We start from the raw sequence: 72,089 nt of genomic DNA, 5'->3' as shown, positions 1-72,089 counted from the left end.
CACTAATTAAGATCTTATCCATGTTGCAATATTAAAGTAACGGGGGAGTATACAAATTCATTGTCATTACCTTTATTTATTGTCATTTTAAAAAAAAAAAATCTTTTTAAAGCTATAAAGACAAATGATGTAGACAAGAATTGATTTCACGTTTTGTGTATCACCCTCAAAATTATAACCAAGTAGTTTAGTTGATCATTCACAATTTAAAATGGCCTTTTAGTGATTTAAACGGAGTATATATGATTTTTCACGAGTGTTTTTAATTATCACTTTATATATTAGAATCATAGGAGATACGCCATAAATGTGAGATATCTTTACACTCTTGTAAAACCATATATTGTAAACAGTATTGAAATCTAAATGGATTATGTTCACAATGCCTAAGATATCTTTACACTCTTGTAAAACCATTGTAAACACTATTGAAATCTCAATGGATTATGTTCATAATGTATAAAAAGTTACTTACTCCATACATCACTTTTATTAGCGTGTTCGGTAAAGATGTTTTTTGGGTTGGAAATTAATTCAATTAAAACATTATTGTTACCAAGTGTTTGGTCGTTATTTGAATATTTGGATAACAATTACCATTATCGATGAGTAATGATTACTACTATTTGTTATTACCTGTTTAAACTTTAAAACTTAAGGTAACAATAATTACCCTTATTTAATTTGTTTCCTTTTCATTCCTTTGTCAATATTTGTATCAAACGTCCTTCATTCTTTACATTTGGAATCTTTTTGTGAGAAAAAAATGGGCAAAACATAAATATTAAAAAGTGACAAGGAAATTCCATAATTAATTAGACGTAATCAAGCTTTATACTTTTTTTTTGACAATCATTATCAAGCTTAATATAGAGTATCTCATAATCAAACTCAATTTTAATTACATTTCCCAATTGTCATACATAATATACATTTATTACAAGCTAAGGGCAGCCTTAAGGGTGAACAAAAAAATAGTTCACAATGAGTGAACAAGTGAATGGGTGGCTTAATGGTGATCTCTATAATTGTTCATAGTGAATGGTTGTGGGATCGATTGCTGCTGCAAGCATTTGGACGAATTTATGGATTGTGGGCCCCACCCATTTTTATTTTTTTTTTCAGGAAAAAAATAGAAAGCAGCGGCTGGGAGCGCGCCATTTGGCCCAGCCGCTGCTTGACACGTGGCACTGTTTTAAATAAATCCGTTGTAATTTTGCAACGGATATATTTTACAAAACACAAATAAAAAAAAAAAAAAATTACCAACAACTCTATTTTTTTCCCCTCTATAAATAGACACTCATATTGCTATACTTTCTTCAACTTTGAAAATCCATTTCTTTCTACTATATTTTTCTCTTCAAAAATCCCCTCTATAATTACCAATATTATTATTATTAATATTATTATTATTATTATTATTATTATTATCATTTTTATTATTATTATCGTTATTATTATTATTTCCTTTATTATTATTATCGTTATTATTATTATTTTTATTATTGTTGTCGTTATTATTATTATTATTAAATTTTTATTTTTTCCAAATATAAATTATAATTATGGATGCTAATACCAACCCCAAAACAAATAGAAAGAAGAAAAAAAATTTGGGTCAAAATATGATCCTTCAAGCTCGTTTTGCCATTATTAAAAAGCCGTCTTTGGCGTGGGATACCGACATACTCCACAATATCATGCTCGCCTGCATCATAATACATAATATGATCGTTGAAGATGAACGAGAGACGTATCAAAATAACGTTAATACCAATGAGTTTATGAATGCTGGAGGCAACGCTAATGAGGACACTACCGAGTACCGTACTGATCGTATTGTGGATATCGGCTTATACTTGTCCCGTAGAACAGAGATTGAGGATCAACAGACTCATTTGCAGCTAAAAAACGACTTGGTCGAACATATATGGAATAAATTTGGTAACAACGAAAACTTAGGCAACTAGGTTTACAACAAATGGTTATCCCTAAGGACATCTTACAAAACGATGTGTAGTTGTTTTTTTTTTTTAAATAAAATGTACTAGATTATAGTTGTAGAACTGTAATCACGATTTGTACCTCTTTTTTTTTTGTTAATTAAAATTAGCTGCGTTGTTGTTTAAAAAATATTAATCACAAGAATTAGTTTTTTTAAAAACTGATAAAAAAATGCGATAATTTCTTAATTAGTAATCACGATTAAAATATTAAATACGTCAATTAATTACATTGACATCGGGTTAATAAATTATAATTATGAAACAAAAAAGATTATATTTACAAAAATAAAATAAGGTGGGGTAGGGAGTATTGATGATGAACCATTGTTTAATGTTCATTGTTAAGAGTGAATATTGTAAATGGTTTGTTGGGTTGATGTGGATGAGAGAGAAATGGTGATAGTGACCCATGAACCATTTATTTGGGTTCACCAATAAAGATGCTCTAAGTATTTTTTTTTTTGACGAATATTACAAGTATTAAGTGAATGTAAATGATTGATCCGTAATAATTTTGTTTTTGATGAAAAATTATTTATGGGTAACTGAAGAAATGCAGAAACCACAGAGCAAGGCAGAACAGAGAGCACAATCTGAGTCTCTAGGAAATTGGTCTAACTAATCACCCATCTATTTTATAAACATTATTTTATTTACTTAATCAAAAAAATAAACCTTATTAACCTCATACAAAATATTTAAAAGTTCTACCCCTATTTCTTCATCATAATAATATAAAGTAGCACTTAGCTTCCTCTTCAAAAAAAAAAAAAAGGAACAAAATCCATTAAAAAAAGGAATTTACAAAAATTAATTTAAGAAGTAATTAATACTATTTAAAAAAAAATCTACCCAGCTTTCTTTTTTCGCTCTATTAATACTCAATCAACATCATGGTGTCACCCTCACAACTTGAAATCTTAGTTTTGACAAACACAAATTCTCCTTCAGAGTGCTGTCTAAGGCAGTATCTCTCTGTTTTTTCCATCAAAAAACAATGTGTAATCCACCTGAAAATAACCAAATTGTTACTCTTTCGAAAATACCACCACAACATAATCATCCTCCTCATCATCATCAGTCTCAACACTCCAACATATACTTGGATCTCTTATCGTTAACCAATAAAAACGACGACGATGAAAGGTTCACCAGCATTGGTGTTGTTGAGGATAGAGTATCCGTATCTGTGTCTGTACCCGTTTCCAACACTCATCACAGCGACCCATCATTGTTTTTCCCTAGCGTATCCGACGTCTTAAAAGAGAGTAGTTCACTCTTTTACTTGGCATTCCCCATACTCTTAACCAACCTCATCCTTTACTCCCGGTCCATGCTATCAATGGTGTTCTTAGGCCGAATCGGAGATGCCGAGTTAGCGGCCGGCTCTCTAGCCATTGCCTTTGCGAATATAACCGGTTATTCGGTGTTTTCGGGGTTGGCTTTGGGGATGGAGCCTTTGTGTTCACAAGCATTTGGTGCTTGTAGGCCGAAGCTCCTTTCGCTTACGCTTCAACGGTGCGTGATATTCTTGCTGGTTTGCAGTTTGCCAATTTCGATATTTTGGTTAAATATGTCGAGCATTTTGGGGTATCTTCACCAAGACCCAAATATTGGTAAATTGGCTCACGTTTATATCACATTTTGTCTCCCTGACCTTTTTACTTATTCCTTTCACCATCCAATCAAGATTTACCTTCGTGCGCAAGGTATTACTCACCCTGTCACCTATGCATCCCTAGTCGGGGCCATCCTTCACTTTCCCATCATGTTTTTTCTTGTTGTTCACCTCAACCTCGGGATTGCCGGAGTTGCTGTTGCCAACTCCGTGTCCAACCTCGTTTCACTAGGGGCCCTAGTGATGCAGGTTTGGCTCGGCGGGCTTCACGCTCCTACGTGGAGCCCGCCCAGCCGCGAGTGTTTCAGGGACTGGTGGCCCCTGGTGTGCCTGGCGGGCCCCAGCTGTGCCTCCGTGTGTCTGGAGTGGTGGTGGTACGAGATCATGATCGTGCTCTGTGGCCTGCTGCCGAACCCCAAGGCCTCAGTGGCCTCGATGGGGGTGCTGATCCAGACCACCGGGCTGATCTATAACTTCCCCGCCTCGGTCAGCAACGCCGTATCCACCCGTGTCGGGAACGAACTTGGAGCGGGCCGGCCCAAACAGGCGAAGCTCTCGGGCTTTATCGGAATCTCTTGGGCTGCAATAATGGGCCTTATAGCTATGATGTTTGCTTCTGGGGCAAGGAATGTATGGGCTAGGATGTTTACCGGAGACGCCGAGATCCTAGCCCTGACCGCAGCGGCGTTACCAATATTGGGCCTTTGCGAGCTCGGAAACTGCCCACAAACGATAGCATGTGGGGTGGTAAGGGGGACTGCCCGGCCAGCAACAGCTGCAAATGTGAACTTAGGGGCCTTCTATATGGTGGGGACACCAGTAGCGGTTGGGTTGGCTTTCTATCTAGGAGTTGGCTTTTGTGGGCTCTGGATTGGGCTTTTGTCGGCCCAGATATGCTGTGCTGGGCTGTTATTGTATGTTGTTGGGACCACTGATTGGGATTATCAAGCACAACGGGCCCAGTTGCTGACTCAAAGTGGTGGGCCTGGCCCTTCTTTAGAATTAACATCAACCGTTGATTCATCTTTGGTCATGATTGATAATGAAGCTGATCGGATGGAGGAAAATTATCCAACTGCAGGTGAATCTGAGCCGTTGATATCTATCTCAGTGACGTAATCATTAAGTGCTATTTAATCGGTGATGAAAAAAACCTATATAAAAAATTAAATAAATCATAATAATAAAATTGGACTTTCTTTCATATACTTAGTAGAAATTTTAATTTATAATTTAATTTTAATTTTCTTCTTTTTTTTTTTGTTAGCCCAGCCAAATTTACATCGGTTAAGTAAAGATATTTTCTTAGTTTTACTTGCATTACATAATAGTCGGGAGAGATGGGCTTTTAGAGTTAAGTGTAAAGAGGAAAGAATGAAGACAGTTTTTGTTTTCTAATTTCCTCTTTTTTTCCCCCCTTTTTTACTATCTCTCCATTAATTTTAGTAAGGATTGTAATTACGATATTAAACATGATTTGCAATATTACCTTATTACATGTACATTTGTAGCATATATTTATTTAATTACTTTATTCGTTTAATTTGATTATACTATACCTACATTCTTGTGTAATTGTCAAGAGGAACATTATCAGATTTATAGAAATGACACGTGTCAATTAATTGTATAAAACTTATGTTTAATTATCAAGAATTATCTCAGATCATAATATAAGGATCCCTATAATATGTATTAAGATTAAGACATTTAAGAGTATAACGTTTATAAATATGTTCTTTAATTTATTGTTTTTCGATCTTCCATATAAAGATACATATAACATATACGTAGTTTAACTCGTCGTGTATGTACTTTTTTTTTGTTTGCATGCTTATAATTAAGAATATAAGAGTATATAAAAAAAATAAAAAAAATAAAAAAATAAAAAAAAATCCTTATACAAGAAGATATGACAGCCTCTTCTGGTTCCTGAAAATAAATAGTATTGTATATGGAACTATGGTTATGTCATTTTTTTAATTTATAAGTGTTTTAGTAGTTGTATTCATTCTTAATATATGTAATATACATGTGAACATGTGTAATATTGATTAATGGGGAGATTTCACTATGACTTACATATATGTTTATAAACTCATTATCATTAATTAATTTCAGAGCATAATTAAATCAATATTGTCTATTTCTCCATACTTCGTATCTAAGTAGTTTTATGCATGCATGAAACACTTGTGCTTCATCCTATATACATCAAAATTCAAAATGATAGCTGGGGACAGTACACTCCATCAATTTATTAAATATGTTTGTATCATGATGAATGTATACATTCTCATACAATAATATGAAGAATGATAAAGTTGAACAGCATTAACCTGTAAGAGGTACGGGTTAAGTAAAGTCTTTATCCTTACTAATTTTAAAAAAATAAGGAAATTTTGTATAAAATCACCTTTTTAAAACTTGTTTTTGTAAAAATCCACCTTTTAAAAAAAATGTTGTGAAAGACCACCTTGTTTAAAAATTTTGTTGCAAAATAACACCACTTGCCGGAAAGTTGCCGTTGACCATTAAATTTCGGCGTTGACCCAGTCACCGGTTTTGGGTTGGCTTGTTTTTTGGTAGAGAATGAAGTAGGGACTTTTTGAGTTTCTGTTTGGTGTGAGGAGGAACAAGGCTCTGGGTGACTGGGTGAGGAACACGTGACTGGGTCAACGCCGGAATTTAATGGTCAACGGCAACTTTCCGGCAAGTGGTGTTATTTTGCAACAAAATTTTTAAACAAGGTGGTCTTTCACAACATTTTTTTTAAAAGGTGGTTTTTTACAAAAAAACAAGTTTTAAAAAGGTGGTTTTATACAAAATTTCCAAAAAATAATCATAAAATTAAATTAAAAGTAGGATAAAAATAAAATTCCTAGAAATAAAATTGGTGCAAGTATTTGTCATTATATGAGGATATTTTTTGGTAGCAACACCATGAAGGTTGGGGTAATGAAAGGAACAGTAAATGAAAGAAGAAGCACAACAACCTTTTTGCAAGGGAAGTAGTGGTAATTAATGATGAGCCAATATATATATAAATAAAAATCAGAGTTTCAGTGACACTGTCTTTTTATTTTGGAATGTCTCGGAAATTCAGACATGTTTCTGGATTTTGAAAGAGTCTATACAATATGAAGTGTGTCAACTTATCGATGTATAGTAGTGCTTCTGCAAATTACCCATCTACCCAACTCAACTTATTCCCCATCTATTCATTATTATTCACTCATCACTATCTACTTGTATACATGCGAAAATAGTATTATTATGCAATTATATCATGTAATTGCATAATAATACTTGTATACAATGTTATTAAATGCAATTATATCATGTAATTCATTCACCATTATGATTAATACAACAAGTGTAGCAAATACTTAATAACATTTTGGTGCTCATAAAACCCTAAAAGCAATCTTCATGCGTTTCATCAATCAACACATTTTCTAAGAAATTATGATAGGATAATTCCTAATAATTTTATGATAGGATAATTTCGATATATTAAATTACAGACCAATGTTCGGTCTAAAAATACACACGTATATAAAAAGACCGGCCAACTCATCAATATTATTATGAATCTTCAATAGGTTTGTTTTTATGTCTCATTTTAGTCATTGAGAAGGGATACTCTTAATTATGCATTAATACAAATAACTGGAGTAGCATTCAAGCATATTTGCAGATTTGCATTAATATTAGATACTTTAATATAGCACAAGAGCCAGATAGGTTGCTAAATGGTCCATGTATGTAAAAAAAGAAGCAAGTTAAGCAATCATTTACTTAGAATTTTCCATTTTATAGGAATTAAAGCTGGACCATTTTATTTTAGTTTCCATTTTTGGCTTGAAATTTTGCTTTGTGGTCCTTGAACTAAATGCATGATCACTATAATTTTCGTCTTGTACTCTCCTATACAATAAATATTGTTGTCCTTCAACTTCAAAAATGTTAGGTGAAATTTGATTACCTTCCCTTCAAATCTTATGCCAAATTTCATGTAGGAATCTTTTACTATAGGAGGAAAAAATGTGTTAAATCGGAAATGAGCCTACAACACACGTGTCAATGTGTTGGAGAAGAGTTTTACCAATTTATTACCATATATAGAATACGTGTTTATATGTGCGTGGTTTAATTTTATCAAAATAAATGACTATAGGCTTAATAGTCTACTAAACTTTACTAGCTATGCTAGTTATCTTTTCCTCTATTCTTCTCCCATTTACGATAGCTCATCTATGAATTTCCTCTTATGCGGGGATATAGCAAGTTAGTTGAATTAATCATGGAGTGCAACTCTACACGACTACACTAACAATATGGTTGCCTAAAATTTAGATGGAATACTATTAGCCAAATTGACAGACATTTCATCAAGGACAACTTAGAAGCAAAAGTGATAAGCCTACCATTTGTGAGATCAGAAGATCAATTGGCAGACATCTTGACCAAGGCTGTCACGGCTCAGACATTTGAAGAAGCTTTGTCCAAGTTGGGTGTTGGAGATCCTACTACCCAACTTGAGGGGGAGTGTTAGAAAATATTCTATGGGATTTTTTAGGATACTGAAATGTTTTAGGTTAGTATCAATTAGTATCAAATCTCCCATTATTCTTGGAGAGATTACAGGGACTTGTTTAGACAAGTTTGTGTATATTTAAACCTGTATTCCCTTCGTTTGTGAATCAATACACAGAAAATTAAACCTCAAAAACTGTTTTTATATTTTAACTCAAACAACAAATTTCGTGTCGCTATAGTTATATTCTTTCAATACTTTTTTTTTTTAAATGATATCATTAACATTGTTTGCACGTGTCACGATTCAATAAGCTAAGCCAGGTATAGATTCTACTCCATAACATATAACACCGGACCGGAAACACATGCAATTACTATGGAGTACGTATATATAATTGATGTTGAACGACATGTTCTAATTTGAATCCGTGGTTAAACTATTTTTATAATTTACAACATTTGCAATAAGCTTCTTGTATAAAACATACACACATTACTATTACAAATAAACATTGAGAATAATCCAACAAGTTTTCATTTAATATCATCACTAGGTTATCCCCGTGCAATGCATGGTTAGAATTAATCTTTCTTGTAATTTATGTTTATGTTGCATTACATTGTATATAAAGATTAAAATTAGATATAAAAATAATTTACATTTAAGGATATATATGAACCATATTATATACAATTAATAATTGAAATAGTCAAAAGAAAATTATTTAAGAATGCATATTAATGAAATCTGAAGAAAAAATATACAGTATACAATTAGCACAAATGTCATCAAAATTATTATTTTAGCTTCCAACAATTAATCGTTTGTATAGCTGTCAATAGAAGCATCTATTTGATTTTTTAGTCAAATTAAATATAACAATTTTCAAATCAATAAAAATAGAGTAGTTAGTTCAACTTTACAAAAATAAAAAATAAAGATGATGTCATTAAAGCATTTAGATGGGAAAATTTTTTATGAGAAAGTGACGTGTATTATTTTAGAAAAAGATGATGTCAACATGTTTTGTTTTAGTATTAGTTAATAGATTATTTACATATATGTATTAGTATCCTTCAAAAAAAAAATGTTAGTAAACAGGGGGTCAAAGTTAATACGTGGTACATAGTGCAAATCGTGCAACTATAGGTATATTAAGTTTAACACGCGAGATTGTGGATATAGACAATAGACATACCTCTCGTGGCCATGACCAAAATATGTGTAGTTTTTAGCTGTTTGGATATTACTCTATAGTAAGAGCAATGGAGACAAAAGAAATTGGGCATAATTTTCATAATTAACTGAATAAGGGAGTCCTCCATCACAGGACACCACCATGGTTGTTGCTCTTGAATGGAAAAACAAAATAAACTCTTGTCCCTTTACTTCTGTGCACACAAATTCTCTGACTTTATATATATATATATATATATATATATATATATATATATATATATATATATATATATATATATATATATATATATATATAAATAAACTCTTGTCCCTTTATTTTGCCAGTGAATGCACGAGGGTGCTATTATTTAAAAAAATAATAATATATATATATATATATATATATATATATATACAAATAAAAATAAAAATATAATAGATTAGAACATAAAGGTTTTTTTTTTTTTTATATATATATATTTTTTGAGGTGGAACAAAAGTATATATATATATTTCACAAAAGTGCATATGCAAATTGCAAAATGCTTAAAGGTTGAATGATTAAAATAATGTCTTGAATACATGGGTAACTTGATTTGCTCTAATCTAAAGAAATAAAATTTAGAATATTAATATCAGTTTTGCTGAATAGTTATACGAGAAACAAAATCAGTTTATTCAATAAAAGAATTTATAATTGAGTAAAAATTGGGAGGACTGAAGAAACAAAATCAGCTTATTCAATAAAAGAATTTATAATTGAGTAAAAATCGGGAGGACTGAACATGACTTGCATCATGCATGGTCTGATTTTGCTTATATAAACTGGTTCATTGTATGTTGTCGTATATCTTTTCTTGTACGAGCTTGTCTTTGTCTTATACTTTTTTTATAATGTGAGCTTTGTCTACACAAACGGTATACTTATTATGTGTGAAATTATTAGGGTAAATTTCTTTCAATTAAGTTTAACTGACTAGAACTTATGCAACAAATATATAAAATCATAGAATAACACATAATCACTTACCATTTGAAGCTAATGAGATCATTTTTGCCTTATTTTGACAAATATTTGTCAAGATATTAGTTACAATATGTCGTGCTAATGACACAAGATTTCTTTTTTCATTTTTTTTATTGTGAAATATTTTCAACGAAGGATTGAGGAGATGATAGAAAATTAAACTTTATATCAACAATAAGAATCGAATCAACTAGTTCTAGGTAGCTTAGTGTTACATGCAACTTTGGTACGTACATACTTGTAGCTAGGTTATTCTAGCTCACTCGTAGTTTGTAGATACTCGCAATTGATCAAGTCAATATTACCATGCCTACCTCGGAGACACCTCCATTCACATAACAATTTATTGTTCGTATACTCTATCTAAAAATCAATGATTTATTTCGCGAATTTAAATCGTTATTGTATTAAGTATTCCATGCTATCCAATTGAGGCAAATGTTGTCAAAAAAGACAGCAATCAGGCAGCACACAAATGTAGAATGCCCATATCTAATAATAGTAGTACTCCGTAGACAGCAAGCAAGCTCGCACACAACCAACCTGGCTAATTGCTAGCTATACTACAATTATTCTTACTATTGAACCTCATTTAAGCTGAAAAATCCATAACACAAATAACATTTTAATATTATTCTCCATGTATATTCATATTTTTGTCATTTACTATAGTTTTTATACATATTTATATGCATGCATTACTATTATATACGAAGTATATTTATAGACCATTTGGTCCATATCCTTTGCCTGCCGTTGTGGTGTCACCATCACTTGACCTTTTGTACACAAATCTTTAACATTGTAGTATGTCTCTTTGGAGTTAAGTTATGATGTGGGGAGCGAGGAGGTGTTAACAAGTCAACAATATTGTCTACTACTCCAAAAATCGGGAAATTTCAAATGTTATTTCAAAGTACGTTATAACAAACATGCGCGTCAACAATATTACCCTTCTTAAGGAGTATTACATTTTTCATGCATTATCATTTGTAGGTCGTGTGTCTGATTCTGAGACAATCTCAAAATGTTTTACGTATAATTGCACAACATCATACTTCATACATACTGTTAATTATTAATGATAAACCTTTCATATCATCATTACTACAATTAAAATTACACGTCGGTTGAAAAGTAAAAGACTTTTTTTTATTTTTTTTTATTTTACGATTGTCCATAAAGTTCCAGAATATATGAAACTATACATTTTACGAACTTAAACAAAGTATTATACAAGTATTATTTTAAAGACATTCTTTTCTAGGGTTTTACAAAAATAGAGCTGTTTTTTTTCTAGGGTTTTACAAAAATAGAGCTTTAACAACCTATTCAACATATGGTGATGTATGTTGATTATTATCGAGATTATATGCAATCTTTCGTCCTAGCTAGGATTGCATGCAAGCCATTTTCATCATTCATATTATCCAAATTTAATAACCTTATTTGCCTGATGGATGAAAATGACAATAATTTGAATAACTTTTCGTTCAAGACCAAGTAGAAAGTCTTGGGTAAGGCAACCAACTCACAGACTCACAGTGCTAACTTATTATGAAACTATCTCACTCAAAATGTAGGCATGGTTTTAATCTTCTAAATGTTAACCAAAAGAAAAATTTTGGTTCTAATTTTTTCCTATAAACTTTTTCCCTAAATGAATTATTAGAATTATTATTATTATTTTTTTTTTTTTTTTTTTTTTTTTTTTTTTTGGACTCACAACCACGAACCATTTATTTAAAAAAAATTAAGGAATATCAAGAGGTTCCCCTTTGTGCTGCCTCTGCTATTAGAATTAATTTTCTAAATAAGTTATTAAGACCTGTAAAAAGGTAACAATAATAAACTACTAATATAATATCATATCATGGTGATTTTACAATAATTTCTTCAAAGCATATACCAAAGTATCAAGATTAGTTAAACAATAGTTAATCAAACCTTATCGTCAATCACATGACCATATTATCTCAATTTAAAATATGATCTTCTACTCAATAAGTATTATTTAAAAAAAAAATCATGCATAATCAGTTAGGATTTCCATTGAGTGGTCCTTAAACAAACAAATTTGATATACCTCAAGATAATTGTCTGAAAACTAACAAAATTATTGAAGCAAATTAAAAACAATTTTACAAACTCTAACTCAATATTTAAATTGTAGATAATAAAGCAACACTTACAATTGGTTATCAAAATTCATCCTTAAACTAGTACAAAGTGAACCCTAATTACAAGGACCACTCTTTATCTTCCATATTGCCTTAAAAAAAGAAACTTTAGATAATTTTTTAAAGGGTTTGTGTCCTAAATGATGAAGACACCTTGAATAATAATCGAGCAACCGTGTGCTAGCTTAGCTTTCTTTCTCTTTTGCATAAATCACTCTCCAATCATCAGATTTCGCGGTATTATCAAATTAATCTTGAGAAAAGCCTACCTATATCTTGTCTTCCTACTACCATTATTATGATCATGTTGTTTTAAGTGCAATTATCATACTTAAACTCAATGTACTTTTAATACAAGATTGAGACATACAAGTACACAAGATAAAGGATTGAATCATGACTCCAAGTTCGATCTTGCCTGTAGAAACCTATCATCCTTACAAAAATTGATTACATAAAAAGCCTTTATTAGCTTTAGAGCAAGATATATTTATCTAATGTTGTACTACTGTAGTGATTATGTTCACTACAAAGATATCATATACATCCTCCGTTCTATTAATATTTCTACAAGGATAAAGTTACGCATCTCAAAGCACATTTTATATGTTAAATATGTATAATTGTATAAGAATAAAAATTATAAAAAGTTGATATTGTGTAAGTATTTTACGAGACGAATCTAACAAGATCTCATATGAATATATTTTACTTAATATATAAATCATAATATGTGGTCAAACAAGCATGATAAATAGTGCAAAAGTCCAGTTGTTGCAATATTACTAAAACGGAGGAAGTATAATTGATGATCATATATTATTAAAAACTAATTAAATTAATTATATTATTAGGATAGATGACCTTATAGGATTATGAATGCATGCATGTCCTAAGCTATAAAATTAACTAGAGTGCCCTTAAGATTAAAGACATGTCTCTAGGAAGACCTTAGGAGTCACTATATTAACCATAAACTTTGTCCTTGTTTGAGTTGTTTATATATACAAAAAAAAAAAAAAAAAAAAAAATATTTAAGTATATACTATATATATAATTTATAGTATATAGTTAATTAGTGGTGGAATTATAAGAAGAGCTAGAACCACTCAAAGACAAGATACATTTAGCACCATCATTCTTCTCACATGGCTACCATTTTGGTGCAAAAACAAAAACATAAAAACTCCATTTAAATTAATTTGTTTGCATACTTTAAATTCTTAGTTCATTCCTCCCCTTATTGTATGTCTCTCCAACTCCTTTTGTCTCCTTATCTTAAGCTAGAACATCATGATCACCAAAGCCACAAACTTAGCTAGCAACCATGATGGTGTCAGTGTAAGAGGGGAGAAATATACCCACACAAAATAGTGTCTTTTGGCTCTTTAGCCAGAGTTTTTTTGTGGGATAATCTATTAGCTCATAGCCCCTATTGCCCTTGTCCACCTTATAAGAAGCAACTTGCATATATAGACAATTGATATATATGATAGTATATCACTTACTATAAATATTATTGGATAAAGATCGATCTCAATATTTTAGAAAGAAATCATATCTAAGTTTTGAATCAACTGTCTGAATGTTATTCAACTGTCTAGTGAATGTTATGATGATGTTTAATTTGCCTATTAAATGTTTTTCTAACTTATTGCTAAATACTGCATGTCTCTTAATTAAATTGTTAAAAATTAATAGAATAGTCTAAATAAGGTATATTAAAAATGTGGTTTGCGTATAGAGAGAAGAGATGGGATTATCTCAATCGATATACGTACTTTATAGTAGCCTCAATATAATGTCAAAACAAGTCATGTCTAAATTTCAATTCTACGTGTTGTAGTATCTTAATTGCTAATATTATTTTTCAGTTAAAACATTCCACAATTGATCAATTTAGATGCATTATGTTCTTGTGGCTAATGCCACAAGGTCTTCAACATATATATATGATCAGTGTACTTCAATTCTTATTAATTTTGTGCATTTATAAATGAGATAAATACCATATATTTAGAACGTTTTTTCTTTTTATCAAAGTGAGATCATAGTATTGATTTGATGTTCGAAAGTAAGTTCCATGATTTGCTGAAACTTTTGTGTTTGGAATGGTTTGTTTATTTCTTGAAATGGCATGACATGTTTCCCTAGGAAGGGGCTAGCATGTTAGGTTTGCATATTCTACCCCATCATCATCTACCCCCCTACGCTCGACACGTGGTCCCCTTATATTATGTGGTAGAATGTGGAACACTTGAACTTGTTGATTTCTCCCTTTTTATCACACTATGCATGGTAGTTAGAGCTCCAAAAAGTTTTATTGAATGACAAAAAAATGTATTTACATTGGAGTATTATTTAGGGATTAAAGTGGTTCTTGATCAATTTTGTTAATTACTATTAAATCATTTTATAATATCATTATTCTTACATACAAAGCATATATTTATAATCCTACATAACAGTTTACTCTTTTTCTTCTGTGCTCATTTAAACAACTCACTTATATTAATAGCTTTCAACCACACGCCAAATCAAATTGAGATGATCTTCAAAGTACTCCTCATAACTCCTCTCATCACAAGTTTAGTCTTCAAATCATAATATATTATTTAATCCTCGTATATATTGATATATGATTGTTGAAATTTTAAATTCTTATATAATTATTTTCTTGTTTATCCACATCATATAAATCTACTTGATTAATTTATCCAATTATCTTCTTCAATCTCTATTCCAACAAGCATGTCAAAGATGTATTACAATTTACAAGTAAAAAGAAAAAAAAAGTAGTAAATTTTTTTGAGGAAAGAAAATAGTTTTATGTAATATATAACTAATACAAGTTTAATCTAATGTCATTTGTGAGTTCAATGAAAACTAATTAAACTTTTGAGTATAATGACTATGTCAATCGACAAGTTTATTAGTCATGTAAAAATAAATTCTACTAAATCAAATGACCTTACGAAGATAAAATTTCGTCCTATATTGATTTGGTTCATCAATCCCTCTACAAATTGGCCTTATCAAATTACGCTTTACTGGTTCAATATTTTGACGGCCCATCAAAAGTTGCGGCCCACATATTTTGTAAACATTATCAGCCCATTGGATTACAGGCCCACATATGTGTACACCTTGAACGGGCTACTATTACAACTGGCCATGCCTCATGATCTGGATCAACAAATCTACATTGTTTGAAATGAATTGTTAAAATTTTGTCAACTCCGAAGGTAGTGTTTACTTCGTCTGAATTTATCAGCCTATCAAACTTTATAACCATCTAATATACTATGTAAATATATAAAAGGGAATTTTTTCCCGAGTTTTAAAGAGCCACGTAGGATAACATGGTATACTCGAATGTATAATCGAGTAAGAGTAACTAACCTATTACCGGGTGTTTCTATTGATACGAGTAAATTTATTTTCAAAGAAGATGGAAGGTATTAGGTATATCATCAGTAGATGAAGAAAAAGTATATGATTGTTAAGTCTGACAAAAATAGTACTACTAACCGATCATCAGAGTGTCAATTAACAAGAAAGTCAACGTAACCAATGAAAATGTAACAAATCTATATCTTCGTTACATTTTTTGTTCATCCATTTATAAACGCCCGTGATTTACTTCTGTTACATAATCTCAAGAATATATTTACTGTCATCATCATTATATAGATTCTGTTACTTCAAATAATAGTCAAATGAACAAAAATTTCATGACCTCAACATAGATTTCCCTTGCAAGAGTTGAAATTACGTACAATTTTATTGAGCATCAATAGGCTATGAGGCCTATGACGAGCTTGTGTTGGAGGAGAATCTCGACCACATAAACCTAGTGAGGTTACAGTCATGTAATAAATTGACGATATGTCCTACTAAATTTATATTAGTCCTCATTCTCCATGTTTTTAATTTATGTGGGAGTAATTAACAGTGGGTTCAACTTCAAACAGGTTGTAGCAAATAATGTGGAGCCTCAATAGTTGGATGAAAAGGAGGCAATGAAATTATTGAAGAATCAGACATTAAGTATATGTAATGGGTGCATATTTTGGTAGGACATGCTTAGAAGAAATATTTAAGAGAACAATTGGTGATGATTGATTATATGCATGACGTCCATCTTATACCCGAGTATAGGATCAAATTACACTTGACAAAGGATGATGAATGGGGGTAATTGGGCTTACAAATATGTGTTTATTCAATTAATATGCATTCGATGAACCAATTTAGAGATAACTTTTAATGTTAGAACGAGAGAGGTCGAGTAAGGACCTATAATAATAATTGTCTCTCGTTAGTTGTTAACTGTTAGATAATTAGCCCGACTCAATAGCAAATTCATTAAACAATCATGCTAGACTGAGCTATTGCTAAAAATAATGGATCAAAGATAAATGTGTTGCATTTATTATCACAGCAAAAATACAGTAAATATAGTGGTTGGCAAAAACTACAATCCTAGAATCTAAACCAAGCACTAAAAAAAAGAAAGAAAAAAAAGCCGATTTCAGAACAGAGAAAAAAGGTAGATTCTACACTAAGAAAACAGTGAAACTTTTTTGTTCATCATGTTTAAAGCTTTTTTTCTGTTTACAGAAATTAAAAAGAGAGCAGCAGAATATATGTACAATGACAGCAGTTGTTAATTAATTAAAGAACAAGGCAAAAAAGAAAATAATTCTGAGTTTTCTGATAATGTAACAGTGCAAAATTCTGATGAAAGTGGGCATGTTTGGTGAATGGCTTTTTGGTTAGCTTTTGGTTTTTGGCTTTTTTATGTGGTCAAATAACCAAAAAAGTGTTTGGGAATTGACTTTTCATTCAGCGAAAAAGTTGGCTTTTAAGCCAAAATGAAATAGTTGTTTTGAGTAGTTTTTTTTGTTGGCTTTTGGCTTGTTGGCCCACAAATTATCTAATAAACAGCCAACAACTAAATTTACCAAACACTTTTATAAACAGTCAACTTCAAAAGCCATTATAAACAGCCAAACATTCAAGCTGGTCAAACAAGTCAAGTGAACCAGCCAACCGCCAACCGTCAACAGCCATTTGCCAAACAAGGCCAATAACAGACCAAACTTAAAAGTATCTTTTCATTTTCAAACCCAACAATTATAAGTGAGATCAGAGTACTCTATCATAATAATAATAATAATTAAGGGCAAAAAAAAAAAATGAAACAGAAGAATTAAGAATAACATTGCAGAAGCATAGATAGGCCATCATAATGTATACTTTAATCAGGGGCTTTTTCTGTCATCTTTTAATGGTTGTGGTGTAACGCAAAGGTTAATAATAATACGATGAGATAGATGAGATTTGATTTTGATTATTATGCGAGTAACACACTAAAACCTAACACCTTTCTGGACTCGAGATATTAATGATTAAGCTTAGCTTGGTGACATATAACGTAATGAGTTCGATTTTGAAAGCTACATTGCCCCCTAGAATTTAATAGTTGCCTTATTGACTTGGATGTTTAGCTGTGTATAGCCATACATAATACTGATAATTAGGTAGAAATTATGGTAGGAAAAGGAAAGAATGACAATGATACAAATGTATTTTTGTCAATTAATGGTTAGAAAGTTTGCTTATTTCAATAGTGGGAGAAAACTACATCTATAACTAATTTTAATGCCCAACAACTTATAAAGTCCAACATTGAAAACCTTTTATAAATGATTATAAGATGAGTATAAGAAATCCAGTACTCAATTATAAATGCACTTTTCTATGATAAAATTGGTCACTTAATACAATAATTACTTTGGACTTTGGAGTGGTACCAATAATTTTATACGGTTATAAAGATGAACAAGTTCAAATATATACTTGAATCATCGTATGATATAATTAGACTACGTATTAAATCTTTGTTCTTGACGCCTTAAAACACTTATTGTACAAGAAATAAATTATAACTAATTTTTGGCCTGCCTGAGTGCCTGGACAATGTTTTGGGTTTCGTTGAAGATGATTGAATTGAGGCAACAATAAGTTGTGACATATGCTTGAAATTGATGAATGAGTCCTAAATCGTTTTAATATTTCTTTCTTATTATTGTTATATTAACATATTGTTACGGAAGATCAAAAGCATGAAACCTTGCATTGCTCAATAATAACTAACTCGCGTATTCTCCAATTGATTAAAATCATATTTTTTTTAGAAACATGTTACTCCGATACAACTTCTATGAATGATGAAGCTCAAGCTCATTGAATGAACTAAGAAGAGTAACACATGATGAATGGACTGACTCGACTCATATCAAGAATGACCCTAAAATGTACGAGTAATTGTTGAATAAATTCTCAAAATGTAAAATGATAATAATAAAAGAAGAAAAGTAGAATTTATCACGGGATTGTCAGAAGCAGGAGAAAGATTGGAAGTATGTTAGTTTATAAAGATATGTACCCCGCAAATACCCTATAACATGAGAGACGCCATGAAAATATCTGCTTCTACTGCTAGTCATTTGTACTACCCTCTTTAGTCTTTAATCTTGTACTCTCTTTTACTTTTTTTGTTTCAACATTTATATATGGAAACTTTTTATAACACTTTGATCAAATTTATATAATTATATATTTATATGAAAACAAAGTGATTAAGTATATACTTAGTTTAATTTTGATCAACTACAGTCATAAATCGAAACTATGTCTTACAATACAAGGTGTTCAATGTTATTTGCTACTAATGCAAAGGGTAATATGGTGGTCATTGTTGTCTTAAAAATACTTTGTAGTTTAATAATTAGAATGTGAAGTTTATTTTTGGTGCAAATTAGAAAGTGAAGTTTGAAAATCACCTAAATGGATAATATATGACAAGAGATAGAAGAGAAATTATTGTCAATCACATTCGTAAGTTATGCACCAAATTCTATTGAAATTTAGACACGGAATTATTGCATCTATTGACAAATATTGGACCTATGCCATATGACTGTGCCTAATTTCCTCCTTTTTCTTTTCATTTCAAAGTCCTCTTGATTTCCTCATTTATTTTGATTAGTATAAAAACAAAATGCAAGCGTTTCATGCATATACATACCCTCCCACCTTTCTATAATTATTGCTTTTAATTTTTTCTGTGCTAAAATCTTTCCAAATTCAATATAGCAGATCTCTATTAATTAAATTAATTAAGGTCTGTGATATAATATGTGCAGTGTGCCAGTGTGTACACATGCTTATTATTCACCGTAATCATATTAAAGTCAAATTTGTGTAGAGGCTATTGTGGAGGTAATTTTCATTGTTCACTTTATTTTGTCCAAATAAATCATAAGGCCGATAAGGCATAACAAATTACATATAAAGATGCAAAAGTTCAAATCTATGATCGAGTAAGAGTCCTTCATTTTTTGCCTCTAGATCAAAATCTCATTAATATCCTCATTAGTCACGTGACCAACCTGACTGATTTATAATTTAAAACGGTGCGTGTGTAACTATGTTGTGTATATATACACTAAAACACCAATCAATGTCTTAAACTCATAAGACAATTCTTTCCTTTATATACAAACTTTAAACATTAGTATTTTTTTTTTTAAAAAAAAAACTTTTAATTAAACAAAACCCCAAGTCATTTGACTGATTTCTAATGAAATAGAAGTATTATACTAATATAATGTTCCTTGGGGTTTATAACGTCTCAATTTTGGAGGTGGGCATCTTATTTTACATATTCCAGCGGTATCTTCTTGTCTCCTAGCCTGAACTTCTTCTCTATTTTTTTCAAAAAATATAACACCAAAATTTCAAATTATTAATTTTTTTTTCCACCCCTCTAAATTCCACCCATTTTCCTTTTTTATTTTTTTCCTCCTTTTTATTACTTCAACTATATCCTAACTCCAAGTAATCCCATTTTTCTCATCCCTACAAAAAAAAAAAAAAAAAAAAAAAAAAACCTCAAAACCTCTCTTTTTTTCATAAAAAGCTCAATGGGAAAAGCTACTAGATGGTTGAAAGGAATATTTGGAATTAAACCAAACACAACTAAATACAATTCAAATGACCATTATGATTCCGGTGACCGGAAAAGGTCAAGTTTCGGTGGGTCCAACCGTGATTCCGGTAGTAAAAAAGGGTTGTGCAATAATCCGGCAACCGTGCCACCCAATATAACTTCTTCGGAAGCAGCTTGGTTAAAGTCTTATTATAAAGACTCTGAAAAGGAACAAAGTAAACATGCCATTGCTGTTGCTGCAGCCACTGCCGCAGCAGCCGATGCGGCAGTGGCTGCAGCTCAAGCTGCTGTCGCAGTTGTTCGTCTTACGAGTCATGGACGAGGGACGATGTTTTCTGATAGTTGTAGTGGTGGTGGTGGTGGTCATGTTGAAAAATGGGCGGCTATGAAAATTCAAGCAACGTTTCGTGGATATTTGGTAAGAATGAACAATTTTTATTTTTTTTAATAAAATCAATTCATAAATAAATGGTCGCGCTAGTAACAATGAATATTATACATTGTATTAGTTGATTAGCTCAATCAAAAAGTTTGAATTTACCCCGTATTTGTGAGTATGAACTCTAATTCATATTTAGTTTTTTTTTTTTTTTAAGAATTTTTATATTATGCATTTGGTGGTTTCTAAACATATTATAAAATTAACTAGTTCTATGCCTTTTATGAGATTTTGAATTAGAAATTTTTTTTATTCATTTTGTCTTATTTTCTAGTAAGAGTTAGTTGATAGCACAATCAATATTTCCTCTTAATAATTAATAAAAAAAGTACAAGTATAGAATTCAAATGTACACTAGTATCGTAAATTATTTTATCATTTTATGCATTCAAAACCATACCTTCTTAATTTAGTTATATGTTCAAATTTTCAATGTATTGTTCTCATGACTAGCATATACACATGTAATTGCATGAGCATATTGGATGAAAATAATTGTTGTACTAAAAACTTGTTCTATTTCTTAATTCCAAGTTTCATCTAGTGGCGAAATTTATATTAGGTTGTTTTTATAATTATGAATTTATTTATATATATATGATTCGTCTTTTTAAATTAATTATGTTTGTGTGTCTAATTTCTTTAACTGTATTGTGATTTGAAAAGGCGAGAAAAGCACTTAGAGCATTGAAAGGGCTAGTAAAGATCCAAGCATTAGTAAGAGGATATTTGGTAAGAAAACAGGCCACGGCAACTCTTCATGGTATGCAAGCACTCATAAGGGCTCAAGCTACCGTAAAGTCCAAACGGGCTCAAGGCCGGTATCCGAATCACGAAATTTCCGGTCTTTCTCAACCCGATTTTAGAGCCCGAAGATCTTTGGTAATTCATCTCACCCAACTCATATCGGTTAAGAAATTTTATTTTTGTCTATTATGTTTTTGAAAATTTATAGAAAAAATTCGTCTTTAGATTATGAATCATTTATTAGTTATTATAATATAAATAATTATAGGCTCGTTTTGAGTCCGGACTCACTAGGGATAAAGTTGTCTACGTTTGTAAATATTTTGCAATTGGTGAGAATCCACTCTAAGTTAATTATAGTCCATATAAATTTTGGACCATTTGAAGTCATATTTAAATTAGTGTACTTTTCATTTTAGTACAATGTGTCATTTAGGCATTTATGTATCACATTTAATTGGCCACCAATTTATTAGTTAATTGGAAATTACTTTGGACTGTTACTCTGTTAGACAATGTTGATATTGTATAGGTCTAAAAAGATTTAGGTAGGTGAATTTTTTAGTGTATGATTTGGCAATGAGTTCAATTTTGAATATCATCAATTCTTTTATTTGTTAATTAGATGGTAACTTTTTGTGTATGTGATTTGAAGGAAATATATGATGACACAAGAAGTGAGCATGCATCATCAATACACAGCAGGAGGCTATCCGCATCCTTTGAGAGCAGGACCATGAACCCCATATCCGAAGACATACCCAAGATAGTCGAGGTGGATACGGGCCGACCCAGATCATCATCGTCGAGAGGGTGGAGATCAAGTAACAGCCCCGGGCCTAGGCCCGAACCCGGTGATCTCGACCCGTTCTACCCGCCCCGGATATCGATCCCGTGCTGCCAGCATTGGCACGACACCGATTGGGGCCTAACGGGGGACGAGTGCCGGTTCTCAACGGCCCAGAGCACGCCCCGGTTCATGAACACGGGCGGGCCAAACCCGGGCCCGGTGACCCCGTCGAAAAGTGTATGTGGGGATAACAATAGTTACTTCTTACGGCACTACGGAAATTACCATAATAACCCTAATTACATGGCAAATACTCAGTCATTTAGGGCAAAGGTGAGGTCCCAAAGTGCCCCAAAGCAGAGGCCAGAGGCAGGGTACCCTAAGAAGAAAGTGTCCTTAAATGAGATGCTGGAGTCTAGAAATAGTCTAAGTGGTGTAAAAATGCAAAGGTCATGTTCCCAAGTACAAGATGCCATTAATTTTAAGAATGCTGTTATGGGTAAACTTGGGAGGTCTTATGACTTAGCTAGAGAGGCTGAGGTATACCACTTGCAAAGGGAATAAAAAAATAAAATTAATTTCATAAAATTTTATTATAATGTAGAAGTATGTACCAATTTAATTTGGTGCAATTTTATTGTTATTATCTTTGATAACACAAGAAAATGTAAATTGGTTTGTTGGGTATGGGTTTGTGTTTGTCATCATTATAAATTTATAATAATAATAATCTACAATACCTTATTGTTACTTCAACCATGTGTGAACTTTGAATTTTGCATCACTTGGCACCTATTTGTTTAGTCATATTGAGATGATTTTGTAGTTTAGTAAATTGCAGGTCCACATTGTGTGATGCCACCCACATGTCTAGTGTGAAATTTGAATGTATTTGAAAACATGAAAAGAAAGGAATAAATTCAATTAAAATGTTGAGTTTTGATCTAAGTGTGTTTGAATGTGTAGCAAAGTATAATAGATTAGATGTCAATTTAGAAGAAGAAAAAGTGGTGGATGTCAAGATTTCTAATAAGGAAATATTATCAATTGTAAGTAATGGGTATCGCAAAATTGGGATTAAAATGCATTTGCAATTTAACTGAATTACAAAACGGATAAAATTTTACAATATTCATAGATTGTTTTTGTAGATCATAATGGTTATAGGTTACGTTTTAAGTTAGTGTCTCTCCCCTTATAATAGAAATTGTGTCCATGTATTATTGAAAATATTAATATAAAACTTTACAATTCTACGTCAATGTAAAAGGTGAACTTATTAGCGTATATACAAAGAAGAAAATTATGCGAAAATATATGGAACGAAAAATCATACACTCTTTCGTTTTAGCTACCAATGCTACCATGGTCACTTGATAACTTTCAATAATATGTATCACTTGCTTGACATTCAATTACAAATTACTTTTTTTTTTTTTTGACATTTAAATTACATAGGAGAATATTTTGTTGGTAAATTTGAAAACTTGAATGGAATAAGACCAATTTTGAAACAACATGTGTTCCATAACCTATATTGCTTTCATTTTGTGGCATTTTGTGATGAGATATATAATTAATGGCTTCGAGAACACAAAAATGACAAAATATGAATTGTGATTCAAATAATTTGGACTCTTCATTGTCAATTTCAGGAATATATCCCATTGCATTCTATACATTTTTGAAATATGGGACCAAATTTGTTTGTTTGATTGTACAATAAACAAATGAATCTCACTCTTTTGCACAAACCTTTGGTTTCTAGTTTCTACCCCCTTAAACCCTTAATGCATTATGTCTTATTATGCTAATAGAGTTAGTAATTGTAATAAAAACATATTGTCTTTTACAACCTACTGGGCAGTATTTAGATATTCAATTTCTTCTATCTTTCATGAAATGCATAGCGCCCAATAAAAGCTATGTGTCCAATTTCTTCAAACAATTTTAGCAAATTAAGTTTTCATATAATGAATTATTTCATGTTGTCATGGGCATAAGAAATAGTGCCTCGGCCAATGCGTACTAGGCCCAAACAAGGTGTTAGGTTTGTGTGTGTGCCTCTCTTACACTCGTTATATATAGCACATACTTAATGTTCCTCTATAGAAAATGACGAACATGAACAAACTTCGTTCAATTCAAGAAACCCTAAACTTCTATACTTTTTGGAACATTTTTTATTATACTTTCTCATATATACTTATCGAACAATAAAGGAACAATGGTAAAACTAACCAACCACAAACCAATATCAACTTTTTTCAAACATCCCAATATAAAATTCATGACTATTAGTTTGATACAAATATGTAGTGAGATTTCAAGTATTCACATATCTATGGTTAATTAGTTGTCAATCTTGTCATTTAGATTGTTGAGGCCCTGTTCACTTCACCTTTTTTTTGCTGAACTGAAATTATTTTTACTGAATTGAAATTATTTTTACTGAACTTAAATTATTTTTGTTGAATTGAAATTAATTTTACTGAACTGAAATTATTTTTGCTAAACTGAAATTATTTTTACTGATTCTCTATTATAGTTCTTCTTTAAAATTACTGATTTTTACTGAACTGAAATTATTTTTACTGAAATGAACTTATTTTTACTGAATATCATTATTTAAGGTGTAGTGAACAGAGCCTGAGTTACATGTGTTTTTAGGCAATTTTTACTGGTTCTTATTATGGATTTCCTATTAGTACTACTTACTTAGTTATCAATTATGGAGTAGTTAGTTACTATTGAACTAATGATTAGCAATTAGTAAGATAAAGTTAATTGTACAAGAAATAATTAAGGATAATATAGGAAGAAAAATCCCTAACTTCTCTAATCATTCACAAATCACAACCCAAAAGTGTTATTCTGTACATAATTAAGCAAGGATTTGCTTCTTCCCCCAAGTAAAGACATGTCTTATAATGATTAGTTCTTGATTTGACGGACAAGTTATTAAACTAATAAAATAATAATATAAACCAAGATTCTATGCATCATATTTTCGTCACTTTAATAATAAAACCACACTTTGCCGCTGAATATTTCGTAAAATGTGACCTTTATTTGTCCAACGACCGTAGACCGGATTTTGGCCCCTCCCAAGTCACACATAGAGATGTCACTGGGGCGGGTCTAGTAGGAGACCCGCCCCATCCCCGCCCCGATGGGGCGGAGATGGGTCTAGCTTTGGCGGGTCGCGGGGCGAGGATGGGTCTAAAATCCATACCCGCCATGGGTGATGGGGCGGGGATGGTTGTTATGTAATACCCGCCCCGCCCAGACCCGCCCCATACCCGCCCCGCCCCGCCCCGCCTGACCCACCCCGTTCCCGCCCCGCCCCGCCTGACCCACTCCATACCCGACCCATACCCGCTTTATACCCACCCCATACCCGCATAAGACCCGACTAGCCATAGCATAATACGATTAAAAAAAAAAAATTACTACACCTAATGAAATCTAACCCAGTAACCCACTTACCCAATACCCACCCTCATTCAGTCATTCACTCATTCTCAAAACAAAAACCCTAGCCTCACTGCCTCACTCTCTCCTCTCACAGTCTCACTGCGCTGAATCTCTTCCTCAAGCCTCAAACCCCTCTCTTCGATCCTTCTTCTTCAACCTCGTGGTCCTCGTCTGCAATCAAATCTCTTCGATCCTTCTTCTTCAACCTCGATCTTGCAAGGCTGCAACTCATTCAATTTAGGTAAACGTTTTCGCATTATTATCTTTGAATTTTCTTAATTCAATATGTTCAATTAAGAATTTCTTAATTGGGTTTTCGATTGAAAGTATGTGATTCGTCTTTTATTTATGATTTGTTCGATTGCGGTTTTCAATATTTCATTTGATTGAGCTAGGGTTTCGTGTTATATTTGTATGATACTTTCAATCTAATGCAATGTAGTTGATTACTGTTATTTTTTGTATGATAATGTATGAATATGATGACCTCCAAATTTTTTAGTTTATTAGGGTTTTAATCTAGAATTTTCATTACTTGTTTTTTTATATTTAATTTCACAAAATAGATATAATAAAGTCGAAATATGTATAGATTGTAATTAGTTTTTCTCATTAATTTCAGACTTATAAGTTTATGTTTATTATTTTAGCTTATGTGTGATAACTAAATTCGGATTATGTCATTTGACCACTTATTCGATCATTATAGATTTAGTTACTTTTTTTTTTATTTAATTCATTTACTAAGATCAATCTCTGTAGTACACACTAACTTAACACACTTTGTATATAATTAAGTGGGGATGAATTTTGATTGTATTGTAGTTCAAAATATATATACTGATTTTTTACTAAATTTGAATTGAAAATGACTGGCTATTAGCCTATGAATGATGCATGGTGTGTGTGAGCGTTTGTGTTTGTATCTATGTGGCTCAGTGGCTATAAATTTGTGTTGTAGCATAAAAATTGGGGGAAGTTGGAGCAATTTCTATTGAGAATTGTTAAATAACCCAGGTAAGAATTTTCTTCAAATTTTGTTGTATTCTTTGTTATTGAGATTGTATAAAAGCGTGAGAAATGAATTTCAAACTATTATCATAGTATCATACTATTGTTGTTATACTGTAATTTAAGTAGTACTCAATATTGATGAAATTGATCACAATGTATGCAAATTGAGTTGGGGTAATGAAAATGTGGATGGATAATCTGGTGCTGATTTTGGTGGTTAAGAAAGTGGGTGTGTATAGATAGAGTGGAAGAACAGGTTGGATCTTTAATGTCGTAAGCTGACAGCTTTTAAGAATGAAGACTTTGAGACACCAAATTGTACAACTACTGTACTATTGATAAGCCTTCTTATCATGGGTTGAGAGAAGCATTTTAGGGTGTGTTTTGATGCTTTATATGTACTTTTGTTAGCTTTTGTGAGTTTTGGGCTGTGATCTCACTTATGTGCAAAAGGCGGGATTTATGAGTATAAGTGAGTGAGTGAGCTCGGGAACCAATGAAGAGTTATGTAAGAAGGATGGACCTTGGCTCGTGATTTGAGAGTTGTGATGGAGCATGGAAGAGCAAGGAAGAAAGCTTGAGGAAAAGGTGAAGCAAAGCAAGAAGAAGAAGCAAGGAAAGAAGGCAAAAACAGCAGGAACCGCTGCCAGGGCCGCTGGCAGCTGGCCAGAGCCGCTGGCAGCGGGTATACCAGAGTGAGGGGCTGCCAGAGCAGCTGCCAGCGGGTCCAGAGCAGCTGGCAGCGGCTCTGGCAGAAATTCGGGCTGTTTTGGTTAATTTTCAGCAATTTGGCTTTGTTTTGGCTCGTGTTTTGGATATTATTTTATTATTATTATTGTGTTATGTTATTAAAATATAGAAACATATAAATAGCTTAGTTTTAATTAAGTGTTAAGAAAAAAAAGGAGAATTAAGTTTTGAGAAAAAAAAAAGCTTTCTAGGGTTTTCTTGGAATTTTCAGAATTCTTTGTTTTGGAATTAGAATCCATGGAAGCTTAATCTTCCGGATTCTTGGTTAAAGATTGAAGCTTTTAGCTACGAATTGTGAGATCTTTCTTCTCTTAATATCTATTGAATATATATTGTTCCTTGAATTAATTTCATGATTTGCTTTAATCAATTGCTAGGTTAGAATTATTGGATTCGCTTGCATCTAATTAATCTTTCCAAAGTAGCAACTTTAGGTTATTGATGCATGCTTTTGGTTGATAACTTGAAGAGGGAATAATATTATTGAAGAAATTAGACCGCTTGTGTTAATTTATTCAATCCTTGTTGATTTCTTCGTTTATTTTCTTCTTGTGGATAATTTAGAGCGCTTGTCTTGAATTGTGCATTGGAAAGGGTTAGAAAGGAGCGCTTTGCTATTTCTAACTATTTATGAGAATTTAGAATCTAGGAATTCTACAACAAGGTGTTCAATAGAGCTTGATTGAGGAGACTTCTATGATCAATTTGTATGTTCATTAGTGGATTTCGCATAACCAAGACCGTTCTTCTCATTGATTACCTATTCATTACGTTCGTTGTTCTTACTTAGTTCATTTATCATCATTGCTCGTGAAAACCCCCCTCGTTACTTAGGTTACTACCGTCCTAGAGTATTTCCACTTAGGTTTCCAGTTATTAGTCCCTTTTTCCCTGTGGATTCGAACTCGACTTCCCTAACTACGTTTATTTGCAGTTAGCTTAGTTGTGATATTTTTGGTTGCATACGACTGAGGCACACCAAATTTTGGCGCCGTTGCCAGGGAATTAAGGCGTTACTTTTTAATTGTTTATCTTAGTAGAATTTATTTTAGGACTGTTCTTAGCTATCTTTCTTTGTTTGTTCGCTAGGGTATGATAAGTACCCGTTCTGCTAACAAAGAAGTTTTGCAGTTTGATCCAGAAATTGAAAGGAATATTTCCAGGTTGCGAAAAGAGGCAAGAACAACCCCCAGTGAATCAACATACTCCTTCAATATTCAAGAAGAAGAGGAGATGGCTGACAATCGAACTCTAAGGGAACTCACAGCTCCCAACTTGAACCAACAACCGTTGTGCATTGCATACCAGCAGTTGGAGGAAGGTACTAATGTTGAGATCAAATCCGGTCTTATTCATCTATTGCCGGCATTCCATGGCATGAAAGGCGAAGATCCGAATAAACATCTGGCAGAATTTCATGTGGTTTGCACTAGCATGAAACCGATTGGGATGACTGATGAACAAATTCAGTTGAGAGCATTTCCTTTTTCTCTCAAAGATGCAGCAAAGGATTGGTTTTACTATCTTCCCCCAGGTAGCATAACAACTTGGGCAGATTTAAAGAAGTGTTTCCTTGAGAAGTACTACCCAGCCACTATTTCTGCAAGCCTTAAGAAAGCTATCAGCAATGTGGATCAGAAGGAAGATGAATCCTTGTATGAGTATTGGGAGAGATTTAAGAGATTGTGTGCTAGTTGTCCTTACCATGGGTATTCCGATCAAGACCTCATCCTATACTTCTATGGAGGTCTAACTGATGATGACTTGAGGATGGTGAATGCAGCAAGTGGTGGAGGGCTAGTGAATAAGACTCCAGGAGATGCAACTAGGTTGATTGCAGAGCTAGCAGAAAATTCTAGGCAATTCAGTCAGAGAACTCCCACGCGCCGGGTGAATTTAGCAAATTCGAATACAACTAAGTTAGAGAGTCAAGTAGATGATTTGACTTCTATGATGCGTGAGTTCATGGTGAACTCAAGGAATCCACAGCAACTGAATGCTTGTGGTTTATGCACCTCCATGGGACATCCCACTGATGCATGTCCTCAATTACAAGAGGAGCAGAATGAGCAGGCCAACACCTTAGGTTTTCAAGGGCAAGGTCCGCAGAGAAGATATGATCCCTTTTCAAATACCTACAACCCAGGATGGAGAGATCATCCAAATTTGAGATATGGGAATTCCCAAGGAAACCAACAACATCAGCATGCTCAAGGTCAACAACAGTTTCAGCAATATAGGGCACCGTTCCTAACACCTCAAGGCCAAAGCTCTAATTCAGGTAATATGTCAACTGAAGAAATGATTAGATCACTAACTTCTAATGTTTCTACCATGCAGCAGAATATGATGCAGTTTCAACAAGAAACCAGATCAAGTATTCAAAACCTGGAGAATCAAGTCAGTCAAATCTCAAGTGCAGTAAGCCGACTTGAAGCTAAGGACTCTGGAAAGCTTCCATCCCAAACGGAGCTGAACCCTAAGCAACAAGTTAATGCAATAACATTGAGAAGTGGCAAAAAGTTGCAAGAAACTGTAGTTGCACCTAAGAAGGCTAAAGACTTGATTGGAGTTGAGGAGGAGGAAGTAGAACAAGAAACTAAGGCGAATCCGCCAACCTTTACCTCTTATGAGCCTGTGCCACCTTTCCCAGAAGCCTTGCAAGATACTCGAAGGTATGAGAAAGACAAGGATATTTATGAGACTTTCAGCAAATGTGAGGTAAATATGCCCCTCTTGAATGTGATTAAAAGTGTTCCTCGTTTTTCTAAGTTTATGAAGGAACTGTGTACGATCAAGAGAAAGCACAGGTTGGGAGGAAAAGAAAAAGTGAAGGTGAGTGCTCATGTTTCTGCAGTTTTCCAAAAGAAACTCCCAGAAAAATGTGGTGATCCTGGTATGTTTACTATTCCTGTTACAATAGGAGACACCACATTACACCGAGCCATGTTGGACCTAGGTGCATCAATCAATGTCATTCCCTACTCCCTGTTTAAATCTTTAGAACTTGGGCCTTTGCATGAAACTGGGGTAGTAATTCAGTTAGCTGATAGGTCCAATGTATATCCTAAGGGGGTAGTAGAAGATGTACTTGTTAAGGTTGATGGATTGATCTTTCCTGCTGACTTTTACGTCCTTGACATGGAACATGACAAACAAGCAGCCCCCATCCTGTTAGGAAGACCTTTCTTAAAGACTGCTAAGACAAAAATCGATGTGTCTACCGGTTCTTTGACTATGGAGGTTGATGGGAAAGCAATTGTGTATAACATTTATGATACCATAAAGTATCCTGTTGATACTCATTCTTTATATTCTATAAATGTTTTCGATCCAATATTGCATGATGTTTCTAACATTTATCATGGGGATGAGCTCCTCACACCTATTACTAATGTTGTGTCTGGTGATTGCTTGGATTCTTCTATACCTACTAATGTGCAGGTGAAGGTGGCGGAATTGAATGAACAGTCCAAGCTTCCACCTATACCACTAGGGGCAACACCCACCCCGTCATCATTTCCGGGCAAGAAATTATCCCAGGTATACCACAAAGCAAAGAATAAGGTGTGGCATGACAAGATGAGCTCCCGTTGGAAGGGTCCAATTCAAGTTGACAAGGTCTATCCGCATGGAGCGGTAGAAATTCGGAGTTTAGAGACCAACAACATGTTCAAAGTGAATGGAAAAAGGCTCAAACCATACTACGAAGGGTTCAAGGTCGAGAATTTGGAGAACATCGATCTCTACGAGCCATCAATTGATTAACGAAGTTTCATGAGTTGTGTCGAGCCAACGACGTAAAACAAAGGCGCTAATCGGGAGGCAACCCGAAAACTCTTCCCCGTTTTCATTTATTTTAGTTTTTATTGTTTTTGTTTTGATGTACCAAGTGCTTTTGGTGGATTTATGTAGGAGGATGCTTTGGGAGTACGTATTGTGAGCAAAAACAGAGCAAAACAGGTAAAAACAGGCTTTGGGAGGCAGCCCCTGCAGGAGCCGCTGGTAGCGGGCTGGCAGCTGCTCTGTAGCCGCTACCAGCGGCTCTCCAAGCAGCCAAAAAATCCCAAAGTTCTGCCCCAGCCGCTGCCAGCGGGTGTCCTTCAGAAAAAAAAAAAAAATATATTTTTTTTTGCAGCAGCCGCTGCCAGCGGGTCTTCCAGCAACATTCACCCTAAATTCCTTCTTAAGCCGCTGGCAGCGGGCCCCAAGCCGCTACCAGCGGCATTCCCTGCATACCTGAATTTTTGCCCTTTTAAACCCCTTTTTCTTCAATCCTACAATCCAATTCATTCTAGTCTTTATCCAAAACCCCAATTAATCACTTCCCTCTATCCCTTAGCAAGTATTCTTTATCCAAAACAACCCATTTGCCCCATTTTCAATCCAAAATTCAGAAATTTAAAAACCCCTCGTCTAACCTCTTTTCCCTCAATTTCAAGTCCAATTAAACCTTAACATTGTTTCAATTTCTAAATTCTAAACTTGAAATTTGAGGAATTGTGTGAACCTTGGTGTTTGGAGGTTTGGTGGGTTGCTCATTGTATTTTGAAAGAGGAGGTGAGATTTGTGCAATTCGTTCTTGTGCAATGGGAAGACATAACAAGTGAAGGCAACCTCTTCACCTACAAGGGTTGCAAGGGGGTAGACAACAAGGGGATACTTCAAGGGAGGGTGTATCACCCTCTTTTCCCCAAGCAAATGACTTCATGGGCATTCGTCTAACTACGAAAGAAAAGACTACATGGGTTCAACTTCAACAGCCCAAAAGAATGGTGCAATGCACAAAAGTCGTCGATTTGGAGGCATTGCAAGTGGTTGGTTTGGAGGAAGTGATGGAGCACGAGCGCACCTACTTATGTGAGGTATAGATGAATTCCTTTCCACTTTGACTAAGGGATGTCAAGAATTTCTTTCAATTTTAACAATAAGAACTATGTCATGCCTTATGCGGTAATTAGAAATGCGTTTGGTTGGAATAATCTTCCCATGGGCAACACTTGGGGTCCCCATAGTTCATTTTTCTTCTCGAGAGTTTTGAAATCCTTGATAATGTCGAATCTTCCAACTTCGGGAATCCTTCCCATTAAGGTGGTACTTATTTCTTCCCTTTCCCTTACTTTTGTTTTTATTGTTGTTGTTCTTGCATTGAGGACAATGTCTCATTCAAGTAGGGGGGGAAGCAATTCTTGCATATTTTTGAAATTTGTATAGTTATCCTAATTTAATGGTTTTGTATAGCTATTTCAATTATGTTTCAATGAAAAAAAAGAAAAAAAAAAACAAAGAAGAAAAATTGAAAAAAAAGAGAAAAGAAAAAGAAAAAGAAGCCCTCTAAGTCGAAAACCTGAAAAGGCGGCTTAGGCAAAAATGGGGGCCCGGTTAGGTTGAAAACCCGAAAGGGCGACCTAAGCAAAAAAGTGGCTAATGAGCGGGTGAGGTAGTGAGATTTGGAAAAAGATGAGAGGCTAGGATGAAAACCCGAAAGGGCTCCTAGGCAAAATGAGAGAAAAAAGAGAGAAATGTTCATGAATTTGATTCTTCAAGGAAATTTCGCATCTATTTGCCGGAGTCGGTGTCATAAGGGGAGGAGATATAAGGAGGTGTCGGGGTAGGTTTCATCTTGGTGATTTTGGGAGATAGTTGAGATTTTGGGGGAATTTGTTGATCATCTTAGGAATTTGAGAGCATGAGTTGTTTGTTTTCACTCTTGAATGTGGAAGTGTTTTTATGAGATTTTTGGTTAAGTTGAGTTTTTGTTTGCCCAATTTTATCAAAAATTTCATTTCTTTAGGCGGTTGAGAATATTCATACTCATGGCTATGCGTTTATCGTTCCAAGTTGATTTTGGGGATGAATTGATAAATAAGAAAAAAGGGAGATTCAAAGTGTGAAGTATGGGGGAGTGTGATTGTGATTGGTTGATAAGTACTAGGATGTTTTGTTGAGTTTGAGTGCGTAGAGCTAGTTTGATTCCACCATCTTTTGTTTTGAACCTTAGTGAGGAGGATGTGTTTTATTCTCTAAGTTTACTCGAGGGCGAGTAAAGGTTCAAGCATGGGGGAATTTGATAAGCCTTCTTATCATGGGTTGAGAGAAGCATTTTAGGGTGTGTTTTGATGCTTTATATGTACTTTTGTTAGCTTTTGTGAGTTTTGGGCTGTGATCTCACTTATGTGCAAAAGGCGGGATTTATGAGTATAAGTGAGTGAGTGAGCTCGGGAACCAATGAAGAGTTATGTAAGAAGGATGGACCTTGGCTCGTGATTTGAGAGTTGTGATGGAGCATGGAAGAGCAAGGAAGAAAGCTTGAGGAAAAGGTGAAGCAAAGCAAGAAGAAGAAGCAAGGAAAGAAGGCAAAAACAGCAGGAACCGCTGCCAGGGCCGCTGGCAGCTGGCCAGAGCCGCTGGCAGCGGGTATACCAGAGTGAGGGGCTGCCAGAGCAGCTGCCAGCGGGTCCAGAGCAGCTGGCAGCGGCTCTGGCAGAAATTCGGGCTGTTTTGGTTAATTTTCAGCAATTTGGCTTTGTTTTGGCTCGTGTTTTGGATATTATTTTATTATTATTATTGTGTTATGTTATTAAAATATAGAAACATATAAATAGCTTAGTTTTAATTAAGTGTTAAGAAAAAAAAGGAGAATTAAGTTTTGAGAAAAAAAAAGCTTTCTAGGGTTTTCTTGGAATTTTCAGAATTCTTTGTTTTGGAATTAGAATCCATGGAAGCTTAATCTTCCGGATTCTTGGTTAAAGATTGAAGCTTTTAGCTACGAATTGTGAGATCTTTCTTCTCTTAATATCTATTGAATATATATTGTTCCTTGAATTAATTTCATGATTTGCTTTAATCAATTGCTAGGTTAGAATTATTGGATTCGCTTGCATCTAATTAATCTTTCCAAAGTAGCAACTTTAGGTTATTGATGCATGCTTTTGGTTGATAACTTGAAGAGGGAATAATATTATTGAAGAAATTAGACCGCTTGTGTTAATTTATTCAATCCTTGTTGATTTCTTCGTTTATTTTCTTCTTGTGGATAATTTAGAGCGCTTGTCTTGAATTGTGCATTGGAAAGGGTTAGAAAGGAGCGCTTTGCTATTTCTAACTATTTATGAGAATTTAGAATCTAGGAATTCTACAACAAGGTGTTCAATAGAGCTTGATTGAGGAGACTTCTATGATCAATTTGTATGTTCATTAGTGGATTTCGCATAACCAAGACCGTTCTTCTCATTGATTACCTATTCATTACGTTCGTTGTTCTTACTTAGTTCATTTATCATCATTGCTCGTGAAAACCCCCCTCGTTACTTAGGTTACTACCGTCCTAGAGTATTTCCACTTAGGTTTCCAGTTATTAGTCCCTTTTTCCCTGTGGATTCGAACTCGACTTCCCTAACTACGTTTATTTGCAGTTAGCTTAGTTGTGATATTTTTGGTTGCATACGACTGAGGCACACCAACTATATTTTGATGTCCTTGTGTTTGTGTTTGTTGTCTCCCTCTTTCTTACAAAATGAGAGTACTAAATTTGGTGATGCTGTTGCTGGCAGCCAGTATGTAGTGGTTAGTGACTTAGTGTGATAGGTGGTTAACTGGTTATGCAGCAGCAACAATATATTAACATAGCAGTTACAGTATGACATTATGCATTGATAGGCCTTTCAACATGATATCTTCCGATAGCTGTGCTAGAAGCATGATCTGCCTTTGCTGCTGTGCATTGCTAATTTGCTATTATTAATTTATTATTGCTGTTTCTGAGATGTCAAATGTGTTCAATACTGTAGTCAATATGTCTAGTGCATTAATTGTCTTTATTTAATTTTTACAGGGGAGAATGACATCTAAAAATGAGAATAACGCTAGTGTTCCCACTTCCGCTAGTAATACTCCAATTGCAATAGATGATGATGAAAGTCCTCTAGAGACTAATTCCGATCCTTCTCTCCTACCAATTACTAGTAGGCATACTTCGGCAGTGTGGTCTGATTTTAAGAGAAAGAGAGTTGGGGATGTGATAAAAGCTGAGTGCAACCATTGCTCCAAGCTACTTGCTGGTGGGTCAAAAGCAGGAACTACTCATTTGAAAGATCATATAAAAATATGTCCAAAGAGAGTATGTCAAGATCTTCGACAAACAAGAATGTTTGGTACAAAAAAAAACTTGAATGATAAGAATGACACGATGACATTGGCTCCTTACGAATTCCACCAAGAAGATGGAAGAAGAGACTTGGCAGAGATGATTATTTTGCATGAGTATCCAATTAGCATGGTTGAGCATATTGGTTTTAGAAAATATAGCAAGACACTCCAACCTGGATTTAAAGTGCCGTATTGCAACACAACTAGAAAAGATATTATGAAAAGATATGAGCTTGAGAAGGAGAATGTTGCAACCTTGTTGAGGAAAGCAAAGGGTAAGATTGCCTTAACTACTGACATGTGGACAGCTGACAACCAGAGAAAAGGTTATATGGCGGTCACCTCACATTTTATTGATAATACATGGAAGTTGCAAAGTCGGATCATAAGGTATTGTTTTCTGATTACTTATAACTTGTTTATTTTTTTTGGTTGTCTTTGTATTGCTATAGTTTTTTGTGTGAATTTTAAAATCATAAGAATTATAAGTTGTGATGATGGATGATAATAATGAGCCCATATATCCACAATAGTATTGAATAGACAAATAATATATGTTATTTTCATTGGTTTTGGTAGGTTTTTATATGTCCCCGCCCCTCATATTGCTGAGGTTCTTGCTGATGCTTTGAAAGAAAGCATTCAATCATGGAATCTTGATCTTAGGTTGTCTTCTATAACCGTGGATAATTGTTCAACTAATGATGCAATGATGGAAATTTTGAAAGGAGTGTTTCCATATGGCTCACTTTTATTGCGAGGTGATTTTTTTCATATGCGTTGTTGTGCTCACATATTAAATTTGATTGTTCAAGATGGTTTAAGTGCTGTGGTATCAAATGGTGTTCAAAGAATTAGGGATAGTGTTGTGTTTTGGACTGCTTCTGATAAGAGAGTACAAAGGTTTGAACAAGTGGCTAAGCAAATAACTCCTGAGTGTAGTAGAAAGTTAGCACTTGATTGCAAAACCCGGTGGAATTCTACTTATGAAATGCTTTCTATTGCTACTAGTTATAAAGAAGTGTTTGTTGTTTTAAGTGCTCGTAATAATTTATATAAGAATCCACCGACCCCTGAAGATTGGGAAAAAGTTGAGAAAATATGTGAACATTTGGAAGTGTTTAGTAAAACTACCCTTAATTTTTCAGGAACAAATTACCCTACGGCCAATCTTTATTTTCCTAAAATTTGTGCTTTGAGAATTGCTATTTCTGGTTGGCTTTTATCTCCTCATGATTATGTAAGGAAAATGGCCGACATTATGTTACAAAAATATAACAAGTATTGGGCTAGTGTGAATGGCTTAATGGGAGTGGCAACAATACTAGATCCTAGATACAAAATGGCTCTTATTCGCTTTTATTTTGCAAAAATTTTTGATGAGCATGACTTTGAAATTGAGGTTAGTAGAATTAGTGATCTTCTACGAAGATTGGTTGATGAATATGGGTCTAAGATGGGTAAAACTCAAGGTAGTAGCAACCAACAAGCTTTTGATTTGGGTAGTAGTAGCAAATCCAATGAAGAGACCTTTATGCAAGAATTTGCTGAATTTTTACAACAAGATAAGGACTCAAGTCATGATATATCAGATTTGGATAAGTATTTAGGTGCTGCTAATGTGCCTCTAGTCCAAGATTTTGATATTCTTATCTGGTGGAAGACAAATGGAGGCACATATCCCATTCTTCAGCAAATAGCACGAGATATATTGAGCATTCCTGTTTCTACTGTTGCATCAGAGTCCGCATTGAGCACAAGTGGTCGGGTTCTTAATCCTTATCGTAGTCGGCTTTTACCGGAAGCTGTAGAAGCTTTGATGTGTACTCAAAATTGGATATGGGCTGCTTCTAAAAGTAAATAGCTAAAATAAAATTTTATTTAATTAATAATATTATTTATTTATTTATTTTAATTAATTCACATTGTATTTGCAGATTGTGGAGAATTTAAGGATGATGAATATGCTAAATTAGTGGGAGAATTAGAGGAAGGATTTGAAACATGTGATATCGATTCTGGAACAAGTGGACTTTGCACCGAATAATTCAAGGCCTAATGAATTTCTTGTTATGTATTTGAATATTTGTAGACTTGTAGTTATTTTTAATATTTGGACTTTGGACAATTTGGAGTTAGTGTTTTTTTTTTTTTCTCTTATGTACTACTAATTTTAAGTTTTTTAATATGTAGTAATGTAGTATGTATGCCTAAGGTGTTGCACTTTATGAAAATGGTTGATCTTGCAGTGGTTTTTGTTGGATTTGAGTTAATGGGATTTGTATGCACTGCTACTTTTTCATTAGTCTACTATGAAGTCTGCAGGGTTTCAGTTGACACTTGAAACTTGAAAGACAGTTGCTTTTCTCAATACTAAGTTGGCGGGTATGGGGCGGGGAATTGGCGGGGATGGGGCGGGGGTTTGGCGGGTATGGGGTGGGGGTTTGGCGGGTATGGGGCGGGGACGGGGATGGGGCGGGGGTGGTTTTAGAGTTGGACCCGCCGGGGCGGGGACGGGGATTATTTTCAGACCCGACATGGGGATGGGGATGGGGATGGGGATGAAAATGTGAGGCGGGGATGGGGATGGGAATGCCAAAATCCGCCCCGCCCCGCCCCGTTGACACCCCTAGTCACACACATGTATGTGTCATTAGCAACTTAATTTTTTTTTATGGAATTAGCAACTTAATTACCTTCAAATTAAATCTTCTTGCCTTAAAAGTAGACTTTGTGAACAATAATCTTAAGGGATACTACTTCACTCTAACATTTTGCCTTTTTTCAACTTGGAATTTGGGCTCTTTTGACTGAGCTGTTAAAAGGAAATATGCAGTGTATTGAAAATAAAAAATCGCTAATTGAACTTATATGTTTATGACCACTTATATAGATGATAATTCGATTAATAATTGATGGCAAAGTGATTATTGTTGAGTGTGCATCCGCTGTTTATCATAAGGTCTAATTTTGTTTGTGATTGTAGTGTGACTTTAAAATCGTAGATGAGTAACAAATGATAACAATGTATCCATCATTGCGATAGATTGATAGCCAAACTGATGTCCGATTTGCTAAAAAATTGGAAGAACTTATTCGCTATAGCACAAGTTTTTGTCAACGAATCAATTTGTATTTGCCTCCAAAGATGCAAATAGCCATCAATTTGAATGTATCAATTTGAACTCCAAGGAAGTCATCAAGGAAAACAAATTGAAGCTGCATTGCATGCATGTGCTTCCCTTGCATTCTGTTTTTAAAATTTTGTGACATTCTGTTATGTAATCGAATTCCAAGGAAACAAATAAATTTTATTGAAAAGGAAGTTTCAATATAATTTTGTTGTTATTTTATCCCTGTAATTTGTATGTTCATGCTTAATGTCACTCTCAGTTTCTTCTATTGCCCCTCATCTCTCCTTTTCTCAAGGGTAAGTTAAAGTTGTAGGCGGAAATGAGAGGCCTCAAATTGTTGCCCTATCTATTACGTAGTTTTCAGTTAATTATTCCTTCCTTGTGGATTTATTAGCTACATTCTACAAAATTATATATTTTGTACATGTTATTTTAATTAACTGATCTGAAAAAAGCTAAATTCTTTGTTTAATAATAATAATAATAATAATAATAATAATAATAATAATAATAATAATAATAATAATTGGCAAACTGACCTTATGAGTAACCCTAGTGAGATCGCTACCCCAAATTCATGAAAAAATTGGCAGATATATATTTCACGAAGGTTACTGCATCTGCAAAATCCACTTTCTCCTTATATCCGCGTCAGGTTGTCTTATGCAAGTCCCAGCAAGGGGATCAAACTTCTGCCTAGTTGCAGGCGGTCACAATATCGAGTTTGGGTTAGACTATGAATGATAAGGCTTACCGTTGTGTTCTTTGCTACCGGTTGGTGTTCCTTTGTTCTCGATTTCGACACCGTGTTCTGCTTGCTCAAGGGTTTTTGATGGGGATATTTATGGGGATTATGCAGTGTCTTGTGTTGGGATGGTGGGTATTAAATATTGGCATAATGTAGTTTGTGATACCCTGGTTGATATTTGTTTTCGGTCAGGGATTTCTACAAGAAAGGAGGTTAACATTGGGTTGACTAGAGGGAATGATGGGATTCTTCGACCTGCAAATGTGTCGCTTTATTCCTGGGATAGAGGCCTTGATGTATGTGTTGACTTGACGGGGTCTTCTCCTTAAACACAATCTGGGTTGTCTGACTTCGTTCCTGGTCGAGTTGTGTCAGTTGCGGCTCAGCGAAAGCGGACAAGTATGGGGCGCGTTGCAGGGTTATCGGCTATGGTTTTCTTCTTTTCTCCTTTTCTTCATTGGGGGAATTAGAGAAGGATGTTGTTGCGTTACTGAAGCAAGTTCAGGCTTTCGCTAGGACTTAGGATATTGGTGCTCGTGCAGCTGCTAACATCTTCAACAGGATCAGGTTCGCTATAGCTAGAGGGGTGGGAGCCCAGATTGTATCTCAGCTCCCACTAATTTCTTGTAAATCGATTGACTTTGTAAGTTTGTGTTATAATAATAATAATAATAATAATAATAATAATAATAATAATAATAATAATAAGAGGTCACTTTTTTATTTTTGGTTCATCTATATCGACCACTTTCTACAAATATAATTGTAGCCTTTAAATATACAGATATACTAAGTACTATATTTATAATACTTGTTTTATAAGGAAAATGGTTTACATAGCCTCGCTACATATAAGACCCTTACAAGAATAATATTTTAGTAAAAATGATTTCAATTCGATAAAAATAAGTTTTAATCAATAAAGTAAAAATCAATAACTTTAAAGAAGAATATTTAGGTTCAGTAAAATTAATTTCAATTATAGAAAAAATAATTTAGATTCAGCAAAATTAATTTCAATTCAGTAAAACTAATTTCAATTCATCAAATATAAGGTGAATAGAACATGGCCTAAGAAGCTAAAAGTGAAACCATACCTGAAATACTCTATTGTAACATTTATCACACCGATTTACGCAAGATTTTGTCATATATTTATAAATTAATTTCTGAAAATTCTACAATGTCATTCTTTAAAAAAGGCACCGCAATTTGCTGACGTGGCGAAATCTGATTAGCCTATATTTAGTATTTTTATTTTCATTTTGAATTATTTTTAATGTTCATAATGTATTAAAATTTTTTTTTTTATGTATTTTTTTAATACATGTATTTTTTTAAGAAATACATAATTATAAATTATGAAATCTATTTTTATAATATTAATTAATTTTTGAATATATAATTATAATTAAAAATCACAAAATTAAAATTGTCCATATTGTTCATCAATCATGTCATAGATTAGCCCCCCATTCCCAAAATCAATGTTAGTTTTTGATAAATTTGCAAATTCAGACTAGAATTGGGATAAAAATTCGTAAATAAACTGTGTTTTTGCATTTTGTTTTTTTTTTGCAGTTTTTGATTTTAGGTTTTTGTTCATAAAAAAAATCTCAACAACAATCTCATTTATAAGTATTTGCAAAGGAAGAATACCGCTTTGAATAGTTCGAAAATATGATTTATGTGGACTCAAATTGTGTAATTTTGTCAAAGAACAAGGAGTATCAAGTTTTTAGAAGATAAAGTGGTCGCATTTGTTTTAGCTCGCAACCCCTGTTTGATCCGATAAATGTAATTAAGTTTTCTCGAACTTGTTTGTGGATTAGGTAATGACTTAAACTATGTTTGTAATAACCTAACTAAATACGGTAATTATCTAACCACAAACAGATTACAAAAATCGCAGATCTCGATTCTGCATCAAACAGGTTTGCGAAAAAATAAAATTCAAACTCTAAATCGCAGAGCACACCCTCGTTATCCATTGATCGTTAAAAGAAATTGAAAGATCTGTGTTTTAGATCATCATATTACACGCTCCTAAGGCTATATTCATCGTTAAAACTATCAAACAACTTGATTTTTACATAAATCAAAATTATCAATTGAACCCTAAAATAAAATTTGTATACGAATCATGGAAGTAGATTCGAAACCCAATAAATCCGATCTTTGGGCGGAATTTTGGTCTAAGTTCCGAATAGATTATACCAGATTTTGGGGGTGGTTAATTAAGATCATGAATGAAGAACAATGATGAATTTTTTATTATCTAAATTTTAATTATAATTTAATTTTCGAAAATGATTTTTAAAAGATAAAAATAGATTTTAAAAAACTGTAATTACGTATTCTTTTAAAAATACATGTATTTACAATTATATATATATGTATAGTACATTTAGGCTTTTAAAAATAAATCAAAAATTGACCAATCATAACATGACACATCATCATGTTATTTTTCTTATGAGTTATGACACAGTAGACCTCCCCAAATTATTAAAAAAAATATTAAAAGCTTAGTATGTAGTCAAATATACTTATGAGTTATGACTCATAATCTAGCATATGATTTTATTTTATTTTTCTTTTTCTTTTTTGTGTCAAATAAAGAAACTGGTTTGTAGAATATACGTAGTAGAAATTTTCCGATGACGCGATATATGTTGCTCGGCACAACAATTGAATATTATAAACACTAGTACTCGTAACAACTAAACCTTTTCCAATGCAAAAAATAGCTCAAAGGTTTCAAAAATTAATTTGCGGAATAATAATTTAGGGTACTTTATTATATATGCTTTGCATTTTTGCGTACAATATTAGAGTAACTTTTTTTTTTGGTGACAATTTAGTAAAATGTGATGCAATGATATTGAAACTACTGGTTTGGATTGTGTATGTTATATTAACACGACACGGTACCACGAGTACTCCATATTATTATACTGAAGTGAACTTATTTTTACTGATAGTCTGATACTTTTTATATCTCGATAATAAATTATTGTAAGCTCGCTGAGCTAAAATTACCGTAAATATGTATGTTGACTATTTAGATAACGGAGCGTGGTTGATTTGAGCGAGGAAACTTGAAAAGGACTGAGAATTGAATAATCAATTTAGTGTCTCATTCTTTAGTGGGGATTTCAAGGTAGGTTAAGATAAACTATAAAGCTAAGTCTCATGGCTTTATGTCTCATGCTCTGAGAGCAAATTATCTATTGTCGTCGTCACCTCTTTAGTCCTTTTCCATGTTTCACCAAAAATTTAATTCAATATAATCATCAATTAATATAAAGTAACTTAACATACTAAAAAAAAGATAAGGTGACAATATAAATATGTGATTTATCTAGGTTGTACAAGTTAGGCAATGGTTGATAGTTATAGTTAGATAACAATGCAATGAAAGTGTTGCAGAACAACATAGAAAAAACGTGATTGTTGCCTTGTTGGATGAAATCTAAGTGATTATGAGTAGGAAAATGAAGTGAATTGCTAAATCGCGTCCGGTATTTACCGGGTAACGCCCGTATTTTAACATGACATTACAAGCATGCCCCCTTTTAATTTTACCCTAATTTACTTTTACCCTAATTTACTTTTATCCCTTATAAATTTATCATATTTTATTTTTACCCCACTAGCCACCGCCACCAGACAACTACCAGCCACCATTATTCATAAAAAAAAAAGCTTTATTCAAAAATGATTTACACAAGCGGTGAATGGACGAGTTTGCAGAATTGACGACGCCATCGGAGAGGTCGCCTGTGAGTACGGATAAAGTTTTGTCGTTTTTTTTATTATTTCGTAATTGTCGGAGAAACGCCTGAAAATTTAGAATCTACCATGGTAGGAACGCCTGAAATTTTAGAATGTCACATGGTAGATTCAAAAATAGCAGGCGTTCCTCACATTGTATTTTCAAATGTTCATGGGAACGCCTGAAAATTTAGAATCTACCATGGGACATTCTAAAATTTCAGGCGAACCATGGTAGGAACGCCTGAAATTTTAGAATGTTCCATGGTAGATTCTAAATATTCAGGCGTTTCTTCCATGGTACATTCAAACATTTCAGGCGTTTCTACTTATTATTATTGTTATTATTATCGTATTTATGTCGTTTATTATTATTATATTATTTAATTATTATAAATATTTAATTATTGTTATTATTATTATTTTCTTGGTGGTTGAATTTGGTGGTAACCGGTGGTGGTGGATGATTTTGGGGGTTGAATTTGGGTGAAAGAGAAAAGTAGGTGAAAAGGGTGAAGAGAGAGAAAGCTAAAAGTAAAAAAAAAAAAATGTTTTGATGGGTTATTTAAGGGAGGGGTATATTAGTATGTTTATTTTAAAATACGGGCGTTACTCGATAAATACTAAACGTGATTTAGTAACCCCCAAAATTAAGGGTGTGTACGGTACCAAATCAAAGGGCCTCTAAAATTAATAGTAATTAAGTATATATATTCCCGTTTGCCTAATTATTAAACTATATGAATTTCAGATATGCAGCTACTCCGTACCTTCTTCTTAATAAAATATACTATTATGGTTGCACGCAAATAATAAACTCAGTTAAATACACGAGATTGGAAATAAATGTGACAAAATATATTTGTTTGCTAATAAATTTGATATGCATGGTGATTACTTTGAGAAAGAAATTCAAGAAACTTCGTATAAATCATGTGAATAAATGTTACTTTATCGCTTATATGGGAAGAAAATACGCGAATTTATGAGGTTTTTGCTTGAATTCAGTAGTTGCTTGCTTCACCTAATTTCAACCCAAACTTAATTGTATCTAGGATAGTAACATAGACTTACCTAAATAATTTCAACCCAAACTTAATTGTATTAAACTATTAATTTACTTGGGATCATTTTGAATTAATCATTGAGGGAGGAAAAAATTAACTAAATCATTGAGGCACCAATTTTCTAACTCATAATATTATAATCAAAAGGCTCATGGGTCTGAGTAATATCAACGAGCCTGCCATACATGCCATATGAACGGGCTTTGTCTTTCAAAATTTGATCCGATATTAATATTATTGGGCTGTGTGGCCCACTCAGTTTTTTTTTTTTTTTTTTTTTTTTTTTTTTTTTTTTTTTTTTTTAAACACAACACTAACTCTTTTGTGCTTTCGTTGTTTTGGAATTTTCAAAATGTGAATAAGACTTTTTATGCGGAAAATTAGTATAAAAAGGCTTGAAGTATCAAATATCATTTCATTTTTTTCATGTTGAATCTATAATTTAATCCATAATACGGAGCATACATCAAGTATTACCTCCGTTTCACATTGTTCTTAACCTTTAACGGGTATCAGTATAAAACTTAGAGTTTTAGAGCATATATCCCTTATAGTATACTTGTAAAAATCATAAAATAATAATAATAATAATAATAATAATAATAATAATAATAATAATAATAATAATAATAATAATAATAACATTCTGGTATAGCAAACGATGGTCAAAATCAAAGATTATAAAGTGTCAAAATAAAAAATGTTAAAAGCATTATGAAGCAGATGTAGTATGATTCTTTTGCTAAGCCTTAATAACGTTGACGATTCTAATAATGTTGGACGATCGATTCTAACAAGGGTAAAAGAGTGAATAATATATAAGTTTTCCAGTGGACAGCCAATACTACTAATTGAAATTATTGTATGTTTTAATCATGTCAAAATAAAGCATAAAAAGTTAATTTTAACACACTCTTTGTTTTTCTTTGATTTATTTTGATGTCGACGCCAACTATTAACGTCCAAACGACCAAACTCCTATAATTTGAAGATCTGATTGACAACAATAATATACAATAAATAGATGTAAATACAAAAAAGAAAAGGAAAAAAAAAAAAAAAAGTGACAACCAATGCTAATTAAATTATTATTATTTCAAAAATTACACTAGTCTGATAATTTACAATGAATTAATCCATTCGGAACCATCAATGAAGCTAAGCGAGATAAAAGGCCCCGCTTCTTCATCGGTAAGTTCTCTAGACCATGCTACTCTCCCGGCAAAATTTGCCCCCGGACCTGTGCACTTGTATTGTCCGTAAAACACCGTCCTACACGAATCCCAACGACAACATTAATACCCAAAAAAAAAAAAAAAAAAAAAAAAAAAGCCTAACAGTATGCATAGGTCGTATTTAGTATACTCTAATAAATGAAAAAAATACGTGTATAACATAAAACAAACTTATAAAACCTCCATAGAGAACAAGTTTTATAAAGATAAAATAAACGCGCTCTATACAAATTTAAACCTGGCCTAGAAGAATAAGTATAAGTAAGAGGTTACTTTTATTTCACCTAGCGTCCTCATTATTCTAAATATGCATATATATAGTGATAAAGCAAACTTCATGCGCATGCGATATCCACAAAGGAATTGCTAGATATAGATAGGATTGTAGTCCTTACGTAACACATTTTATAACTTTTAAATACTTATTCTTTCCTAATTTTTATTTTCATTAATCTAATATCATTATTTTAAACCATGGTTGAATATCTAAGTTGATTCGAAGTTAGGTAGTATTAAACGAATCATTTGAACTACATAAAATAGCTACACAACATTCCAATGAAGTACCGTTCTATTATATAGTGACAAAATTAGTGAATCTATGTACTTTATAGGTGGGCTACTTAATTAAGATGATTAATAATCTTTAATTTGAATTGGTACGTTTATTTAAGATGATTAAAGTACATAATAGTTAGTGGATTGTATATTTTTGAGCATATATTATTCATTAAATAATTATGTAAAGAATACGGTGCCATCCAATGTGGACTCCAGCAAAAATAGGTAAGATAAAGAATGAGCTTTTTGATTTTAAAATCACAAATTAAAGTTATAAAAATGAAAGAGGAAAAAGTATGGAATTTTATGGGGGAATCTGACTAGCCTTAAGGTGGAATCTGGTTCTTAGTTTCTATGTTGGGTTGAGCTCTTTGCTTCAATCATCATATAAAGTCATGCACGGGTGTAAGGGCCTAGTCCCACCACCAACTCTCTATAATGGACTTTATGTGTTTGAGTGTTTCCCTCTTTATTTTTTTCCATTTTTATAGTAAGACTATAGGAATTAGGTCGAGTTGATGTAACTCCAACCTAGGATAAGATACGAGTCATGTAATCGAGTATGTGTCAATTATTCGATAAATTGTCGAGTATATGTGATGAAAAGTTTAATTATATTACTTCGCATATTACAATAACTTGAGATACTTTGTACCTTTTTAGCTAGTATCTACTTTGTAATACTAATAGTGAGAATATCGATATCTGAACTCGATTATTATTATATAGTCAAGATACCTATTTTAGCTTCTAGAGCTACTTTCAATTCCTAGTTCAAGATTTTATTCTTGACAATAATAACTCATTAAAATCATTCTTTGATTCATATACAACAAAAAGGCCAAAGGTTTGGTCATAGACTCATAGCTAGTGATAAATTTCGCACGCTTTTCAATTTGTTTTGTTCTTTACATAGTTGCTTTTCATGCTTATACCTTTGTCATCTTCCGTTTAATTAGACAATCTTATACTTCGTATTATTTAGCCAAAGATCAAGTCCTTTAAGTTCAATAAACACAACTTGGTACTTTTATGCTACAATACTCTTACATGACAAGAGCCAAGAGGTAGGTCTAGCTATGCATATATATGTTTAATTTATGCAACTTGGTACTATAAAGTTATGGTTATGTATCCTTTTGCTTAATAAAACAAGAATAGTTTCCAACCTATGCCACCAGGTCCACCACTGTATTAGTTCACACACCAACGTATGACATACATGCAATCATATAACATCTAGGTATACGTTCCTTTAAGTAATTAATATGTACACTCACACTTTGATAAACCATGCATGTATGATAAATGCGCGTTATTAGTAAAAGAGAGATGAAGGACATACAATTCGCGGTTAGGGTCACCCCAATTATACCAGCCAGCGGGAATGATGATGTTGTCAATGTAAGTGAAAGCGAAGACGACCCTAGAGAAGGGACCCCAAGCCCTACCAAGGTACAAAGCACCTGAGCCCGTGACCTTACAGTTAATAAAAGAGAAACCAGTATCATCTAACATGCTACTTCTTCCTTGCGCTGTTACTGCCCCGTATCTTTGTGCTATTGCGTGCACATGACATCCCTGCCATCCAATCATCCATTATTATACATTTCTTAATACAAAATTATTAATTAATAAGGCTAATGACAAAGAAAATTTCTACAAGATTCAGAATATAGAAGGAATTTTGCTCTTGTATTTTTCTACTTGTTTGAGTAAGATTCATGTATAATATAAGATATAGTAGTATCTAATTGATGACATATACAATGCACTATAGAACTATATGATTGTTTTACTGAAAATTTGATATCTATCTTGATGCTAATTTGTTTAATATTATTTGATTTTACGCGCTTTAGGATATGATTATATAATGGGAAATTAAATATTTCTCTTTACAAAAACAATTTTATTACTTAGAATAACTCACATAAGTATATATTTTCGCAAAAGTTTTTTCTTCTCTAGAAGCTACGAAGTATATTTCATATTAACATATATACGGAGTATAAGACAAGAAGAGATAATAATAGATAGATCCTAATCTTAAAACCGTGTCGATTTCAAATGGGGAGAACTTAACAGTAAGGGGATATAATGTAACAAGACAATATATTCACATGAAAGTTCATATCTTTTTGTCTACATTGTTATAGATGATTTCTTTTTTTTTTTTTTTTTTTTTTTTTTTCTGCTTTAGTATATATTATCACGAATTTCTTGTTTGTGAAAGTTGGAAGACTCTCAATCTCTTATTAATTACAACAATTTAAAAGGGACTTTTTAATACAATTAATGTATTTTAACATTAAAAATAAAAATAGGTAAATGAAGTATTCCTCCCAAGACAAGGACAAAAGTGGATATACCATATTAATACAATATTTAGAGCTGGCCAATAACACTAAAGTTTCTACTTTATGAATTCTTTAACATGGATCGTTAATTATAAACATTTTTACACAAAACTTTCTACTAACTTCTAAAAAGAGTTAGCACGTCATTAACAGAACATCTTAACCGGAAATTATGTACATAAATCAACAATTATCGTCACTATCAATCATTGATTAAAGTTATGAAACTATGATTGACTAATAAGATGTGTGAAAAGGGTACATCAAATAACGATGTTTTTCTCTTGTCCAAAAAAAAAAATAAAAAATAAAAAAATAATGATGTTGTTCTTTTCACCTTATATTAAAGATAAGTATGGCTAGAATTGACGATCATGAGTAATTTAAATTCACATGAAGGTTAATCAAATTCGCGGGATTTTTATAAATGAAATATACCTCAAAAAGAGAGAGGCCATTGCCAAAGATGAAATCAACAGAGCCCTCAATGTAGCAATCTTTGTAATAATGCCTGCCAAAATGATCATAAAGAGTGTCTTGTGCTCCTAAAAATTTACATCCTATAAAAGCAGCCGTATCTGCTGATATTCTGAATGCCACTGCTTGTACACTTTGTGCTCCTGATGCTGGTAATGGAGTGGTATTCTGCATAAACATAATTTGATAAGCATGTTTGGTAGACAGTTATGAATGATTGAAAACTCTAAACTATCTCATGCTTAGTTTTTAAATATAAGTCTACTACGAAGTATTTAAGTGGTAGAGAGGATTGTTTCAATTAAATCTTTGAAATGAGCAAAGAAAAAAATAACTCATGTACTTAGCTTTAGGTATATCCGAATACATGATGAAAATTTAGTAAAAGTAGTACTTAGGCTTGGAAATTACTCAGCATAATTTGAACTAATAATGTCATAACTGAAAACAAACCAAAGGAATAATAGTAAACTACACCAAGTCAACTTCCAAGTCACATGCAAATCAAACAAGCTCCAAATAAAATTCCCAAAAAAAAAACAAAATTTGTTGAAGTTTTACATGCTAATTCAAAGATTTGTCTTAGAGCTTAAAATTATTGGGACCTTATATAGATATTTTTAAAATAGTACATCAAAATATATCAAATTGAGAGGGACATTATAAATATAAAAAAAGATAAGAAAATAAAAACCTTGAAGGTGATGTTCTTGGCCATGAAATAAAGAGAATTAACAGCAAATGTAGCTGAACTGTAAGTTCCCAAAGGTTTGCCATTGGGCCCAATTGTTTTTGCTGTGTCTCCCCATTGGACTATTGTGTTATCTGCTCCTTCCCCTTGTATGGTTATGAAAGATTTTAGTGGGGGTATGTTCACCTTCTCCCTATAAATTCCACAAAATAAATGTCACAATAATTTAGAATATGTAAATATCTCATTTCATATTTGATCATTATCAAGCAAAAATCACTAAAAATCAAAAGATTATAAGCACAATGATCAATTGAAAATTTGCATGTAAAGTTTTAGGACAGTATTCAAGACACGAGATTAAAAACAATATCGTTTACAACTTTACATCAATGTGCTTTGTGACCTTTTATACCCTAAAAAATCGGATGTATTGAAGGTATTGAGTTAGGTTTGTAAGACATTAGATCAAAAAAAATTTGTATACATTAAGAAGTGTTGTGTTTGTGACCATATACGTCTAAATTTAACATCAAATACATATAAAGTCTTGGGAGGAGGTGGTACCCTATTAAAGAATCTCGTCTATATCATAGGTCTAGGTGAATGTCACCGGTACAAAAGTAAAATAAAATCAAATGCATGTAACTTCCACCTTTGGAAACAAACCCTTTTCAATATTTACGTTCATAAAATCAAATTCACTGCCATTTCTCAAAATTATTACAAATTAAAACTTATGATCATTAGCCTTTCAACCTAAAAAAACAGAGCATTTCACAAAGGTGAAATAACAGAGCATCCAACAAAAAACAAGAAAAAAAGAGAGAAAGAAAAAGAAAACTTACGTGTAAGTTCCAGCTTTAACCTTGATAACAACTCTAACAAGATTAATGGCGGGAAGAGAGTCAATGGCATCTTGAATAGTAGTAAAATCTCCAGTAACAGGGTTTTTACTAACAGTCAAAGTGTAAGAAGGAAATAGCTTATTTTTGGCTGTTTTAAAAAGGGTATGTTTAAGACTACCAACAAAATTAACCCACTTCATAAACTGTTTTTCTGAGTTATATGTTTGTGTCATATTAATGGTTAATTGTTTCGGGTTCGGTTTTCGGTGCTTTACATGATGGATTTTACCATGTTTTTGATGATGATGATCACTATGACCTTTCCCATGGCATAATCTTTGGTAGATTGAACAATGTAACAAAAAAAGCAGGAGAATTGAAAGAAATAGTTTTTTCCTAGACATAACTAGTTTTTTAGGACCAAAATTAAAGTTGTAGGAATTGTAGGAAATAGCTAGGAGAATTGAATGTGGAGGGAATGTTGATGGGATGAGTTTAAAGTGTGGCAAAATGTGAGTTTATATAGTATTACTTGTTTTAGGTGGAAAGTAAGTTTGTTTTGTAGTTTAATGGAATGTTATTATAGGTCACGGGTGCTTCGGCTTACAACATTACAAAATAATGAGAGAGAAAGTGAGAGGATTCACGAGTGAGGATTGTAGGCCACAAAGACATGGGAGGATCCCACGTTGGCACTACTTTTTCAATTCCGATCATTAAAAAAAATACGCTGAATGATTAACTTGTTCTCTATAAAACATCACCAGAAATCAGCGGGTTTTACATGCAGTCACGACGCCACGTATAATCGGTAGGAATACTGATACAGTAATGAGTTGCCATAAAATCTATCATTCTTTCCAAACTACGTTTCATATTTTTTTGCAACTTTGAAATATTTTATATCTCACAAATAATACTCCAAAGATGCAAAAAATATAAAATGGAGGTAGTATTATCCCATGCATAATCTAATGACGACCCTAAACACCCACAACAACAAGCATCGTTTCCCTCTCGATTTCATACTACACCTCTCACGCGATTTTATCATCACTTAACACTTTAAAGTTCAAACCATTAACATTCATTTCATAGTAATCGATCATGATATTTATGTGGTTATGCCTGAATGTCTTTAAACCTTAATCATCCCCCAATAAAAATCATGTTGCTAGTCACTACAAATTTTCACATGGAGAAAATGGAATTGAAAAGTAGTACTACGTAGTATAGTTTATGAAATTTGTATTGTGACAAGTACTATGTTTCATGTTTGCACAATAGCAACGTACGAGTAGCATAAAAGTGTTAAAACCATCAACTTTTCACCAAACGCACTGTAAAACCGCCTTTAGAAAAACAGCGTTTTGCTATCCTAATAGTTGTTTTTGAGCTCAAACCAAACATGTTCATGGCCCATAAAAGTTCACGGATTGATCAAATAATTAACTGCTTTGACAACCATAACACATTTGCTATTTTTCTACCTATCTATCAATGCACATGTTTGGGAGTTGGAACCGCCATACTTTTAGTTTTAATGGTGCTATATCTGCTACTATTGCTATTGTGGCCTACATTCTAGTATGGTGATTAAAGATAGCGACTATTATCGTAAAGTTTTATTTAAAATAAACTTGTAACATATGCATGACTATTAATTGTGAGATCAGAGTGATTTTTACTTTATACTCGTAATTGTTTATTTATTACTCTTTTTGGAAACAATGTTTCGATTCGTGTCTAACAAAGTAACAATAATATAGTGTGAGATCACCTCAACTAGTACTTACTCTTAACTACATAACTAGAATAATTAGTTGGGATGATTTTATTATAATTTTATGAACATGAGAAATTTGTGACTGAAAATGGTCTTGGACCCACAATTGTGAGTTTATGACCATTTTCTACCACAAAATTTTGGTACCACCAAAGAATGTTCATAATTAAATAATTTAGCAATATTTATGTAACATACAACAAATAATATAATGGGCAACATTGGTTTCTATTATAGGACGGCTAGTAGGATGAATGTCCATGAAAAGGATGTGATTAAAATCGAGAAGCCTCAAATTCGAACCTCAAACTTAGGTATGAACAACAACGAACAATAACTACGATAATACATAAATAATTCGGAATTCAAACTTCATCGTGCATGGTAGTTAAGTCAACATATGAGTACTTAAATTTACCAAACAATATTAACCGAAGATTATTTAATTTCACCAACTTCATGATAGATTTGTTCACCAAAAAAAAAAAGGTGATTAGGAAAGCACTTAATTGTTTATACAAATATAACAAATTCTTATCCTTGAATTAGAAAGTGGAAGTAATGGTTGTCTGTTATATATATCAGAACATAGCTTTATATGATCAAAGTCCAACTCCACGTACCTCCACCCTGCCACCCACCGCCCTTGCCACTCTTCAACTCATCCTAAAAAAGGCCTTAATGACCTAACCATGGCTTCTATACATAATTTAAAATATAGTCAAGGGATCATTTTGTGGCTATTGATTTTTGTCATATAAACTAATTCAATTTTATAGATTGAATAAGTTGTGGTTAGTATTATTTCATATAATTAAAAAAAATTTAATGCATTAACAAAACATTAGTAATAGGCATACGTATCTTGAAAAAATATTGCCTATTTGCGTAGTTTTAAATTAAACTAATAGCACATTATTTTTGTTTAAATCAAGTTTTACTTTTATATCCTATCGATTCGTAACTTACACTACATACTTCTTACTTGTCAATTTGACATAGTATATAAAGTGCATAAACTATTAACAATCGAACTTGCATTTAAGCTACTAAATTAGGTTTTCCCTCAAAGAATGGATTTGGAAGAAAACTGATAAATCGTCACGCCTTCCCATGGGTCAGCTATCTCTCTGTCCCCTCCCTTTCATCATTGTATGAAAACTATCCAAACAAACTCAAATGTCAAAAAGGTACAAGAAAGACCACAGATGGTTTCAAATTAGCATGTAGAACTTTTTGGTCGGTCAAAGGAGAGCAAATGAATCGACATGAATAATATATACACTAAAAAACACATTTTGTACCAAATAAAGTACCATATTATTTTATGAACACATGTTAAAAAAAATAAAATAAAAATAAAAAAAATAAATAAATAAAAATAAAAAAATAAAAAAATAAAAAAAATAAAAACATTAACAATTTCCGCTACACATTAAGTAAACCGCAAGCCAGTTTAGAAAGACAGAAAGAGAGAGTAATGCACCTGGCTGATGAAAAATACAAGAGACGACAGATAAAAACTACGATTTCAGTTCTGGAGAAGGCAAAGTAATTTAAAATAACTACCCCGTTTAATTACAATAATATAAATATTAAATATACTCGTAGGTAGTATAATACAATGAACTGCATCCTTAATTCTTTACAGGCTATACAAAATATGGTAAGAGACCCTACCATAAAATATGTATTATGTAATGTACATAAATTTACAATTTCACCTATTGACAACCCTAAACAAGAAACAGAAAAATTAGTACCCGGGAGGCTGTGACAAGAACGACTTTCACTTCCAGACCTTTATTGCCCCGTCTCTACTACTTGATAGCAACAATCTCTGGTTCAATTTGACAGTAGCAAGAGAGAGGATCGAGTCACGATGACAACCTGCAGGATCAGTTGCAGCTGCTGCAAGAACTGCTTTTGTTGTCAACTTGGTGGTAGTAGGTCGTTTCCTCATTTCCTGTGTGAAGGAGGTGAGGATAATTTTACTTTTGCACGGACAAAATAAGCATAGCTATTGACAGTAATATTTGAAACACCTCCTGAATAATTTGTAGACGATAAAACTTAGTTTTAAAAAACTATTCTGGACATCTCTTCGACAAGCCTATGAATCCTGAAGTACCTGTTTAATTCAGAATTTGAACAACCTATTCTCTCTATATGATAGTCATGAGCACAAATTTAGGTTCTTGTATGTGCTAAAGAATCTTCAAGCAATTTCTTAAATGAGAACAAAGTTTGACATCTCCAGTAATAAAGGAAGAAAAAAAATTATTTGACCCGTTGACCTGGAATCACAGCTTGAAGAGGCAAATGGCATTAACCAGCAAAAAAAAAAAAAAAAAAAAAAAAAAAAAAAAAAAAAAAAAAGAGTGGGTTCTGAAATTTCCCCTCCTAAGATGTCACATTGCTTAAGAGCATATACACCCGATGCAACCTAATAGTTTCTTATTTAAATGAGGCCTATGAAAATCACACCCATTTCCTTCTAAGATTATGTAGATTTCGGCAACACAGTAAGGCAAATACCAAACAATGTAAAGCTTCAAGGACTTCATCACATCCAGGGTTCATAAACACTACATAATAAATAAATAGGTAAGTAACTAATAAAATAACATACCTGCACAACCTGTACACCAAAGCTAGATTTACTTTCGTAAAGTTCATCATTTCCAAGGCCTTTAACTGTAGGCCCAGTCACACAGTAACTGCGCTCAGGCCTGCATTATACGCAAGAAAGTAAGTAATTAAGGAGAGCAACTAATATTACAGGATGAAAAAACAAAAACAAAAAGAATGTTAACCAGCACCTGCTATGGTCCCATCGGCGTATTCTCAAGTCAGTTCCACCAGTCAACAAATCTCCCCCAGGTAGAGGAAGCAATGAACGAATGCCTGAGACCCGAGGAGGAGGTTCATTCAACTCGTCAACTCGATATTTCAGGTTAACATTTCGTCTAGGGTCTGATTTGGGATTTGCCTTGTTCTGCGGTCTGGCCAATGCCCAAGGCAACTCAGAAAACTCAGCATCACCATCATTACCTGGCACTCTGAATACCTATGTATATGAAGCAAATAGCCTTAGAGAGTAGAACAAGTGTTATTATGGAAAGAACTTGAAGCAAACAGCCCTTAGTCAAAAACCATTCCTCATGTATGTAATTTTGCTTAAAACCAGTCTTTTTTCAAACTTTCAATTCATACACCCACATTATTCACATGTCAATTTTTAAAAATCTATCACCAACCCATATATATATATATATATATATATATATATATATATATATATATATATATATATATATATATATATATTAAAGTGTTCAACATCTCATAAAAATGACAAAAATATACATATAAGTGGTTCATTTAAATTCTGAAAGCAATGTATATCTGTTCTTCTCCACAAAACAGTGTTATGGGTGATGAATTGCCAAAGTAAAATAACCTATGGTCATTATTAGACACTATAAAAAAAATAAAAATAAAAATAAAAAAAGGGCTTTAAAAACTGGGGTGATTATGTGCAAAATGAAATAAACAAGGGGTAGCATGATGCAAATTTCTCTAATATACTCCCAAGTACAATATAATATGATTATTATCTATTTTTCTCCTGACAAAGAGCAATCATGTAACACTGCCTTTCAGAATTTTACATTCTTCCCAACACAGACAAATGAAGAAACTGAAAATTGTACCTGATGGCAGCTTCCAGTTTCTGCATTCCACAGAGAAACTTCATTATAGCCAGCAGCAACATAGACAAGAGGCCTACCCATTGAAGAAAAAGGCGTGTGTGGTAGAGGTACATAGAGACACATGTTTTCTATAGGGCATGGACGTGAATACTCCCATGAGTTGACTGGTATGCGAAACCTAAGATCCCATAGGGTCAATACACCCCTGGAAGACCCTGATATGAACCAGTTTCCTGATGGATCTGTCACCAAATTGGAGACATAACCCTCCTCAGGAGGAGATTTTAGTGTCCATGAATCAGTATTAGCCCTGGTGTCCCAAAGGTGAATACCATAATTCTGAGTGCTGTACATAACCAAATGACTTGAAGAGGCTTCAGCAGAGTAGTTGACAACGCTGAGGATTGCACCTTCTCCAACGTCCTTTTTCTTCACATCAGCGACACCAGAATACTTCTCAATAACATTGCCAAGTCCTCTGGAGATGTAATCCACAGAGAATGTGTGTATACTGCCATCACATGCACCAACAACAACTTGTGCAGAACCCCGAATCATTGTTGCGCACAATGCCCGGCTACCCTCCAAGGAATAGGTCAACTTAGACCTAAATGAAATATCCTTCTCTAACTTCCTCGAATCCCAAACCCTCACAGTTGAATCATCAGAAGCACTAACAAAAAAACTGTGGTCCGTTGAAACAGCAATATCATTGACAGCAGAGCGATGTTCCTGTAGATGAGCAACCAGCACTCCACGGGGTTTCCACCCAGAGTCAGGAAGTGCTGAAGTCCACGAGACAGATGGTGATCCGGCTACATCAGCCGAGGGCGGAACATCCTCGTTAGATGTTGAACTTCCTTTTGTGCTGCTACTGCTAGAAACTCCCAAATCTTGAAATTTGCTACTCATATATGATGCTTGGTCACTTTCCCTGGATTCAGGTTCATGTACCACTCTATGGAATTGTTTTGTGCCATTTGCAATGCTGAATGAACCTGAGACAAGTCTAGGTGCTGGGACTGAACTAGCCATGCCAAATGGTTTGTTCACTGGATCCATCCAAGGTGCGGTAGATGCACCTAATCCTAGTAAGTTAGGTTGCAATGAAGTGTCAGATGCTGCTTGAGCGTTCCCCAATGCTCTTCTGTCTAGAGAGAAAGAGTACAGCGGTATGTTTTCAGATGCTTTTTCATGAAGGATGCTATTCATACCATTGAGCTGAGGAGATATCAAGCCAGAGAACTGCAGCTTCTCTGGTGATAGATGATCCCTTATATCAATCGTACTTGAAGCATTACGGATACAACCCCTCAAAGCTCTCAATTTAGCCTCAGTACTATCACATTCCATTGTCTCTATTGTAGAAAGTCCCCCAACACTTTGATCCTCAAATTTTTGGTAAGTGTCAGGCCAATTCTCCAAGGAAAGCAAGTCCTCATCCTGTTTCGGCAGATCAATAGCACCCCATTGATTAGGCTGTGTTGATGTATTGTACCATATCTTTCTCTGTCTCTCCAACATGTCTGAGCCCTGCGCATTTGAGATCCGGGCATTCTCTAAGACTTGATAGAATACCTGTCTAGAAACAGGAGGCTTTAGACATGAAAGAAGAGCCTTCTCTGAATCTAATGAAGCTGGCTGCCTGCGCAGAAAAGGGCGAACAACTGGGGCTAAATAGGCATAGGTATCAACAGCTCCCAGACTCTCACTACTTGCAGCAATGAAGGATGCAACTGACCTCCGAACCCATTGACTGGGATGACATAGCAAGGGAAAAGCATGCTTTATCATATCAAGCAGAAGTCTTTTCCGTAAGAAACCACTATTGCACAGTACAGATAAGCAATCCAACGTATTCGCTATAACACCTTCAATTGTATCACTCAAAGCCTGCTCAATGTATGGTGAAAGGTATTCCTCAACGCTTCTTTGACCCACAAAGAAGCAAACATACACTATCTGCCCATAGAAAACTGTTCTCAACTGCTCATCACGGTCATTCAGAAAAGCAGGAAGGATAGGCAACAGAAAATCGTTGCTCTGTCTTTGACCAAAGAAGCAACACAAACCAGCAATATCCTGCAAAAGTGCTCTCCTAATATTTGGAGTCTGCTTCGAACCCATTACAAGATCCTGAACAACATCAGCTATGGATTTTCTAAGAAGAGCAAGTTGTGCATTGCTGTACACTTTGAGTGCCTGTCCTTTATCAGTAGATGGTGCCAGTGATTTCTGCGGTGCATTTAGTTCATCTAACATGCCTGCCTCACTCAATCTTATAGAGTGAACTAAAAATCCATAGGATGTTAATGCAAGCTTAGATATATTGGTTGCATAACAAATTCGTACACTTTCCTCTGGATCATCGGGAAGCGTAGAGAGCATCGGAAGAATGTATTCAGGAAAAATTTTAGCATCACTTGGAGGAAATTCTCGAACTAGTGGCAAAATATCACACAAAGTCTCTAAAGCAGCACAACGAACAATGGCAGCTGTGTCAGACAGCATAGCAATAACATATGGGAGCACACGCTGGAGTCGATCTTCATCATCAATATATATAGATGAATACCTCAACAAGAGTATACAGCAACGCCGCAGGTGGGGGAACTTGACATTACGTATGCATGAGCATAGCAAAGAAGTAATAAGAACCATACCTTGACAACTCATATCATCAGGAGGTAGCTGTAGAAAGGGCATGCGATAAGTATCCGATTCATTGTCATATTCAGACATTAATGATTTCAAGTCGTCAATAGTGATCTTCTTCAAAAAGGCATGCTCCCGTTTCTTAAACACATCAGATATAGTTTGAAGTAGATTAGGAGAGCTGTACACCTCCTGATTTTGCAAAAAGTGAATTTTAGATGTATCCTCTTGATATGTCTTATCACTGGAGAAATGATTTGAGTGATCCACGTCCCTAAGTAAGGCACTCAAATCACCAAGAAGCTCAAACCGCTCATTAACTAAGCTTCCCGTCTGGAGATCTTTCTTCAAAGAGACCTTGGGATAGCTGTGCAATTGAGTTGAGACTGTTTGTTGGGATGTATTACTAGATGCATAGTTAGATTGTACCCCATGTCCTCCACTTGAGTCAATATTAAATTTATTGTCTGTCATTTGCTTAACTATTTCATGGAAAGCGCTCTTACACATTACAATCTACAAAAACCATTACCCAAACAAAGCATTAGAGACAAATAACAGAAGAATTAAAAAAAATATCTGGACATAAATGAATTTAGATTACCCTTGCATCAGAATCAAGAGTATTCAAACATGAATAAAAGTTGTGCAGGAATGGTAAGAAATAGTTCGGAAACACGGTGCCAGCATAACTCTGCAGATAACCTTCAGCAGACAATCGTTCATCTGGATTCAACTGGATCATGTGAAGAATCATCTTCCGTACTCCTGGATCAGGGATCTGAAATGATGGTAGACATTTAATAGAATTTAAAAGCCAATCTCGCTGGTATTTCAAGATGCATTTAGATGCAGTACCTTCTCAAGATTCTGACTAGGATCATATTGCCCTCTCCGGTAAGCAAGCAGCTGCGAAAGTTCAAATAGTGGATGGCCCTCAAGGAAAAGCTCTGCTATCACACAACTAAAAATAAAGAAAGCAATAATTTAAAAATAAATGATCAAAAAATTATCATGAAGAAACATGAAAATTAAAGGAACAAACACAATTAAAAAGCGTTTCTACAGAAAACAAATACTTCGTGTCTTCGTGGATATTAAGCAAGAAAAAATTACTTTACAGACTTCTCAAACCAACTCAAGTTATTGAAATATCCAATCTTTATAAAATCAAAACAAACTCACGCCTGCACTTGGCTAGTAAAAGATACTACATACATAAAAAAAAAAACTCACCCTACTGCAAAGATGTCCATAGATGGCTTAAGCGGTGCATCAGGCGCGACTGGCATATCATCTCCATGCTCATAAAATCTCTGTAATATATGACAATAGAGATTGTGGGTACGTGATTACAACAACGACAATAACAATCAAAGCTTTAATTCCAAAGACACGTCAGTATATGGGTGCAAGATTTCATTGGAAAAAAAACAAAGTGTATACTGGGTAATCGTGAAGGAGCAATAACATAACCAATTGGTTCGAAACTTCGAAATAAGGCTCAATTGCCACACTAGAATGGTTTCGGAACTTGTCTCCAATGCACCTATGTCAATCTTCAATGCATAGTTTAAGTTGCATACTTGGATGTGACATATTTCCTTTTCCCAGCAACCATATCAGGATGAGTAAAAATTCATGAACTCTCAACTAGCAAGACCCGACATTATTTTTTGGGGTATATTACCTACAGTAACCTTGGGTGTACTTATTCAAATTTATACACCTAAGAAATATCTCTTTTTAACTGAAAAATTGCCCACATATATCAAAACTTTCTTAAATTTGTAATATCAGGTCAGCATCAACTCTATAAATTCAACCATAGCAGCAGAATTCAGCCTTTGGATACTAGGTTATTTCAAGAGAAATTGTGCACTTCATGGTTGATTTTGAGATTAAAATTTAGAGTAATTTGAAAATTGGTTTTAAGTACAGAATTTCCATAGAAATTTGTCATCTATAATTAGAAATTATTAAATTGCTATATTCAGATGCTGCATTCAAAAAGTGATAAAAAAAGCCACAGTTCTTCCAAGTTTCAATATAGCAGCAAGTAGCTTATGAGAGCACAGGGAATAGTTATAATATTATTAACAATAAACATGTAAAGAAGATTACAGCAAGTAGCTTATGAGAGCACAGGGAGTAGTTATAATATTATTAACAATAAACATGTAAAGAAGATTACAGCAACAATAACCTACCTCAGGTGCGAGATAACATAGCCTTCTTCCCCCAGTATCAAAGAAAAATGAGAAATCAGATGGATCGTCATCAGGAATATAGGTTGGTTTAAAAGATGCAAAATCAGCCAGGTAAACCCAATTCCAAGAAGTAACCAGCACATTCTCACACTTAATATCACCTCCAAAATGAAAACCAAACACCAAATTATACACAATGCAAACCCATAAAAGACAAAACACAAAATTACCACAATGCAGTCACTTACCATGACAAATATCATGCTCGTGACTCTGCTTCAATGCACACAAAAGCTGAAAGCAAGAATTTGAGATGCCAAAGTGATCAATCAATCCAATTCTAAAAGGGCATACAAAGATGTAGAGTAGGAAGAAACTATAGGAAAACCTGAAAAGCAAGCCATTTCTTCTCAATTAGGCTAAGAAAAGGCCTTGTACTGAGCCGATCATGGAGATTATTGAAGAAATACTGCCTGAGCAGATAAGCCGCCTTGTCGGTTTCCAGCCAAAACTGCTCACACCCAGTTCAATACCATCAATATTAGAACAGCCCATATTGTCAGAAGATAAAGGAAAAAAAACAAAAAAAAAAACTCAAAAATACATTACACAGCCAGCCAAATAGCAAGTTCAATCCCAACAATCGAGAGCACCCACAACTCCACAAGATCAACTCAAGTTCATCAATAGTACCAACATCACCAGCGGAGAAGAATTCTCATACTGTTCCAAACAATGCCAGCAACCCGAAACACCGCTTTCTCAATCGCAAATCCCCACATAATCAAAATATAGAAACCCCTTCCCTACCACCAATACCCTCCCCAAAAAAAACCCAAAATCTTGCAGCAACCTAGTCGAAATTCCATCAACACCAGAAATACCCACATAGAAAAACTTCATATTTCCAAAATTTGACAGAAAACAGCTCAATTACATAAGAATAATCATCGTTTTCCAAATCAATGGTCAGAATTTTAATACAATTAACAAGTTGAAGGATCAAAATTTTCAAATAATATCAGCTATATAGTTCAATTCCTCAAAATAAACATACAAATTAACAGCAATAACACTTCAATTCCACCAAAAACAAAAACTCAAAATTTCCAAAAACCAACAACAACCCAATTCAATTGCACCAAAATTAAGAACACCCAACAAATCAAAACCCCAAAAAATCAAAAAAATTGATACCTGAAAAGGCCAAATATGGGGATTTTCAATAGAACGAAAGATATCCCGAATATGAAAGAGTCTTTTCTCGTAATCCCGCAAATCGATCTGGTCTCCTCGTTTGAAGTAAACCTTAACAAGAACAAGGCCTTCATCGTGTTTACATTGAATTGATTTGAAGAATCGACCACGACCAAGTACTTCTTTAAGAACTAAATTGTACGATGATGGAAGATCATGAAGGTAATACTCTGTTGCTGATGCTTGTGTTGTTCTTGCGATCTTATTTCCCATATTTCACTTTATTTGTCCTCTTTCTCCTTCATCTACTGTTGCTTAATTGCTTATTCTGTGACTGCCATGGATTTAAATTCAAGGTTTTTTTCAATCTTTTTGGGATGTTTGTTTGGTTATGTGTGTACGTTTTCTTAAACGGGTCAAAGTGACGAGTTATGAATGTTGTGTTGAGGGATCATAACTCGTATACTGACATGCCCACATAATATCTTGACTTGATTGTGATTAGGCCTACACTAAGCCCAATAACTTAGCGTTTGGGTTTAGGGATCATTTGAATAAGGATATAAGCGACACGGCTATGTCTGACGGTAGCGTTTAGGCTATGTTTAGTTTATACTGTTTTTTATAGATTAAATTTAGACCTTATTTGTACATTAATTTATAAGATAAAAATTATCAAATGACATGTTAGATTCATATTACTATACCCTTTCTAAATATGAAATAAAATAAAATAAAAAATTATAGTTCTTTTTTTATTACGAAATCAAATATATATAATGATAAATAAACACACACAAATTTTTTAAAAAAATTAGCTTTGATCTTATCATGTCTGATGTGTTGTGAACGTAGCCTTAGTCCAAATCTAACACTATTTTGACTCCTATCAAAGAAAAAAAAAATTGACTTGAATCGAAAAGATGATATATTTGACTCCCATTAGGAATAGCGAGTAGTTTTCATAGTAGGAAATAATACAGACCCCTACAATCTGAAATCGATCATAAAATTCAATTAGGGCTAAATTGAAATCAAGTGTGTGATTCGGATTGTGTAAATCAAAGTCTAAATGAATGCGTAATTAATATCAACAAATCATACATAGTTTGGTTGGAACGTGACATTATTGTAACCCTTTGCTATTCTTAGTTATGAACAATGTCACAGATTCACAATTTTAATCTTAATACATATGACTTTTTAGGTAATTCGATCCATTTTATTTTGATGTGAAAAGGGGGTTCAAAACTTCAAATACCACACAGTACAAACCACAAAGCATATTGTTACTTTTAGAAGAATACTACAAGAGGGGGGTGAATTGTCGTATAGAGGAATTAGACAACTTTTTGAGGAAATATAAAAGCTAAGCTAAAGGAACTCAAAGTTACACAGAGAGATTTTAGCGTGGAAAACTTCTTGGCCCTAACAAGAAGAAAAACCACGACCACTTGGAATTTTAGGAAAGATTCTTTACTAGAATAGGGCAATCAACATATTACAAGCTAAAGATTCCATCTCCAAGTTCTTCAACGAACTTGGAGTTCCCAGCAATAAGTCCCTCGACATACTGCTTTTCTCTCTCTTTCTCTTATCACTTCTTTTGAGTTCACTCAAACTTTTAAACAAGAAATCAGATAAAGATATTTTTTCCGAAAATAAAAGATATTCTTTTAAACAAGAAATCAGAAAAAGATATATTCTTTTAAACAAGAAATCAGAAAAAGATATATTCTTTTAAACAAGAAATCAGAAAAAGATATTTTTCATAACTAAGTTTCCTATAAATAAGCAACTTTTAAATTCTATCTTTTAATTAAATGTTTTGTGCATTCTACTAAAGTATCAAACTTCAAATAACTTTTACTTACATAAAACCTAAAATAAAAAATATTTTAGACTTTATTAATTCTCTTTAGAAGTCTCTGGTTCGAGTCTTCATTCTCCGGCTTATGTTCCTGCAAAGGAACACTGCAAACCGTCTTTGCTTTTTTAGCTCCAGTTCCTTTGTTTCGAATAACTCTGTAACTTGAACTTAGGCTACACAATCAAGGAAAACATTAGTCCCAAATGTAAGTTTGACTTCTGTTATCATCAAAACATCAAAGGCAACACATATCTCTTATCCCTATAAACAATATTTTCTCTCCAAAAAAAAAAAAAAAAAACGAGAAAAAACGCATCATTTGAAATTCTCAATCTTGTCCTCATCTCTTATCCCTCTTAACAAACGCTCCGTTAACTTTACACAAATTCTTAGCTACACCCTTGTGTAGCTAAGCTAGATGCACCAACTGCAAATTTATGAACATATAGTACTTCAAAATAAACATACATTTTTTTTTCCCTTTCTTATATCTTAACTCTCTATCTTCTTTTTTCTTACCTCTATTGATTTTCTCTCTCCTCAGTTTTTTTTTTTTTTTTTTTTTTCCAATTTTTGAAACTTTCTGTTCTTTATAATCTCTATAATAATAAACATGTAAATACCTCAATTTCCTTCAATCATTATTCTTCGTTGTCCTTCTATTTCGAGCATTCTCCAATTCATCTCCATTGTTGCATTTGCCATCTTTATCATCTTCGTTGCAACCGTGAATTGTGAGGTAATAATTTTGAGTTTTTTTTTTTTAATAAATATGTGAATGTTATAAAATTGTTGATTTCTATCAATTTTGCATTTGTGATTCCTAATCTATTATATTATAAATCGATAATTATATTTATCTATGATGAATCAAGATAAGATTTGAGGGGATATTTAAAATTTTAGAGTAAAAATAATTACCATCGAAGTTGTGTATAATTTTCGTAAAAAAATGAACATGTAGTACTTTAAAAATGAACACGTATTAGTACAGGAAAATTGAACATATTTTAACGACTTATTTTACTATGTATCTTTATTTTTCGTTAATAATTATATATACAGAATTTGAACCTATATGAATCTATGAAAATCATGTTCATTTTTAATATACTAAATGTTCATAACTTTTTTTGATGTGTTCGTTTTTATAAATTTTCATTTTTTTTTATGAAATGTTCATTTTATTAGATATGATTCAATTATTCTATGATTGTATGATAAATATTCATTTTTAATATACCAAATGTTTTTTTTTTTTTTTACGTGTTCTTAATATTTTTTTTTTTTGTGTTTTTTTTTACTTAATGTTCATTTTTAAGGTCGTGGTCTAGCAATTTTATGATTATATGATAATCATGTTCATTTTTAATATACTATATTATCGTTTTTTTTAACATAATTAATCCTTTTTAATACTAAATTTTTATTTCTTTTACATGTTCATTTTTTACTACTAAATGTTCGTTTTTTATTACTAAATGTTTATTTTTTTACGTGTTCATATACTACATGTTCATTTTATAGGCCGTGGTGCATCTATCTTAGTTGCACCAGGGTGTAGCTAAGACCTATTGGTTTGGTAAAAAAATTCTAATCTAACCTCAAGCGACAATTTGGTTAAAAAAAAAAAATCTCAGGCGACAATCAAGCCTAAAAATACAAATTTGCAACAAACTACTTGCGATTGTTATCGTTTTCGTGGTTTTTTTGAAAAAAAATAAATAAATATTTTTTCACCTAAAATTTCCCACCCTTTATTAGGAAATAAAAATTTGAAGAAAAAAAAAAGGTTTAAATACTAATTTTCACTTAATTTTCCTACCCATTATGAACAATTTTTTTTAAAAAAGGGTTGAAAATTAATTTCTGTAATTCAAAATTTAGCAAAATAAAAAGGAAATGACATAATAATTTTTTAAATGAAAAAAATAAATAATAATAAAAATAAATAAATTAATTAGGACTTTTGAAGAGTTTGTTGATTTTTTGGTCTAAATGTTGCCTGAGTTTATTTTTTTTACCAAATTGTCGCATAATTTTAACTTTTTTTACCAAATTGTTGTCGGAGTAATTATTATTTTTTTTATTATCAAATTAGTGTAAAGGGTTTTTTTTTTTTTTTACCAATTTAATCAATTGACTCTTTTGGGTGTGAGGTTACCCTGACATCACACGTAAATATAAAACCTACCAATAATGCCACCATTGTTTGTTTCGAGAATGGACTCCCATACTTTTCATTCCCTTGCATCACTTTGTGACAATTAAAAAAATTTCTTCATTAACCACACATATTCCTATTTGCTATCATATCGCACAGCTCCTAAAAGCTGACCACTTCTTTTTTATTGTAGAAGAATGATTAGCCATCCCTTAGTCCTACATTTTATGCATTATATATTTTGAGTAGGTGAATGAACTTGGCATATTTCCCAGTGATTATACATCAGTATTAGTGTACATTTATTTTATTAAAAAAGTTAATTATCACATCATTTTGACGATGTTCTTTATTAATTATGGGTGTTGCATAGCCTAAATAGTTTGCTTACTCCAATTGTCTCAAATTGAAAAATAAGATGGAGGAAGTGACCTACATCAAAATATAAGACTGATAACCTGAAAAGGACTTGAAGAGTTGTTCAGTGAGAGAGTATTAATTAAGCGAATACTTCTTTATTCATATAATTGTTTAAAAGGTGAAGAAATAATGTATAAGACTATTGGACTGCTCCACGTATAAAAACAAAATAAAATTTGAAGGCTTGTAACCCTCATGTATTGTTAGACTTTTATTCCAATGAGTGTTTATTATGCTTGCCCCTATGACATACTCAAATTACATTATTATATATACCCCCAACTTCCTCTACTTTCACACAAACATAACTACGCTTCCTCAAATTTGCAACAAATTCCTAAAACACACCCTATCTAATTTGGTGTCTTGCTTGGTGTGTCAAATTAAATTTAACAATATTTGAGCATGGAGTACACCAAAGCTAGTAACGTTGTACCCTCTACAATGAAAGCTTGGGTATATGAAGAGTATGGATCACCAACAAATGTACTTAAGCTAAAATCCGACGTACCGGTTCCTGAAATCGAGGACGATCAAGTACTTATCAAGGTTGAAGCTGCTTCTTTGAACCCAATTGATTACAAAAGGATGTTGGGTTTCTTAAAGGCCACTGACTCTTCTCCTCCGGTAACCACGCACCATTTAAATTTCTATTGCTCCTAAAATTTTATTGTTCATTTGATCTTTTTATGTTACATTTTATGTCTTTAAGTTGAACAGTTAATCGACCCTTGTACAAATCGTACCTTAATTATTTGTCGCGTGCTAACTAGCAGTAAGTTGTAACATGACATAAATAAATGGTACGAACAAAAATAGGTTCCTACCAGATATAAATCGTGTATTCCTTGTCAACAATTAGCAAGCTAAAGATCGTTGCAATATTGTTTACAGACGATTCCAGGCTATGATGTTGCTGGTAAAGTGGTTAAGGTAGGAAAGGATGTGAAAAAATTTAATGTTGGAGACGAAGTTTATGGAGATATCAATGAGAAAGCAATTGAACTACCAAAAAGCTCTGGCTCCTTGGCAGAGTACACAGCTGTTGAAGAGAAGCTTTTGGCTCTAAAACCCGAAAAGTTGAGCTTTGTTGAAGCTGCAAGCATACCCCTTGCTATTGAGACTGCTCACGAAGGTCTCGAACGAGCAGGCTTTGCTCCTGGCCAAAGCATCCTCGTTCTTGGTGGTGCTGGTGGAGTTGGAACTTTTGTTATTCAGGTAAGTTTTTTTCACCTCTTTGCCTTAAAACATATTCTTAAAATGAACTTTTTCCAATAGTGGTAAGCCTGTTAGCACACATCATTTGCCTTTGTTAAAGAAGGCCTTAAACTCCCAAGTTTAATCAATAATAATTCATCTTTGATCTGTAAATTAAATCAAATTGAATCAGTTAGCATAAATTTTTGTAGGATTCAATAACAACCGGGTAAAGAGAACATGATCGTATAGTAGTATTACATGCTTAACATTTGAGTATCTTTCTTTTCTATTTTAGCTAGCAAAGCATGTATTTGGTGCGTCCAAAATTGCAGCAACTTCCAGTACAACAAAACTAGAACTATTAAAGAGTTTGGGTGCTGATTTAGCCCTAGACTATACCAAGGAAAACGTCGAAGATCTCCCTGAGAAGTTTGATGTTGTATTCGATACTGTTGGTACGACACTGAAACCATTCACATACCACTATTTGTCACAAATTACTTCAAAAACCATGTACTAATCCAATCCTTTTTTGTTCCATGAATTAATAATGACGATAACACAGGGCAATGTGAAATCGCGATAAAAGCAGTTCAAGAAGGTGGCAAAGTGGCATCAATAATTGGCAATGTAACTCCACCAGCATTCATATTCATACTCACTTCTACTGGTTCTGTACTTGAGAAGTTGAAACCGTACTTGGAAGATGGAAGGGTGAAACCGGTGATTGACCCGAAAAGTCCATTCCCATTTCCTCAGACTGTTGAAGCCTTTTCTTATCTCCAAACTAACAGAGCTACTGGCAAAGTTGTGATTCATCCAATCCCATGAAAATACTCCATCATTATTAGTGATAATAAAGCGCGAAAAGTAGAATTTTGCTTTGTTTACTTTTATTGTTTTTAGTGTTGGTTTTTTGTACTGCATATTTGAAATGACATTGTTTGTCTTCTGTGTATGATTTGTGTTGTAAGACTTGTAACACTCTCCCCCATTAAGACCATGTTCAGTGTGTTCACTATAATAATACAGTACTGTTTCAAATACAAAAGAAGTTGTTTATACATCCATAGTCTAATACTCGTACTACATACTCCCCGTAACATGTTTGTTCACTGCTTCACACGTCAATTTTCTAAGAACAACCCGAAATTGTATATGTGAACTAAACAAACGAGGTACAAATGTACAATCCATTCCTAATTTCCTAGGCTTCCAAAATCATTTATGTGCATTAGTGAATAACACTTTAATTGCTTACTCTCTACTACATCATCCAAAGTTGTCACATTATACAAATGTATCAATCGTTTCGTCACACCCTGTACTAAAAACCATATTACAGATTGCTACATTTGCAATCTAAACTAATTAGATCTGTGGCACCATATTAATAATCTATCTCGTGGCTAATCTACCCATTAATCGCACATAAATATACATCAATCTAGCCCACTCACTAGCCAAAATTACTCAATCATATTCAAATCAAAATTGCATATAATTAAACTTTAATCTTAAAATGCTGAATATAAAAGGAATTATTATTTCATAAGAAACTGGAAACATCAACATCACATCCCCAGATTTCAGATCACTTACTCAGTAACACTACTAGTACTATTTACATCATCATCATCATTATCATATCATCATCATTATCATTATCATAAAACAACAAAATAAAAATCTAAGATGATGAACTCTGATGATCAGATAAAATCAACGGCTAAGATCAGTTTCCTCAACAGGATCTTCAAAGTTAGGATCTTTAGCATCAACAACAGTAGGAGCAACCTGATGATCATCAACCAAAAGCCCATCACCGGCCCAAGTAAACTTACCACCATGACCACCTTTCTTGGGCAGCCCATTAACACCGGAGCCTGATTTCCGATCTTTGTTTTCATGGGCTTGGGCCAACTTCGTATGGGCCTTCATACCTTTTCCTGACTGCTTCATCTTCTCTTGATTTTTCTCTCTCTAAAATGGTGCAATGGGTTTTGTTATGGAGGTTGGATATGATAAAGAGGGGTTTATATATAAAGGGGTTTTTGGGGTTTCAGTTTTTTTTTTTTTTTTTTGGGTTTATTTTTAATAAAAAGGACAGATCATGTGACTTGGGGCCAAACGGATGACAACGCCAATGGGTAGGATTAATTAAGCAAGAAACGGATTGATTATGTGTTCTAAATCTGATTATTCATTAAACATTAATTAATTTGAGGGGGGGGGGGGGGGGGGAAATTAGGACTTTAAATGAATGAGTTTTTTTTTTTTTTTTTTTTTTTTTTTTTTTTTTTTTTTTTTTATGTTGCACTCTTGAGTTTTATAGATTGCCATTATGAAATTTATCAATGATATCACTTATAATGATGCAAAGTATAGACTCAAGGCACATCACGACCTACAGGCAACACCGGCGCATTTTTTAGGGCTTTCGGGTATGCCTAGTAATCCATATTAGATTGTTTTAAGTTTATGAAATACCAATAGTGTAAAGGAAAAATTAACATAAATAATCCCAACTATTAACCACCTTCTCATTTTAATCTCAACAACACTTTAACTCGAGATAATCCTAACTATTAACTTATCCTTCTCACATTAGTCTCCATGTTTGTAGCCTATTCAATCGGTTAAACATGATATGTCGCTTTAAGATTGTTTTTTTTTTTTTTTTTTTTTTTTTTTTTTTTTTTTTTTTTTTAACTTCTTCCCTAACCTCCCTCCCCCCTTCCCTATATTCCTGTCCTCCACAGTCCATATTCTGTCCCAACAAAACTATTCATTTTTTTTATCCCCTCAAAAAATTGAAAAAAAAATTAAGAAAAAAGTTTCAATTTTGGTAGAACAAATCTACAATTTTGGAATTAAATTAAAATTCAGCAAACTTTCAAATTTGGAGAAGGATAGGATAAATAGGAGATTAAGTTGCATAAGAAATCACATTGCAGACTTCGTTGCTTTTGATCTTCAATAAGTTACATGGAATCATGGAAATTGAAATATTATTGTTTTGTTAGTAGTTGTGCAATAAAGCAAATGTTTCCCTTTGACTTTAGAAATGAACATCCAAGAGACCAAAGCAATTAGATATGAAGTTTGGAGTAGTATGCAAGAGAAGGTGAATGGGTGGGCTGCCGTTGGGATGGTATGGCAGATTGGCAGTCAAAGGTTATGGAAATGGTGGAGGGAGAAAGAAAGGGTGAAATATATATATATATATATATATATATATATATATATATATATATATATATATATATATATATAATCGGTATCACAGGTAACAAGTAAAAGAGACTATTTTGAGAAGAAGCACCCAATAGTTGGGATTATTCTAGGTTAGATAATAGTTGAGATTAAATTGAGAAGGACATAAATAGTTTGGATTATTCATGTTAATTTTTCCTAGTGTAAATGTAGATAGTATATAACTATGTATAAGAGACGATAATAGTACTTTGTGTATCGAATATTCGAAATTAGGGTCGTTTGGTTTTTTAAATTGAAATGGATTGATATGGAATTTCTAGTATAGGAGAGTTTGTTATATATACCCGGGTGCACCGTACACCCATGAGTATTTTGTTTTCATTTTGATGATTGTTTTTCATTTAATTATCAAATGAAGAGCAAAAACTAACCTTGGATTAGTTGGGTGTACGGTGAACCCAGGTGTATAAAACAAATTCTACTAGTATAGGAGGTATGAATTTAAATGCTCATACTAATTTAAATTTATTTGGTTATTGTTATTTATTACGAAGTAGTTTAGAATGTTTTTTAACAATCATTTTAAAAAAATAGAATGGATTCTAACAATCATTTAAAAAAAATAAAAAAAAATAGAATGGCTTCTACTGATAAGTCGTGTTTTGTGTATATTATTTGGTTGGTTTTTAGTTAGTTTTGTTAGTTTTGTTGAGTATTTGAGTCCGTTTTGGCGTATTTTGCTCTAGTTTGGATAATCCGATGCTTTTATGGGTAGTTTTGTTGTTTTTGATGAATTTCAGGAATAATGGAGCT

General features: G+C 33.1%; 7 protein-coding genes across 8 annotated transcripts; 5 read left to right on the top strand and 2 right to left on the bottom strand.

Annotated features, from left to right (window-relative positions):
* The first annotated feature begins 2,805 nt into the window (after window positions 1–2,805).
* On the top strand, window positions 2,806–5,146 carry LOC110707627 (protein DETOXIFICATION 51-like). Its single transcript, XM_021885654.1, has one exon. It carries the CDS (start codon window positions 3,007–3,009, stop codon window positions 4,744–4,746), a length of 1,740 nt encoding a protein of 579 aa, XP_021741346.1. The 5' UTR covers window positions 2,806–3,006; the 3' UTR covers window positions 4,747–5,146.
* A 14,941-nt stretch (window positions 5,147–20,087) lies between these two features.
* Window positions 20,088–23,121, top strand: LOC110707682 (protein IQ-DOMAIN 14-like). The gene is made up of 3 exons (XM_021885706.1): window positions 20,088–20,994; window positions 21,682–21,897; window positions 22,418–23,121. Exons 1-3 carry the CDS (start codon window positions 20,551–20,553, stop codon window positions 23,114–23,116), a joined length of 1,359 nt encoding a protein of 452 aa, XP_021741398.1. The 5' UTR covers window positions 20,088–20,550; the 3' UTR covers window positions 23,117–23,121.
* A 2,760-nt stretch (window positions 23,122–25,881) lies between these two features.
* On the top strand, window positions 25,882–38,214 carry LOC110707681 (zinc finger BED domain-containing protein DAYSLEEPER-like). Of its 2 annotated transcripts, XM_021885705.1 has the most exons (3): window positions 25,882–26,270; window positions 35,628–36,331; window positions 37,879–38,214. In XM_021885705.1, the coding sequence occupies exons 2-3, from the start codon at window positions 35,634–35,636 to the stop codon at window positions 37,892–37,894; spliced, it is 714 nt and encodes a 237-aa protein (XP_021741397.1). In that variant the 5' UTR covers window positions 25,882–26,270; window positions 35,628–35,633; the 3' UTR covers window positions 37,895–38,214. The 2 variants fall into 2 exon arrangements, 1 of the variants encoding a protein (XP_021741397.1); XR_002508579.1 differs by lacking the exons at window positions 25,882–26,270; window positions 35,628–36,331 and adding an exon at window positions 36,343–36,702.
* On the top strand, window positions 29,564–31,561 carry LOC110708100. Its single transcript, XM_021886209.1, has 2 exons — window positions 29,564–30,509; window positions 30,651–31,561. The coding sequence occupies exons 1-2, from the start codon at window positions 29,564–29,566 to the stop codon at window positions 31,559–31,561; spliced, it is 1,857 nt and encodes a 618-aa protein (XP_021741901.1).
* Window positions 38,215–45,733: 7,519 nt separating the features above from the next.
* On the bottom strand, window positions 45,734–51,429 carry LOC110707680 (probable pectinesterase 53). Its single transcript, XM_021885704.1, has 5 exons — window positions 50,840–51,429; window positions 49,995–50,184; window positions 49,262–49,468; window positions 47,809–48,044; window positions 45,734–45,939 (listed from the first exon to the last, which is right to left on the bottom strand). Exons 1-5 carry the CDS (start codon window positions 51,241–51,243, stop codon window positions 45,789–45,791), a joined length of 1,188 nt encoding a protein of 395 aa, XP_021741396.1. The 5' UTR covers window positions 51,244–51,429; the 3' UTR covers window positions 45,734–45,788.
* A 2,731-nt stretch (window positions 51,430–54,160) lies between these two features.
* On the bottom strand, window positions 54,161–62,676 carry LOC110707679 (probable serine/threonine-protein kinase vps15). The gene is made up of 11 exons (XM_021885703.1): window positions 62,404–62,676; window positions 61,595–61,717; window positions 61,455–61,500; window positions 61,207–61,367; window positions 60,233–60,312; window positions 59,855–59,960; window positions 59,601–59,777; window positions 56,342–59,512; window positions 55,448–55,695; window positions 55,258–55,357; window positions 54,161–54,591 (listed from the first exon to the last, which is right to left on the bottom strand). The coding sequence occupies exons 1-11, from the start codon at window positions 62,674–62,676 to the stop codon at window positions 54,415–54,417; spliced, it is 4,662 nt and encodes a 1,553-aa protein (XP_021741395.1). The 3' UTR covers window positions 54,161–54,414.
* A 4,340-nt stretch (window positions 62,677–67,016) lies between these two features.
* On the top strand, window positions 67,017–69,126 carry LOC110707678 (2-methylene-furan-3-one reductase-like). The gene is made up of 4 exons (XM_021885702.1): window positions 67,017–67,484; window positions 67,752–68,075; window positions 68,353–68,512; window positions 68,623–69,126. The coding sequence occupies exons 1-4, from the start codon at window positions 67,263–67,265 to the stop codon at window positions 68,886–68,888; spliced, it is 972 nt and encodes a 323-aa protein (XP_021741394.1). The 5' UTR covers window positions 67,017–67,262; the 3' UTR covers window positions 68,889–69,126.
* Window positions 69,127–72,089: the final 2,963 nt, after the last annotated feature.

The sequence above is a fragment of the Chenopodium quinoa genome, unplaced genomic scaffold, assembly GCF_001683475.1.
Source record: "Chenopodium quinoa cultivar QQ74 unplaced genomic scaffold, ASM168347v1, whole genome shotgun sequence".
Classification (NCBI taxonomy): Eukaryota; Viridiplantae; Streptophyta; class Magnoliopsida; order Caryophyllales; family Amaranthaceae; genus Chenopodium; species Chenopodium quinoa.
Note: the sequence above shows the minus strand (reverse complement) of the source record. Positions and strands in the feature narration are given on the sequence as shown.

What these genes read in the sequence shown, in the direction of transcription:
- LOC110707627 (XM_021885654.1), top strand. Translation starts at nt 3,007, where the DNA reads ATGTGTAATCCACCTGAAAATAACCAAATTGTTACTCTTTCGAAAATA.
- LOC110707682 (XM_021885706.1), top strand. Translation starts at nt 20,551, where the DNA reads ATGGGAAAAGCTACTAGATGGTTGAAAGGAATATTTGGAATTAAACCA. An exon ending in CAACGTTTCGTGGATATTTG is followed by an intron (nt 20,995 to 21,681) that starts GTAAGAATGAAC and finishes TGATTTGAAAAG; the next exon opens with GCGAGAAAAGCACTTAGAGC. An exon ending in TTAGAGCCCGAAGATCTTTG is followed by an intron (nt 21,898 to 22,417) that starts GTAATTCATCTC and finishes TGTGATTTGAAG; the next exon opens with GAAATATATGATGACACAAG.
- LOC110708100 (XM_021886209.1), top strand. Translation starts at nt 29,564, where the DNA reads ATGGTGAATGCAGCAAGTGGTGGAGGGCTAGTGAATAAGACTCCAGGA. An exon ending in TTATGAGACTTTCAGCAAAT is followed by an intron (nt 30,510 to 30,650) that starts GTGAGGTAAATA and finishes ATGTTTCTGCAG; the next exon opens with TTTTCCAAAAGAAACTCCCA.
- LOC110707681 (XM_021885705.1), top strand. Translation starts at nt 35,634, where the DNA reads ATGACATCTAAAAATGAGAATAACGCTAGTGTTCCCACTTCCGCTAGT.
- LOC110707680 (XM_021885704.1), bottom strand. Translation starts at nt 51,243, where the DNA reads ATGTCTAGGAAAAAACTATTTCTTTCAATTCTCCTGCTTTTTTTGTTA. An exon ending in CCAAGAACATCACCTTCAAG is followed by an intron (nt 49,469 to 49,994) that starts GTTTTTATTTTC and finishes ATGTTTATGCAG; the next exon opens with AATACCACTCCATTACCAGC. An exon ending in GGTGACCCTAACCGCGAATT is followed by an intron (nt 45,940 to 47,808) that starts GTATGTCCTTCA and finishes GGATTCGTGTAG; the next exon opens with GACGGTGTTTTACGGACAAT.
- LOC110707679 (XM_021885703.1), bottom strand. Translation starts at nt 62,676, where the DNA reads ATGGGAAATAAGATCGCAAGAACAACACAAGCATCAGCAACAGAGTAT. An exon ending in TATGTTATCTCGCACCTGAG is followed by an intron (nt 60,313 to 61,206) that starts GTAGGTTATTGT and finishes CATATATTACAG; the next exon opens with AGATTTTATGAGCATGGAGA. An exon ending in CTCTTGATTCTGATGCAAGG is followed by an intron (nt 59,513 to 59,600) that starts GTAATCTAAATT and finishes TGGTTTTTGTAG; the next exon opens with ATTGTAATGTGTAAGAGCGC.
- LOC110707678 (XM_021885702.1), top strand. Translation starts at nt 67,263, where the DNA reads ATGGAGTACACCAAAGCTAGTAACGTTGTACCCTCTACAATGAAAGCT. An exon ending in TTGGAACTTTTGTTATTCAG is followed by an intron (nt 68,076 to 68,352) that starts GTAAGTTTTTTT and finishes TTTCTATTTTAG; the next exon opens with CTAGCAAAGCATGTATTTGG. An exon ending in TGTTGTATTCGATACTGTTG is followed by an intron (nt 68,513 to 68,622) that starts GTACGACACTGA and finishes ACGATAACACAG; the next exon opens with GGCAATGTGAAATCGCGATA.